This window comes from Arachis stenosperma, chromosome 5, assembly GCF_014773155.1.
Source record: "Arachis stenosperma cultivar V10309 chromosome 5, arast.V10309.gnm1.PFL2, whole genome shotgun sequence".
NCBI classification, from domain to species: Eukaryota; Viridiplantae; Streptophyta; class Magnoliopsida; order Fabales; family Fabaceae; genus Arachis; species Arachis stenosperma.
Window position 1 is genome coordinate 102,595,484 of NC_080381.1, and position 72,089 is coordinate 102,667,572.

At 39.1% G+C, this 72,089-nt stretch overlaps 1 long non-coding RNA gene and 1 other non-coding gene across 10 annotated transcripts; both read right to left on the minus strand.

Annotated features, from left to right (window-relative positions):
- Positions 1-35,523: 35,523 nt before the first annotated feature.
- On the minus strand, positions 35,524-35,631 carry LOC130984186 (small nucleolar RNA R71). The gene has a single exon (XR_009088136.1). It is a non-coding gene; the product is annotated as a small nucleolar RNA R71 (small nucleolar RNA).
- A 22,913-nt stretch (positions 35,632-58,544) lies between these two features.
- Positions 58,545-62,692, minus strand: LOC130979290 (uncharacterized). 9 transcript variants are annotated; one of them, XR_009086625.1, is made up of 9 exons: positions 62,038-62,687; positions 61,580-61,819; positions 61,440-61,495; positions 60,817-60,987; positions 60,425-60,486; positions 59,910-60,017; positions 59,601-59,662; positions 58,875-58,919; positions 58,545-58,780 (listed from the first exon to the last, which is right to left on the minus strand). It is a non-coding gene; the product is annotated as an uncharacterized LOC130979290 (long non-coding RNA). The 9 variants fall into 9 exon arrangements; XR_009086621.1 differs by having other exon boundaries at positions 60,817-61,492; positions 62,038-62,692; XR_009086620.1 differs by having other exon boundaries at positions 60,817-61,495; positions 62,038-62,692.
- Between the last annotated feature and the right edge of the window lie 9,397 nt (positions 62,693-72,089).

Below are 72,089 nucleotides of genomic sequence, written 5' to 3' on the forward strand. Positions count from 1 at the left end.
TATAAGCCCCGCTCATCTAATAAGAATATGAGCTTCATTTAAAACTCTAAAATATTATTACTTCTTAATTTCTGCTAAAGCCTATTTTATTTATCTAGTTGCTTGAGGACAAGCAACAGTTTAAGTTTGGTGTTGTGATGAGCGGATATTTTATGCGCTTTTTGGGGGTAATTTCATGTAGATTTTAGTATGTTTTAATTAGTTTTTAATAGAATTCTATTAGTTTTTAAGCAAAAATCATATTTCTGGACTTTACTATGAGTGTGTGTATTTTTCTGTAATTTCAGGTATTTTCTGGCTGAAATTGAGGGAGCTGAGCAAAAATCTGACTTAGGCTGAAAAAGGACTGCTGATGCTGTTGGATCCTGACCTCCATGCACTCGAAATGGATTTTCGAGAGCTACAGGAGTCCAATTGGCGCGCTCTCAACGGCGTTGGAAAGTAGACATCCAGGGCTTTCCAGCAATATATAATAGTCCATACTTTGCGCAAGGATAGACGACGTAACTTGGCGTTGAACACCAAGTTCATGCTGCTGTCTGGAGTTAAACGCCAGAAAAACGTCATGATCCGGAGTTGAACGCCCAAAACACGTCATAACCTGGAGTTTAACGCCAAGAAAGGCCTCTACTCGTGGATAGCTTTAATCTCAGCCCCAGCACACACCAAGTGGGCCCCAGAAGTGGATTTCTGCACCAATTATCTTAGTTTATTCATTTTCTGTAAACCTAGGTTACTAGTTTACTATTTAAACAACTTTTACAGACATTTCTTGTACCTCATGACATTTTCAGATCTGAATTACATACTTTGTGACGGCATGAGTCTCTAAACTCCATTGTTGGGGGTGAGGAGCTCTGCAGCGTCTCGATGATTTAATACAATTCCTTTGTTTTCCATTCAAACACGCTTGTTCTTATCTAAGATGTTTATTCGCGCTTAATTGTGAAGAAGGTGATGATCCGTGACACTCATCACCTTCCTCAATCCATGAACGTGTGCCTGACAACCACCTCCGTTCTACATTAGACTGAATGAATATCTCTTAGATTCCTTAATCAGAATCTTCGTGGTATAAGCTGGATTGATGGCGGCATTCATGAGAATCCGGAAAGTCTAAACCTTGTCTGTGGTATTCCGAGTAGGATTCTGGGATTGAATGACTGTGATGTGCTTCAAACTCCTGAGGGCTGGGCGTTAGTGACAGACGCAAAAGAATCAACGGATTCTATTCCAACCTAATTGAGAACCGACAGATGATTAGCCGTGCTGTGACAGAGCATAGGAACGTTTTCACTGAGAGGATGGGAAGTAGCCATTGACAACGGTGACACCCTACATAGAGCTTGCCATGGAAGGGACCTTGCGTGTGGGAAAAGGATTTCAAGGAAAAGTTGAGATTCAGAGGACAAAGCATCTCCAAAACTCCAACATACTCTCCATCAATAAAGTAACAATTCCTTATTCCAAATACTTTAACTTCTTATCATTAAAACGATTTAATCCTATTGGCATCCTGACTAAGATTAATAAAATAAACATTGATTGCTTCAAACCAATAATCTCCGTGGGATCGACCCTTACTCACGTAAGGTATTACTTGGACGACCCAGTGCACTTGCTGGTTAGTTGAACGAAGTTGATTTTGGACCTGGCTCTATTATCATATTCCATAAAGAGATACAATTTCGTCCACCAACCACTCAGTCTCAAGTTCTTCACTTGGACCTACATGCCACGAGCACATGGTTAGGGACAGCTTGATTTAGCTGCTTAGGCCTGGATTTATTTCCTTGGGCCCTCCTATCCATTGATGCTCAAAGCCTTGGATCCTTTTTACCCTTGCCTTTTAGTTTTAAGGACTATTGGCTTTTTCTGCTTGCTTTTTTTTTTCACACAGGCTTTTTCTTTTTCACTTCTTTTTCTTGCTTCAAGAATCAATTTTTTTTTTGATATTTCAGATCATCAATAACATTTCTCTTTTTCATCATTCTTTCAAGAGCCAACAATTTTAACATTCATAAACAACAAGATCAAAAATATGCACTGTTCAATCATTCATTCAGAAGACAAAAAGTATTGCCACCACATATAAATAATTTGAATTTTCCTTATTAAGAACTTGAAAAACAATATTGCCTCTTTATTCTAAAAATCTACTATTTTATTTATGTTTGATGATGATGAGAAAAATAAATTATAACTTAATTGGAATTAAAATCAAAGTAGAGATACTAATTACTACTACTAATATATAACTTCTAAGGTAAATTCCTAATAAGAACAGTTATCACAAAGTTAAGGCAAAGATTAGAACTCAACGACCTTTGTTTTGGAAAGTGGATGTTCCTCTAGTCTGTGGGGTGCTTGGTCCTTCAAGAGATAATTTCTGACGCTTTAGTTCCTTCAAGTCACATCCTTGCTCTTCCTGTTACTTTAGGTGCAATGATCTTGATGAGTTTTAGCTCAGTGATCATGGCGAATCACACTAAACTTAGAGGTTTGCTTGTCCTCAAGCAAAATAAAGGAAAGGAGAGGAATAGTAGGAGAGGCAAATTCGAAATTCAAAAGATATGATGAGTTTAAAAAGACATGAGAAGAAATTAAAAAAAAATCAAGAAATATGTTTAGGATTGGAAAAAGATTTATCTTTATAGATTAAGATACATTTAGTATTTTTGAAAAAGGGATTTTTGAAATTAGGGTTTTTAGAAATTAGGATTAAAATTTTTGGCATTGAAGGATGATATTTTGAAACATGTTTATGCAAGAAATCATGAATGGAAACATAAAAATTAGAAGATTTGTGAAGAAAAACAAATTTTACCTCCTCCCCACCATTCTGGCGTTAAACGCCCAAATGCTGCATGTTTTGGGCGTTTAACGCCCAATTGCTGCTTCTCCTGGGCGTTCAACGCCCAGCTGTTGCTTCTTTCTGGCGTTGAACGCCTGGAAGTCATTTATCACTGGGCATTTTTCTGAACGCCCAGGACGCTGTCAATCTGGCGTTAAACGCCCAGAAGGTGCTCCTTTCTAGCGTTTAACGCCCAGATGGCTACCCTTACTGGCGTTGAACGCCCAGTGGGTGCTTCTTTTGGGCGTTCAATGCCCAAAATGTTTCTTACTGGCTTTTTCACACCAGTGAGCTTCCAAATTTCCTTGTAACTTTGTGAATTCAAGCAATTTGCTATTTTACCTTGAAGATGCTTGACATATACCTGTAAAAATCAATTAATAAACAAATAAACTTTGTAAATAGCTGGGTTGCCTCCCAGCAAGCGCTTCTTTATTGTCATTAGCTAGACTATTACTGAGCTTTTAATCAAGCCTCAGTTTTGAGCATTCTTGCTCAAAATTGCCTTCAAGATAATGTTTGACTCTCTATCCATTAACAATGAACTTTTTATTAGAATCATTATCCTGAAGCTCTACGTATCCATATGGTGACACGCTTGTGATCACATATGGACCTCTCCACCAGGACTTCAATTTCCCGGGGAATAATCTGAGCCTAGAATTAAATAGCAGAACTTTCTGCCCTGGCTCAAAGACTTTGGATGATAATTTCTTATCATGCCATCTTTTTGCTTTCTCTTTGTATATTTTTGCATTCTCGAAAGCATTGAGTCTAAATTCCTCTAGCTCATTTAACTGGAGCAATCGTTTTTCTCCAGCTAACTTGGCATCAAGGTTCAGGAATCTGGTTGCCCAGTAGGCCTTATGTTCCAGTTCCACTGGCAAGTGACATGCCTTTCCATACACAAGCTGGTATGGAGAGGTCCCTATAGGGGTCTTGAATGCTGTTCTGTATGCCCACAGAGCATCATCCAAGTTTCTTGCCCAATCCCTTCTATGGTTAATTACAGTCCGTTCTAAGATTCTTTTGAGTTCTCTATTTGAGACTTCAGCTTGCCCATTTGTCTGTGGGTGATATGGAGTGGCCACCCTGTGGCTAACTCCATAATGAACCAAAGCAGAGTAGAGCTGTTTTTTGCAGAAATGAGTGCCCCCATCACTGATTAGTACTCTAGGGGTGCCAAATCTGCTGAAGATGTGTTTCTTGAGGAATTTTAACACTGTCTTAGTGTCATTAGTGGGTGTAGCAATAGCTTCCACCCATTTGGATACATAATCCACTGCCACCAGAATGTAAGTGTTTGAGTATGATGGTGGAAAAGGCCCCATGAAATCAATACCCCATACATCAAACAACTCAATCTCCAAGATCCCTTGTTAAGGCATGGCATAACTGTGAGGCAGATTGCCAGATCTTTGGCAATTGTCACAATTAAGTACAAACACTCGGGAATCCTTATAGAGAGTAGGCCAGTAGAAGCCACATTGGAGAACTCTTGTGGCTGTTCGCTCACTTCCAAAATGTCCTCCATACTGTGATCCATGGCAGTGCCAGAGGATCTTCTGTACTTCTTCTTTAGGCACACATCTACGGATTACTCCGTCTGCACATCTCTTGAAGAGATATGGTTCATCCCAAAGATAGTACTTTGCATCCGTGATCAACTTCTTTGATTGCTGCCTACTGTACTCTTTGGGTATGAATCTTACTGCCTTGTAGTTTGCAATGTCTGTAAACCACGGCACTTCCTAGATGGCAAAGAGTTGCTCATCCGGAAAGGTCTCAGAGATCTCAGTAAGAGGGAGGGACGCCCCTTCTATTGGTTCTATTCGGGACAGGTGATCTGCTACTTGGTTCTCTGTTCCTTTTCTGTCTCTTATTTCTATATCAAACTCTTGCAGAAGTAACACCCATCTGATGAGTCTGGGTTTTGAATCCTGTTTTGTGAGTAGATATTTAAGAGCAGCATGATCAGTGTACACAATCACTTTTGATCCTACTAAATAGGATCTGAACTTGTCAATGGCATAAACCACTGCAAGTAATTCTTTTTCTGTGGTTGTGTAGTTCTTCTGTGCGTCATTTAAAACACGGCTAGCATAGTAAATGACGTGCATGAGCTTGTCATGCCTCTGTCCCAATACTGCACCAATGGCATGATCATTGGCATCACACATCAATTCAAATGGTAATGTCCAATCTGGTGCAGAGATGACTGGTGCTGTGATCAGCTTAGCTTTCACGGTCTCAAATGCCTGCAGACACTCCTTATCAAAGAAAAATGGCGTGTCAGCAGCTAGCAGATTACTCAGAGGTTTGGCAATTTTTGAAAAATCTTTTATAAACCTCCTATAGAATCCTGCATGCCCCAGAAAGCTTTTGATTGCCTTAACAATGGTAGGTGGTGGTAATTTTTCAATTACCTCTACCTTAGCTTGATCCACCTCTATACCCTTGTTCAAGATTTTGTGCCCAAGTACAATTCCTTCAGTTACCATAAAGTGACATTTTCCCAGTTTAAAACCAGGTTCGTCTCTTGGCATCTCTTTAGAACAAGTGCTAGATGGTCAAGACAGGAGCTGAATGAGTCTCCGAATACTGAAAAGTCATTCATGAAGACTTCCAGAAATTTTTCCACCATATCAGAGAAAATAGAGAGCATGCACCTTTGAAAGGTTGCAGGTGCATTGCACAGACCAAATGGCATCCTTCTGTATGCAAATACTCCGGATGGACATGTGAATGCTGTTTTCTCTTGATCCTGGGGATCTACTGCAATTTGATTATAACCTGAATATCCATCCAGGAAGCAGTAGTATTCATGACCTGCCAGTCTTTCTAGCATCTGGTCTATGAATGGTAAAGGAAAATGATCTTTTCTGGTGGCTGTATTGAGCCTTCTGTAATCAATACACATACGCCACCCTGTAACTGTTCTTGTGGGAACCAGTTCATTTTTTTCATTATGGACCACTGTCATGCCACCTTTCTTAGGGACGACTTGGACAGGGCTTATCCAGGGGCTATCAGAAATAGGATAAATAATCCCAGCCTCTAGTAATTTATTGACCTCTTTCTACACCACCTCCTTCATGGCTGGATTCAGCCGCCTTTGTGGTTGAACCACTGGCTTGGCATCACCCTCTAATAGGATCTTGTGCATGCATCTGGCTGGGCTAATGCCCTTGAGATCACTGATGGACCACCCAAGAGCTATCTTGTGTGTCATTAGCACTTGAATTAGTGCTTCCTCTTCCTGTGGCTCTAAGGTAGAGCTAATGATTACAGGAAAGGTATCACTTTCTCCCAGAAATGCATATTTTAGGGATGGTGGTAATGGTTTGAGCTCGGGTTTGGGAGGTTTCTCCTCTTCCTGAGGGATTTTCAGAGGTTCTATTATTTTCTCTGGTTCCTCCAGCTCAGGCTGAACATCTTTAAAGATATCCTCTAGCTCTGATTTGAGACTCTCAGCCATATTGACTTCTTTTACCAGAGAGTCAATAATATCAACGCTCATGCAGTCATTTTGGGTGTCTGGATGCTGCATGACTTTGACAACATTCAACTTGAACTCATCCTCATTGACTCTCAGGGTTACTTCCCCTTTTTGAACATCAATAAGGGTTCGGCCAGTTGCTAGGAAAGGTCTTCCCAGAATGAGAGTTGCACTCTTGTGCTCCTCCATTTCTAGCACCACAATGTCAGTGGGAAAGGCAAATGGCCCAACCTTGACAATCATGTCTTCAATCACGCCTGATGGGTATTTAATGGAGCCATCAGCAAGTTGGAGACATATCCGGTTGGTTTAACTTCATCAGTCAAACCGAGCTTTCTTATAGTAGATGCAGGTATTAGGTTGATACTTGCCCCAAGATCACATAAAGCTTGCTTGGTACAAGTACCTTCTAATGTGCATGGTATCGTAAAGCTTCCGGGATCTTTAAGCTTCTCAGGTAAGCTTTTCAGAATGAATGCACTGCATTCTTCAGTCAGGTAAACTTTTTCAGTTTCCCTCCAATCCTTCTTATGACTTAAGATCTCTTTCATGAACTTAGCATAAGAAGGTATTTGCTCAAGTGCTTCTGCAAACGGGATCTTTATTTCAAGAGTCCTGAGATAGTCTGCAAAGCGGACAAATTGCTTATCCTGTTCCGCTTGGCGGAGTTTTTGAGGATAAGGCATTTTGGCTTTGTATTCCTCAACCTTAGTTACTGTAGGTTTATTACCTACAGATGAGGGCTGAGAAGCCTTTTTAGAGGGGTTGTTATCAGCACTTGTATGTGTCTGATCTCCCACTGGCGTTCGAATGCCAGGGGTGGAAGCTGGAGTGGCGTTAGACACCAGCTCCTTACCTGTTTCTGGTGTTTGAACGCCAGAACTATGCTTCCTTTGGGCGTTCAACGCCAATTCATTGCTTGTTTCTGGCGTTGAACGCCAGGACTGAGCATGGTCTGGGCGTTCAGCGCCAGTTTTCCCCCCATTTTCTGGCGTTTGGGTGCCAGAGTCATTCCTTTCTGGGCTCTGATTGTCCTCAGATGGATTTTGGGTGGTTTGCTCATTTCTTGGCTTCCTGCTACCTTAAAGTGAGGCATTTAATATTTTTCCACTCCTTAATTAAACTGCTTGGTATTCTTCTGTTATTTGTTTTGATAACTGCTGTTCTGTCTGCTTCAACTGTATTTCTATATTCATATTAGCCATTCTTGTTTCTAGTAGTATCTCCTTGAATTCGGCTAACTGTTTTGTTAGAAAATCTAGTTGCGGATTGAATTCAGCAGCTTGATCTGCAGGACTGAGTTTTAGCCTCTTTGTTGATGGAAGATTCCCTGCTTAGATACAGATGCTGATTTCTGACAACTGTATCAATGAGCTCTTGAGCTTCTTCTATTGTCTTCCTCATGTGTATAGATCCACCAGCTGAGTGGTCTAGAGAAATCTGAGCTCTTTCTGTAAGCCCATAGTAGAAGATGTCTAATTGCACCCACTCTGAAAACATTTCAGAGGGGAATTTTCTTAGCATCTCTCTGTATCTCTCCCAAGCATCATAAAGGGATTCATTATATCCTTGTTTGAAGCCTTGGATGTTTAGCCTTAGTTGTGTCATCCGTTTTGGAGGAAAATAGTGATTCAAGAATTTTTCTGACAACTGTTTCCATGTCTTTATGATGTCCTTAGGTTGGTTATTTAACCACCTCTTAGCTTGGTCCTTTACAGCAAATGGAAACAGTAATAATCTGTAGACATCCTGATCTACTTCCTTATCATGTACTGTGTCAGCAATTTGTAAAAATTGTGCCAGAAACTCTGTAGGTTCTTCTTGTGGAAGACTGGAATACTGGCAACTTTGCTGCACCATGATAATGAGCTGAGCATTCAACTCAAAGTTACTGACTCCGATGGAGGGTATACAGATACTACTTCCATATGAAGCAGTAGTGAGATTAGCATATGACCCCAGAGTCCTTCTGGACCGTTCCTTTCCACTTAATTCCATGATGGAACAAGGGAGATGATATGTATGTTGATATTATTTATTTTACAAAAATTTATTTTATAAAATAAAATAAAAACATAATAAATAAAAACGAAATAAATAAAAAAAAGAAATTGAAAATGTTTTGTGAAGATTTTCAAAAAATTTGAGGAAAAAGAGAAAGTGGTTAGGATTTTTTTGAAAAAGATAATAAAATATATATATATATTAAAAATATTTTTTTTTTGAAAATCTTAGGAGGATAAGATTTGAAAAATTTTAAAATTGAAATTTGAATTTTTATAAAAAAAAATTTCGAAAAAGTAGCTTAAGAATAGTTAGAAAAGATATTTATTTTTTTGAATTTTGAATTTTATGATAAAAGAGAAAAACACATAAAAGACACAAGACTTAAAATTTTTAGATCTAATGCTCCTTGTGGAGGGCAGGGCAATGTTGCCATTGGGTGAGGTCCCAAGTTCGAAACTTGCTGGATGGCTTTTGTTGCATTTCTTCCTTAGGTTTCTTGGCACCAAAGTAGCGCCTAGTTCTTTGCTTCCTCAAGGTGCTATGTTCGATCCTTGGAGGTTGAAAACAAACCAATTTTTGCTTGTTTTCCTTGTATTTGAGCGCTACTTCTTTCCTTCTTGTTCTTGGGTTCGAAACCCATGGGTCGCACTTGGAGACAATTTCCTTTGATTTCTTTTGGTGAGAGCCCGATATTGCTCTTGAGGAGGGCAGGGCAGAATTTTTCCTTCCTTTGTTCCTTGGCATAGAGTTGTGCTCCGCTCTTTTGGAGGGCAGGGCAGTGATGTTTTGGAAGCTTGTTTCATTGTTGTGCTCCCTTGTAGGGCAGTGTGCTCTTGAGGAGGGCAGTGTTGCTTCCTTCCTTCCATGCGCTACTGGTGCACGAAATTGCAATCACACTTTGCAATCCCGTACAACTAACCAGCAAATGCACTGGGTCGTCCAAGTAATACCTTACGTGAGTAAGGGTCGATCCCACGGAGATTGTCGGCTTGAAGCAAGCTATGGTTATCTTGTAACTCTTAGTTAGGATATCAAAGATTATCAGGATTGATTGTGAAAAGCAAAAGAACATGAAATAAGTACTTGTTTTGCAGTAATTGAGAATAGGTTGAGGTTTTGGAGATGCTCTGTCTTCTGAACCTCTGTTTTCCTACTGTCTTCTTCTTCAAGCACGCAAGACTCCTTCCATGGCAAGCTGTATGCAAGGGTTTCACCGTTGTCAGTGGCTACCTCCCATCCTCTCAGTGGAAATGTTCAACGCACCCTATCACGGTACGACTATCCATCTGTCGGTTCTCAATCAGGCCGGAATAGAATCCAATGATTCTTTTGCGTCTATCACTAACGCCCCGCCCTTAGGAGTTTGAAGCTCGTCACAGTCATTCAATCATTGAATCCTACTCAGAATACCACAGACAAGGTTTAGACCTTCCGGATTCTCTTGAAAGCTGCCATCAGTTCTAGCTTATACCACGAAGATTCTGATTAAGGAATCCAAGAGATATCTACTCAATCTAAAGTAGAACGGAGGTGGTTGTCAGGCACGCGTTCATAGTTGAGAATATGATGATTGTCACGGATCATCACATTCATCCGGGTTAAGAACAAGTGATATCTTAGAACGGAAGCAAGCATGATTGAATAAGAAACAGTAGTAATTGCATTAATCCATCAAGACACAGCAGAGCTCCTCACCCCCAACCATGGGGTTTAGAGACTCATGCTGTAGAAGATACAATGAGAAACGTGTAAAGTGTCATGAGGTACAGATACAATGTCAAAAGATCCTATTAATAGTGAACTAGTAACCTAGGGTTTACAGAAATGAGTAAATGACAGAAAAATCCACTTCCGGGCCCACTTGGTGTGTGCTTGGGCTGAGCATTGAAGCATTTTCCTGTAGAGGCTCTTTCTGGAGTTAAACGCCAGCTTTTATGCCAGTTTGGGCGTTTAACTCCAATTTCTATGCCAGTTCCAGCGTTAAACGCTGGGAATTCTGAAGCTGATTTGCAACGTCGGTTTGGGCCATCAAATCTCGGGCAAAGTATGGACTATTATACATTTCTGGAAAGCCCAGGATTTCTACTTTCCAACGCCGTTGAGAGCGTGCCAATTGGGCTTCTGTAGCTCCAGAAAATCCACTTCGAGTGCAGGGAGGTCAGAATCCAACAGCATCTGCAGTCCTTTTCAGCCTCTGAATCAGATTTTTGCTCAGGACCCTCAATTTCAGCCAGAAAATACCTGAAATCACAGAAAAACACACAAACTCATAGTGAAGTCCAGAAAAGTGAATTTTAACTAAAAACTAATAAAAATATACTAAAAACTAACTAAATCATACTAAAAACATACTAAAAACAATGCCAAAAAGCGTATAAATTATCCGCTCATCACAACACCAAACTTAAATTGTTGCTTGTCCCCAAGCAACTGAAAATCAAAATAGAATAAAAAGAAGAGAATATACTATAGACTCCAAAATATCAAAGAAACTTAATTCCAATTAGATGAGCGGGACTAGTAGCTTTTTGCTTCCGAACAGTTTTGGCATCTGCTTTATCCTTTGAGGTTCAGAATGATTGGCATCTATAGGAACTCAGAATTCAGATAGTGTTATTGATTCTCCTAGTTAGGTATGATGATTCTTGAACACAGCTACTTTATGAGTCTTGGCCGTGGCCCAAAGCACTCTGTCTTCCAGTATTACCACCGGATACATACATGCCACAGACACATGATTGGGTGAACCTTTTCAGATTGTGACTCAGCTTTGCTAGAGTCCCCAATTAGAGGTGTCCAGGGTTCTTAAGCACACTCTTTTGCCTTGGATCACAACTTTATTTCTACCCTTGCCTTTTGGTTTAAAGGGCTATTGGCTTTTTCTGCTTGCTTTTTCTTTTTTTCCTCTTCTATTTTTTTGTTTTTTCTTTTTTTTTTTTTTTTGAATCACTGCTTTTTCTTGCTTCAAGAATCAACTGATGATTTTTCAGATCCTCAATAACATTTCTCCTTTTCCATCATTCTTTCAAGAGCCAATAATTTTAACATTCTTAAAACAACAAATTCAAAAGACATATGCACTGTTCAAGCATTCATTCAGAAAACAAAAAGTATTGTCACCACATCAAACTAATTCAACTAGTTTCAGAGATAAATTCGAAATCCTGTACTTCTTGTTCTTTTGTAATTAAAGCATTTTTCATTTAAGAGAGGTGATGGATTCATGGGACATTCATAACTTTAAGGCATAGACACTAAGACACTAATGATCACAAGACACAAACATGGATAAACATAAGCATGAAATTCGAAAAACAAGAAAATAAAGAACAAGGAAATTAAAGAACGGGTCCACCTTAGTGATGGCGGCTTGTTCTTCCTCTTGAAGATCTTATGGAGTGCTTGAGCTCCTCAATGTCTCTTCCTTGCTTTTGTTGCTCCTCTCTCATGATTCTATGATCTTCTTTAATTTCATGGAGGAGGATGGAATGTTCTTGGTGCTCCACCCTTAGTTGTCCCATGTTGGAACTCAATTCTCCTAGGGAGGTGTTAATTTGCTCCCAATAGTTTTGTGGAGGAAAGTGCATCCCTTGAGATGAATTTCTCCATCTCCCATGGCTCGGAGGTGGAAGCTTTTGGCTTCCCTTTTCTCTTTCTAGAGGTTTCTCTGGCCTTAGGTGCCATAAATGGTTATGGAGAAATAAAAAGCAATGCTTTTACCACACCAAACTTAGAATGTTTGCTCGTCCTCGAGCAAAAGAAGAAAGAAGAGAGAGAGTGGTGGGGTAGGTGGAGATCCTGTGGGGTCCACAGATCCTGAGGTGTCAAGGATAATTCATCCCTGCACCAAGTGGCGAGCAAAAATGCTCCTACTACCAATCCTGGCGTTAAACGCCGGGCTGGTGCCCATTTCTGGCGTTTAACGCCAGCTTGGTGCCCATTCCTGGCGTTTAACGCCAGTCTGGTGCCCCTTTCTGGCGTTAAACGCCCAGAATGGTGCCAGACTGGGCGTTAAACGCCCATTTGCTGCCCTTACTGGCGTTTAAACGCCAGCAAGGTTTTCCTCCAGGGTGTGCTATTTTTCTTCCTGTTTATCATTCTGTTTCTGCTTTTTCAATTGAATTTGTGACTTCCCATGATCATCAACCTATAGAAAACATAAAATAACAAAGGAAAATAATAAATATAACATTGGGTTGCCTCCCAACAAGCGCTTCTTTAATGTCAGTAGCTTGACAGTGGGCTCTCATGGAGCCTCACAGATGTTCAGAGCAATGTTGGAACCTCCCAACACCAAACTTAGAGTTTGAATGTGGGGGTTCAACACCAAACTTAGAAGTTGGTGGTGGCCTTCCAACACCAAACTTAGAGTTTGACTGTGGGGGCTCTATTTGACTCTGTTTTGAGAGAAGCTCTTCATGCTTCCTCTCTATGGTTACAGAAGGAGAACCTTGAGTCTTATAGTTTGCACTGTCTGCAAGCCACGGAGCTTCCTGAATAGCAAACAATTGCTCATCCGGAAAGGTTTCAGAGATCTTAGTAGGAGGGAGGGATACTCCTGCTACTGGTTCTATCCGGGACAGGTGATCAGCCACTTGATTCTCTGTCCCTTTTCTGTCTCTTATTTCTATATCAAACTCTTGCAGAAGCAACACCCATCTTATGAGCCTGGGTTTTGAATCCTGCTTTGTGAGTAGATATTTAAGAGCAGCATGGTCAGTGTACACAATCACTTTTGATCCTACTAAATAAGATCTGAACTTGTCAAGGGCATAAACCACTGCAAGTAATTCCTTTTCTGTGGTTGTGTAGTTCTTCTGTGCATTATTTAGAATACGGCTGCCGTAATAAATGACGTGCAGAAGCTTACCATGCCTTTGTCCCAGTACTGTACCAATGGCATGGTCACTGGCATCACACATTAGTTCAAATGGTAATGTCCAGTCTGGTGCAGAGATGACTGGTGCTGTGACCAGCTTAGCTTTCAGAGTTTCAAACGCCTACAGACACTCATTATCAAGAATAAATGGAGTGTCAGCAGCTAGCAGATTACTCAGAGGTTTGGCAATTTTTGAAAAATCCTTTATAAACCTTCTGTAGAATCCTGCATGCCCCAGAAAGCTTCTGATTGCCTTAACATTGGTAGGTGGTGGTAATTTTTCAATTACTTCAACTTTAGCTTGATCCACCTCTATTCCTTTGTTTGAAATTTTATGCCCAAGGACAATTCCTTCAGTCACCATAAAGTGACATTTTTTCCAGTTTAAAACTAGGTTGGTCTCTTGGCATCTTTTCAGAACAAGTGCTAGATGGTTAAGACAGGAGCTGAATGAGTCTCCAAATACTGAAAAGTCATCCATGAAGACTTCCAGAAATTTCTCTACCATATCTGAAAAGATAGAGAGCATGCACCTCTGAAAGGTTGCAGGTGCATTGCACAGACCAAATGGCATCCTTCTGTATGCAAATACTCCAGAAGGACATGTAAATGCTGTTTTCTCTTGGTCCTGAGGATCTACTGCAATTTGGTTGTAACCTGAGTAGCCGTCCAAAAAGCAGTAGTATTCATGACCTGCTAGTCTCTCTAGCATCTGGTCTATGAATGGTAAAGGAAAATGATCCTTTCTGGTGACTGTATTGAGCCTTCTGTAGTCAATACACATGCGCCACCCTGTAACTGTTCTTGTAGGAACTAGTTCATTCTTTTCATTATGAACCACTATCATGCCTCCCTTCTTAGGGACAACGTGGACAGGGCTCACCCAGGGGCTATCAGAAATAGGATAAATAATCCCAGCCTCTAGTAACTTAGTGACCTCTTTCTGCACCACCTCCTTCATGGCTGGATTTAGCCGCCTTTGTGGTTGAACCACTGGCTTAGCATCATCCTCCAATAGGATCTTGTGCATGCATCTTGCTGGGCTAATGCCCTTAAGATCACTTATGGACCACCCAAGAGCTGTCTTGTGTGTCCTTAGCACTTGAATTAGTGCTTCCTCTTCCTGTGGATTTAGAGCAGAGCTTATGATCACTGGAAAAGTGTCACCTTCTCCCAGAAATGCATATTTCAGGGATGGTGGTAGTGGTTTGAGCTCTGGTTTAGGAGGCTTATCTTCTTCCAGAGGAATTTTCAGAATTTCTTTTATTTCCTTTAGTTCCTCCAGATCAGGCTGAACATCTTTAAAGATGTCATCTAGCTCTAATTCAAGACTTTCAGTCATATTGACCTCCTCCACCAAAGAGTCAATAATATCAGTGCTCATGCAGTCATTTGATGTGTCTGGATGCTGCATAGCTTTGACAACATTCAAGTTGAACTCATCCTCATTGACTCTCAGGGTTATTTCCCCTTTTTGTACATCAATGAGAGTTCGTCCAGTTGCTAGGAAAGGTCTTCCTAGAATGAGAGTTGCACTCTTGTGCTCCTCCATTTCCAGCACTACAAAGTCAGTTGGAAAGGCAAATGGCCCAACCTTGACAATCATGTCCTCAATTATGCCTGATGGATATTTAATGGAGCCATCAGCAAGTTGGAGGCATATCCTGGTTGGTTTGACTTCTTCAGTCAACCCAAGCTTTCTGATAGTGGATGCAGGTATTAGATTGATGCTTGCTCCAAGGTCACACAGGGCTATCTTGGTGCAAGCACCTTCTAATGTGCATGGTATCATAAAGCTTCCTGGATCTTGAAGCTTTTCTGGTAAACTTTTCAGAATGACTGCACTGCATTCTTCAGTGAGAAATACTTTTTCAGTTTCTCTCCAATCCTTCTTATGACTTAAGATCTCTTTCATGAACTTAGCATAAGAAGGTATTTGCTCAAGTGCCTCTGCAAACGGAATCTTGATTTCTAGAGTCCTTAGATAGTCTGCAAAGCGGGCGAATTGCTTATCCTGTTCCGCTTGGCGGAGTTTCTGAGGATAAGGCATCCTGGCTTTATATTCTTCAACCTTAGTTGCTGCAGGTTTATTCCTTACAGAGGTGGTTGGAGAAGCCTTTTTAGAGGGGTTACTATCAGCACTCTCAGGTGTCTGGTTCCCCTTTGGCGTTTGAACGCCAGGATTGGGTGGAAAATGGGCGTTTAACGCCAACTTTTCCCCCTTTTCTGGCGTTTGAACGCCAGAACTGGGCAGGGAATGGGCGTTTAACGCCAGCTTTCCCCCTTTTCTGGCGTTTGAACGCCAATAGTATTCCTCTCTGGGCTCTTACTATCCTCAGAGGGATTTTGGATAGTGGTTTGGCTATCCTCTGTCAATTGTTCCTTCATTGACTTTTTGCTACTTTGAGCAGTGTTATTCAATGTCTTCCCACTCCTCAGTTGAACTGCTTGGCATTCTTCTGTTATCTGTTTAGATAGCTGCTGTTTTGTCTGATTCAACTGTGATTCTATGTTCTTGTTAGCAATTTTAGTTTCTTGGAGCATCTCTTTAAATTCTGCTAACTGTTTTGTCATCAGGTGTAGTTGCTGATTAAGCTCAACCATCTGTTCTTTAGGATTAGGATCAGTGGCTACTGCCATAACTTCTTCTTTTGTAGAGAACTCATTGCTAGAGTACAAATGTTGATTTCTAGCAACAGTATCTATAAGCTCTTGAGCCTCCTCAATCGTCTTCCTCATATGTATAGATCCACCAGCTGAGTGGTCTAGAGACATCTGAGCTTTTTCTGTAAGCCCATAGTAGAAGATGTCTAACTGTACCCACTCTGAAAACATTTCAGAGGGGCATTTTCTTAGCATACCTCTATACCTCTCCCAGGCATTATAAAGGGATTCATTATCCTCTTGTTTAAAGCCTTGGATGTCCAGCCTTAGCTGTGTCATCCTTTTTGGAGGGTAAAAGTGATTCAGGAATTTGTCTGATAACTGTTTCCATGTCTTTATGCTTGCTGCAGGTTGGTTATTCAACCACTTCTTAGCTTGATCTTTTACAGCAAATGGAAACAGTAATAATCTGTAGACATCCTGATCCACCTCTTTATCACGTACTGTGTTAGCAATTTGTAAGAATTCTGCCATAAACTCAGTAGGTTCTTCCTGTGGAAGACCGGAATACTGGGAATTTTGCTGCACCATGATAACGAGTTGAGGGTTTAGCTCAAAGCTGCTTGCTTTTATGGGAGGTATACAGATGCTACTCCCATATGCAACTGTAATGGGGTTAGCATATGACCCCAAAGTCCTTCTGGACTGCTCAATTCCACTTAGGTCCATGATAGAGAAAGGGAAATGATATGGATTGCAAGTAGATTATTATTTTTTTTAAAAAAAAAAGATCGAAAATAATAAAATAAAACAAAAGGAAAATAGAATAAGATTTCGAAAACTAAAAGAAAAACGAAATCAAAGCAAATTGGAAACTAAATCAATCAACTAATTAAAAAGATTTTGGAATTGGCAATTAAAAAGATATGATTGAAAATTATTTTGAAAAAGATTTGATTTTTTTTTTGAAATGAGGAAAGAGAAAAACAACAAAATGACACCAAACTTAAAATTTTTAGAAAATCAAACACTAATTTTCGAAAACCTAAAGGAAAACACAAAGAAGACACCAAACTTAGAATTTTTAAAGATCAAAAAGGGACTAAGGACATGCAAATTCGAAAATTAAAAGAAAAACAAAAGCATGCAATTGACACCAAACTTAAAATATGAAACTACACTCAAATAAAAGACTCTAAACCAGCAAAAATAAAACAGTCCTAATCTAAGCAACAAGATAAACCGTTAGTTGTCCAAACTCGAACAATCCCCGACAACGGCGCCAAAAACTTGGTGCACAAAATTGCAATCACACTTTGCAATCCCGCACAACTAACCAGCAAGTACACTGGGTCGTCCAAGTAATACCTTACGTGAGTAAGGGTCGATCCCACGGAGATTGTCGGCTTGAAGCAAGCTATGGTTATCTTGTAACTCTTAGTTAGGATATCAAAGATTATCAGGATTGATTGTGAAAAGCAAAAGAACATGAAATAAGTACTTGTTTTGCAGTAATTGAGAATAGGTTGAGGTTTTGGAGATGCTCTGTCTTCTGAACCTCTGCTTTCCTACTGTCTTCTTCTTCAAGCACGCAAGACTCCTTCCACGGCAAGCTGTATGCAAGGGTTTCACCGTTGTCAGTGGCTACCTCCCATCCTCTCAGTGGAAATGTTCAACGCACCCTGTCACGGCACGGCTATCCATCTGTCGGTTCTCAATCAGGCCGGAATAGAATCCAATGATTCTTTTGCGTCTGTCACTAACGCCCCGCCATTAGGAGTTTGAAGCTCGTCACAGTCATTCAATCATTGAATCCTACTCAGAATACCACAGACAAGGTTTAGACCTTCCGGATTCTCTTGAATGCCGCTATCAGTTCTAGCTTATACCACGAAGATTCTGATTAAGGAATCCAAGAGATATCTACTCAATCTAAAGTAGAACGGAGGTGGTTGTCAGGAACGCATTCATTGTTGAGAATATGATGAGTGTCACGGATCATCACATTCATCCGGGTTAAGAACAAGTGATATCTTAGAACGGAAGCAAGCATGATTGAATAAGAAACAGTAGTAATTGCATTAATCCATCAAGACACAGCAGAGCTCCTCACCCCCAACCATGGGGTTTAGAGACTCATGCTGTAGAAGATACAATGAGAAACGTGTAAAGTGTCATGAGGTACAGATACAATGTCAAAAGATCCTATTAATAGTGAACTAGTAACCTAGAGTTTACAGAAATGAGTAAATGACAGAAAAATCCACTTCCGGGCCCACTTGGTGTGTGCTTGGGCTGAGCATTGAAGCATTTTCGTGTAGAGGCTCTTTCTGGAGTTAAACGCCAGCTTTTATGCCAGTTTGGGCGTTTAACTCCAATTTCTATGCCAGTTCAAGCGTTAAACGCTGGGAATTCTGAAGCTGATTTGCAACGTCGGTTTGGGCCATCAAATCTCGGGCAAAGTATGGACTATTATACATTGCTGGAAAGCCCAGGATGTCTACTTTCCAACGCCGTTGAGAGCGTGCCAATTGGGCTTCTGCAGCTCCAGAAAATCCACTTCGAGTGCAGGGAGGTCAGAATCCAACAGCATCTGCAGTCCTTTTCAGCCTCTGAATCAGATTTTTGCTCAGGACCCTCAATTTCAGCCAGAAAATACCTGAAATCACAGAAAAACACACAAACTCATAGTGAAGTCCAGAAAAGTGAATTTTAACTAAAAACTAATAAAAATATACTAAAAACTAACTAAATCATACTAAAAACATTCTAAAAACAATGCTAAAAAGCGTATAAATTATCCGCTCATCAGCTACACTCTTTCCTTCCTTGGGCCACGCTTTCTTAAGCCACGCTTCACTCTTTTCTTCTTTTCTTCACCTTCAAATAATCAAAACAACCAATCAAAGTATCACTAAATTCACAAGGTTTATAAATCAGTTAAAATTCAATTAAATTTAGCTTAAACCTCATGATTTAGCATCAATTAAGTGGTGGTTGATTGATTCAAATAAAACATGAAATTCCACTCTAAATTGCTTACTTATGGTGCAAGAAAGTGCATAAAAACTAATGAAACAAGTGAAATTAGCTTGAGAAATGGGTATATGATGACTTGTCATCACAACACCAAACTTAAATCTTGCTTGTCCCCAAGCAAGCATCAAAATTAAGAGGAAAATGAAATGAAAAAAGAAAAGCATACATATCCTTATTAGGCATATAGCAGAACTTGATTCATGGAGTTTTTATGCAGACAATGATAACTCAGTTATTGTTTGTTGTTACATAATATACACCTTTCCTCAAAGGCTCACTAAACTTGTTGTTATTATTCTTTGAAGGCTTGGTGTCAAATGTTGCAGTAGCCTTTGGCTTTATTTTTACTCAACATCTCTCCACCACAGACACATGGCTCACTATTTCCTCCTAGGATCATTGATGCCCAGCATCTCTTTGGATAACTAAATGTTCTGTATCTAGGTTGCTCTTTATTGTGGACTTTCAATTGGCCATCCCAAATCAGTTGATCTAAGTGGCCAGGTTTTGAAATACCCCTTTGAATTTACTTATCCAAGCATGTCCTAGTACAAGAACACCACAAGCATATGTCCTAGGGTCCAAGCTATTGGTGTCTAGCCTTTATTCTTTGTTTTTCTTGCCACATTGGCTTTTTTTTCTTCCTTTTCTTTCTGTTTTTATTTTTGTTCTCAAGGGATTTTTTTTTCTTTACTGATAGGAACCTTTATGACAGCAAGCTAGCTCACACTTCAATGAAAATGACATTATGCAGCAATTATTTCATGAGTTATGCATTTAATCAAACACATATACCACCATTAACTTCCATTCTAACTTATGCAACATTGGATATTTACTTTCTAATTTAAACATTTCTCTTTTATTCAAGCATATGGGAAACAAAACAAAATTTAAAGCTAAGTGATGAATGACAAGCTTTATGCGGATAAGCATTCTTAACTAAACAACTTCACTTGCAACTAGATGAACACTTTAGCAAGACATACAAGAATTCCTGAATTAAAACTTTTCACAACAACAAGGATCAAGTGTAAATACAACCTTTTAAGTTGCAGCTTTTCATTCTTCCTCCTGTTGCCTCCCTTTTGAGTCATAATGCAAGTTGTCTTCAAATGTTGGCTAGTTTTCTGCATAATTCTCAAAAATTGCTTGCATCTCAAGCCCTTAAGTGAATGGTTAATATGCATGAGTTAAGTATGTCTTTTGGATTTATTTTGGTGTGGGAACACCAAACTTAATTCCTTACCACTTCCTCTGATGCAACAAGTTAACCATATGTAAAACCTTGTATCCTTGCTAAAGGTTATGGAATTAAAGCTAAAAAATAGTTAAATAGTTGAATAATTTGCCTGATTGCTTAGAGCTAGCATTGTGCAGGAAGTGAGAATGTTCTTTTAAATGAGATTTTGGTGGAACACCAAACTTAGAATCCTTCATTCTCCCTTAAATTGTTTTGGTGTGCAACACCAAACTTAGCTCCTTGCAATACAGACCGATTGTTCAACCTTTTTATTGAAATAGCTATGAAAAAAAACTACATTAGGTTGGGTTGCCTCCCAACAAGCGCTCTTTTAATGTCACTAGCTTGACATTCCTTATTCTTGCTCAACTTCCAAAGTGTTTCAGGATTAAAAGGTGTGGATTCATTGCTCTTTCCTCCTGTCACAAAAGCAGAAACACAAACAGAGCCAGAAACTAAAACAGAGCATTCTGTAACTTAAGTGCAGTTAGAGTTAGTAGAGGCAAAGTCTCGAAAAGTTAGTGTGTTAGTTAAAAATAAAGAAAAAGTGCTTGATCTAGACCACCACTTCACTTAATCATTGTCAATCTATTTCAATCCCTGGCAACGGCGCCAAAAACTTGATGTGCAGAAAACGATCCGACACAAAACTCACCGGCAAGTGTACCGGGTCGCATCAAGTAATAAAACTCACGGGAGTGAGGTCGATCCCACAGGGATTGAAGGATTGAGCAATTTTAGTTTAGTGGTTGATTTAGTCAAGCGAATCAAGTATTGGTTGAGTGATTTTGTATCCGACAGTAAGTAAATAGCAGGAAATGTAAAGGGAGAGGGATGAATTGCAGAAATTAAAGAGAATTGAAATTAAAGGTGCTGAATCTTAAAGAACAAGAAATTAAATGACTGAAACTTAAAGTGCAAGAAATGTAAATTGCAGTAACTTAAAGTGCAAGAAATATAAATTGCTTGAATGGAAAAGGGATTTGAGGACTGGGAATTCAGAATTTAAGCAAGGGAAATTAAATTGCAACAATTATCAAAGCAAGAGATGATTTAAATTCAACTAGATCTCAAACAGAAAGTGAAATTCAATTGCATCAGTGGTTCAGCAGAAGAACCAAAAAGATAAAATTAGATCTCAAGACTCCAGAGACTAGATAGCAGATTCTAGATCTCAATTGCCTTACTAGATCCAAGTTCACAAAGCAATTAAAGAGAAATTAAAGATTGCAGCAGTAAAGGAAATGGAATTGAACTCAATTATGCAGTAGAAAAATCAAAGAGATCTTGAAGGGAGATTGAGACAGAAATTCCTCAATTCTTCACATTCAAGACTCAAACAAAACCCAGTAAAGAAAACCAAAAGAACAGAGGTAGAAGAAATGAATTCTCTCCTCCAATTGCAGAAAACAGAAAATGGAAAGTGAGCTCTCAAGTTGATTAAAGATGAAAATTCAAAAATGAAAGTAAGCTTTCTCTCCAAAAAGAACTCTTCATTCTAATCCTAACTAACACCTATTTATACACTTTCTATTTTGGATCTAAGAATTTTGAGTGGGCTTTTTGATTTGGTGAAGAAATGAATTAGGTTGGATTTTTGATTCAATTTTCAGCCCATGAGAAATTAGCTTCCAGGAGGCTGCCCTGCTCTTGTGGAGGGCAGAGCAGGGAAGTTGTGTGAGGAAGCATGTTGCGTGCCAGGTGTGGGAGAGGCATTCAGGATGCTGCCCTGCCCTTGTGGAGGGCAGGGCAGTGTTGCCATGGTGCGCTTTGCCTTGCTGCCCGTGCGTCCATGTGCGCGCGCCCATGCTCCTGGCCGTGCCAAAATGTTGCGCCATGCACCAAGAAATGCTGCCCTGCCCATGTGGAGGCCAGGGCAATGTTGCTATTGGGTGAGGTCCCAAGTTCGAAACTTGCTGGATGGCTTTTGTTGCATTTCTTCCTTAGGTTTCTTGGCACCAAAGTAGCGCCTAGTTCTTTGCTTCCTCAAGGTGCTATGTTCGATCCTTGGAGGTTGAAAACAAACCAATTTTTGCTTGTTTTCCTTGTATTTGAGCGCTACTTCTTTCCTTCCTGTTCTTGGGTTCGAAACCCATGGGTGGCACTTGGAGACAATTTCCTTTGATTTATTTTGGTGAGAGCCCGATATTGCTCTTGAGGAGGGCAGGGCAGAATTTTTCCTTCCTTTGTTCCTTGGCATAGAGTTGTGCTCCACTCTTATGGAGGGCAGGGCAGTGATGTTTTGGAAGCTTGTTTCATTGTTGTGCTCCTTTGGAGGGCAGTGTGCTCTTGAGGAGGGCAGTGTTGCTTCCTTCCTTCCATGCGCTACACTCTTTCCTTCCTTGGGCCACGCTTTCTTAAGCCACGCTTCACTCTTTTCTTCTTTTCTTCACCTTCAAATAATCAAAACAACCAATCAAAGTATCACTAAATTCACAAGGTATATAAAACAATTAAAATTCAATTAAATTTAGCTTAAACCTCATGATTTAGCATCAATTAAGTGGTGGTTGATTGATTCAAATAAAACATGAAATTCCACTCTAAATTGCTTACTTATGGTGCAAGAAAGTGCATAAAAACTAATGAAACAAATGAAATTAGCTTGAGAAATGGGTATATGATGACTTGTCATCAAACATCTTAGATAGGAACACACATATGTGAATGGAAAAATATAAGTAATTGCATTAATTCATCGAGACGCTGCAGAGCTCCTCACCCCCATCAATGGAGTTTAGAGACTCATGCCGTCAAAGAGTATAATTCAGATCTAAAATGTCATGAGGTATACAAAATAAGTCTCTAAAAGTTGTTTAAATAGTAAACTAGTAACCTAGGTTTACAGAAAATGAGTAAACTAAGATAATTGGTGTAGAAATCCACTTCTGGGGCCCACTTGGTGTGTGCTGGGGCTGAGACTTAAGCCTCTCACATGCTTGGGCTGTTTCTAGAGTTGAACGCCAGGTTGTAACGTGTTTTGGGCGTTGAACTCCAACTTGTAACCTGTTTCTGGCGCTGGACGCCAGATTGCAACATGGAACCGGCGTTGAACGCCAATTTACGTCATCTATCTTTGCGCAAAGTATAGACTATTATATATTTCTGGAAATCCCTGGATGTCTACTTTCCAACCCAATTGAGAGCGTGTCAATTGGACTCCTTTAGCTCCAAAAACTCCATTCCGAGTGCAGGGAGGTCAGGATCCAACAGTATCAGCAGTCCTTTTTCAGCCTCCTATCAGAGTTTTGCTCAGCTCCCTCAATTTCAGCCAGAAAATACCTGAAATCACAGAAAAACACACAAACTCATAGTAAATTCCAGAAATATGATTTTTGCCTAAAAACTAATAATATTCTACTAAAAACTAATTAAAACATACTAAAATCTACATGAAATTACCCCCAAAAAGCGTATAAAATATCTGCTCATCAAGTTTGTAAATTGGGGGTTTTAAGAATGAGGAACAATTATGATGAATGACAAGTAAAATAAATAATTGACAGTAAAATAAACTCTTAGCAAGGTATGAGAACCGGAAATCATATCCTAGTTATCCTTATCAATTGTGATGAGAATTGGATTTTTCTCCCATTTTGTTAACCTCTAACTATGAAGGTAAGTCAAGTGAATGAATTAATTCGAATCCTCAAGTCCCAGTCTTTCCTTAGGAAAAGTTAGAGTTATTGGATCTCGAATCAATTCTTGAAGAATTCCAATTTTCAGTCAACAATGAGTTTGATAACTCAAGAGTTACCAATTAATCAACCAAAGCCAAAAGGGAATAAAACCTACTTGAATGAAAATAATTTGGATGGAGCACAAGCATCAATAACATAAATTAGAGAAAACAATCATAAATCTGAAATACCTCAATTGCATTAATAAAATAAAATCAATCCAAATATGAAGAGTCATAAGCCAAATAAGCAACATCAATAATCAACAATTAAGAGGAGTCGAAATAAAAAGATATTGAACCTGATGAAGAGTTAAAATAAATCCTAATTTTAAAAATCCTAATTTCTAAATCCTAAGAGAGAGGAGAGAGCCTCTCTCTCTAAAAACCTAAATCATGGAAAGTGACTAAAAATTCGCGACCCCTCGAATGGATGCATTCCCACACTTCATAACCTCTGGTCTATGCCTTCTGGACTTGGATTTGGTCCAAAAAGGGCTTCAGAATCCGCTATGAGCGTTTTCTGCTATTTCTGGTGCGTAGCCTCTGTCACGCGTCCGCGTGGGTCACGCGGTCGCGTCAATTGGAGTTTTCCTTATCGCGCGGTCGCGTTAGTCATGCGGCCGCGTCATAGGTGTTCTTCTTTAGGTGCGCGGTCGCGTCAGTCATGCGGCCGCGTCGCTGCTTCTTTGCTTTTGGCACGCGGTCGTGTCGTCCATGCGATCGCGTGGATGCCAGTTTCTCTAAAACTCCATTTTACACTTTCCTTCCATTTTTGTGTTTCCTTTTCCATCCTTTAAGTCATTCCTGCCTTAGAAGATCTGAAACTACTCAACACACTAATCATGGCATCGAATGGAAATAAAGGTAATTAAAATAATTAACTTTAAAGCATAGGAAACATGTTTTTCACATACATCACATAATAAGGAAGGAAAAGTAAAACCATGCAATTAATATGAATAAGTGGGTGAAGGATTGAATAAATCACTCAAACTAAGCACAAAATATATCATAAAATATGGGTTTATCAAGGATGCTGTCATTGTAGAAGAAGAAGAGTTGGTTGAAGATTTAGGAGATGCTGAACCTCCTCAGGAATCCAGAGTTGTGGAGAATTCCATCGAAGACGTTACAATTAATGCTAAGGAGGATAGTGCACAAACCCCAAGGTAGGTATCTTATGAGGAATTAGACGGAATAACCCAAGACTCAAGTTTTCCTGATGATGATAGTCACAAATCAAGTTCTCTTAATAATGAACTTGCATCCGCAAGTGAATTTTCTGAGACAGAAGATTCTTCCCCAAGTGAATACGAAGATGATGCAGAGGTCGACTTTTCTCAACTTCCCAATTATGACTCAAGTGATGAGGAAGATATCGATGACTTTGATCAAGACATGGTTGAAATCGAAGAAATTTGCAAGGAAGTGGAGGAATTCACAGAAGACCACAAGGGAGTAGAGCTTGCAAAACCACTGGAAACACCTATCCCAAGGCCACTACCACCCAACACAAACCTCAAGTGGGTAAAATCCTTAGCTTTTATCTTTACTTTTCCACTTGAATATGGTTTACTTGAAACAGATGGCCAGCTTAGAGCTCTTTGCAGCTTTAAAAGCAAACGGGAAACGACTCACACTCAACGCTGGTATGCAAGACTCAATGAGGCTTCGCACTTCAATTTAAGGTGCAAGGATTGGTGTCAAGCTCAATTGAAAGGATCTCGGAAGCTGTTTGGTCACTGCAGTGAGAATTCAGACTACTCACCACCCGGCTGGAAAAATGTAGATCAAGACAAAGACGGGCGTAGAAGAAAAGTTTGGGATCCTGGAGTCTGTTTTGACATTCAACACCCCGGGAGCCTTGAAGCCTGTTTGAACTCACCTAAGGGCTTTACATGCCTCGTTTGGGACCCCGGAGGCTGTTGGAATTCCAAACATTGGTGGAGATTCCTAGATCAGTACAAGCATAAGCCACCATGACAGGAAGCTCATCAAATGTCCAACTTAAGGACTTTAAGTAAAAGTGCTAGGTGGGAGACAACCCACCATGGTATGATCGTTCCCTTTCCATTTGGCTTTGTTTTCGAATTTTGTTTGAACCTGGAATTTCTGCATAACATTCATTGCATTTTGCATTCTGCATACTACATAAAAAAAATACACACACGCGACGCGACAGCGTCGCCGATGCGTCCGCGTCATAGGTGCGTTAGGAAGAAAACAAATTGAACAGAGAGTCACGCGAAAGCGTGGCTGGAGGTGTGCCTTTGGCACAAATTGGTCCACCCGATCGCGTCGCTGATGCGTCCGCGTCATGTGGAAAAAATGCCTCCCACGCATCCGCATCACTCACGCGAACGCGTGCCTCAAAATCGACGTAAAAAGGGTGTATGGCCGAAAGTTGAGGTGGAACGTGGCTGGACTCATGCTGGAAGCACTAGCCCTACCACGCGAATGCGTGCCCCACGCGTTCGCATCTTTTTTCAAAATAGGCCATCCACGCGATCGTGTCCTCCACGCGACCGCATCACCCAGATTTTTGGCAAAATGCATTTAAACAGAGAGTTGTACAAACGCGAGGCTGCACTCACGCCACCAGCACAAATTGAGTCACGCGTCCGCGTGCCACACGCGTTCGCGTCACTTCATCAAAGCACGACCCACGCGACCGCGTGCCTTACGCACTCACATCACCTGTGCCGCACAACTTATCCAGATCAGCGCCAATTATCTTATTTTTTCTTCTCTAATCCTAATCTCTTCTATGTTTTCTTCTTTCTTCCTCCTTTTCTTACTTTCTTCTTCTTCATCTCTTTCACTTCTCATCTCTCTTCACTTCCATTCTATTTCATTCAATTTATTTGCATACTTTCATTCATTGCATTATCTTCATTGGTGTTGAAAAATTAATTAGGGTCATTATTTTGCTTGTGGATTGTTAAGAGATTGCTTGACAATTATATATTATTTTTTAGGGTGCTTGCATGTTCAATTTAATACTTTCCATACCTTATTTAATATGCATGCTTTGTATTTGTGAAAAAGCCCATATGGCATTGTGCATTCTTAATTATTCTATCCTTCTTCTCTAATGCCTGCTTTTCACAAAACCCTTTTCAATATTTTACTAATTAAATATAATTGTCAATACAAACGTTATTGTTAGTTTCTCACGACTATAATACATTAAGGCTTTTAATGCTTGATTTACGCTACTCATGCCTTTGCCAGCATGCCAATAAACATCTTGCATTTATTTGCCTCAATTTATCATGCCCTGTTTCCATTGTTGTCCTAATTTCATGGAGTCGCGACCATGTGTTAACGACATTCTTCTTTTTGGCATGATTATTACTCGTACTGCTTTCTCCCATGCTCTATACCTTTGACTTCATGTCTCTTTCTCTACTCCCTTTTCAGGATGGCCACCAGGAAGCATAAAGAGAAAGACTCTACAACGAGCACCGGCTGAGGAACCACAATCCTCGTCCACCTGCACATCTTTGCATGCACCGAGGACGGTGCAATCTTTAAGTGTCAGGAGGTCGATACCGATCTCCACGGGTTAGTTAGTCCCTTCTCAACACCAATTTTTGTTTTTCATTGTTGAATTTGCATGTTTGATTGCATGTTTGTTTGATTTTGTGCATATTTTACCACTTGGTTGAAGTAATATTTTCTTTTTCAAGAAACTTTTTATAGTATTTCACTAATTTAAATTAAAAACTTTTTGAAAAAACTTGTATGAAGAAATATTATTTTGGAACATAGTTTAGAGCTCGAACACACAAAACCAGTGAGATTTTCAGCCTATTTGATTGGTTGCATTTTATCAACCAATATATTTTATTTTTTTGTGTTATTCTCTCTAAAATTGTAATCTTTATCTTGCTTAATTCTATATTTCCATTGTTTGATGTATGCATGCACTTATATGATTGAGGCCTTGTTTCACTAAGCTTACATACCCATATGGCCTTACCCTTCCATTATCCTTTGCAAACCAATTTGAGCCTATTTTACCCATTTGTTCTTTACTTTAGCTCATTACTAACCCTAAGCGGAAAACAATAATGACCTTAGTTTGAATCCTTGATTAGCTTAGACTAGTAAACGTGCTCATGATTTAAGTGTGGGGAAGTTGGATTTGAAAATATTTGGTTTGAGTAATTGGGTGTTGTATATTTTAGTGAAAATGTGCAAAATAATAGTTGAGCACATATTATTGCATTCAATACTTTAATCATATGCATTGAGAAAAATAAAAGAAAAATAATAAAAAAAGAGAAAAATAAAAAGAAGAAAAAGTGAAAAAGAAAAGAAAAAAAAAAGTAAATAATAAAAGGGGACAAAATGCCCCAAAGTAAGTGTTGGTATCAATGCATATGTACTGAACTCAAATTTAGGATGCATGAATATGTGGAAAACACAGTTAATGGGAAGTTAGATCATGTATTATTGTATGGATTGTCTTAAGTTAGGTGGGAACAGTTTATGTTAATTAAGGATTCAGATTTTAGTCCACTTGGCCAAATACAATCCTACCTTGACCCTAACCCCATTACAACCCTGAAAAGACCTCTTGATTTGTGTATTGGTACATTAAATTTTTGTTGATTGTTAGATGAAGAGCAAGCTATAGAAAGCAAGATTAGTAGAGAATTGAGAGAATTGACCCTAGACACTTGAGAGCTAGAGTGATATACACTACCAGTAAGGGTTCAGTGCTTAATTCTATGTTACCTACTTTCATGAGCTATCTTCTTCTTGCAAGTTATTTGTATTGTATTTTGCGATTTGAATTAGTGAAATCCAGTTCATATTTGTTCTCGAAAGATTTATTTACTTTTCCACCAAGTTGGTAGAATCATCTTTGCATGTAGTTGCATTCATATAGATAGGTTGCATTTCATACATTCTATCATTCCTCTTCACTCCTTTATAGCTTCTCATGAGCTTAGCATGAGGACATGCTAATGTTTAAGTGTGGGGAGGTTGATAAACCACTATTTTATGGTTTATATTGTGCTTAATTAAGTGGATTTTATCGATCTTTCATACACTTATTCATACTAAATGCATGGGTTTACATTCTCCTTCCTAATTTTGTGCTATGATTGAAAACATGTTTCTTTAGCCTTATATTTGCTAATATTAATCCTCTCTTATTACCATTAGATGCCGTGATATGTGTGTTAAGTGATTTCAGGGATTACAGGGCATGAATGGCTCAGAGGATGGAAAGGAAGCATGCAAAAGTGGAAGGAATACAAGAAGTTGAAGGAATTGCAAAGCTGTCAGCCTGACCCTCTCGCACTAAAACGACCATAACTCGAGCTACAGAGGTCCAAATGATGCAGTTCTAGATGAGTTGGAAAGCTAACATCCGGGGCTTCACAACGATATATAATTTGCTGTAGCTGCCCCAAAGTTAGGCGACGCGGACGCGTGAATGACGCGCCCGCATCGCATCTGCGAATCTCAACCCACGCAAACACGTGGATGACGCCTCCGCGTCACTTTGCCACAATCTGTACGCACCAGATTTCGAAATTAGCAATTTTTGGGTTGTTTCTGACCCAGTTTTTGGCACAGAAAGCACAGATTAGAGGCTATAAAGTGGGGGAATGCATCCATTCATAATCATTCATTCAAAAAAGCACTTTTCATAATTTAGATGTAGTTTTTAGTGAGAGAGGTTCTCTCCTCTCTCTTAGGTATTAGGATTAGGATTTTTAGAAATTAGGAATATTTTCATCTTCTTCAATTACAGGTTCAATGTTCCTTTTATTTGTTTTCTCAATTTAGTTTATGGATTTCTATGTTTAACTCAACTTCTTTATTTGGCTATAACTGCCCATGTTACATTTGATGTCTTTATCAATTCATGATTTTGAGGTATTTCAGTTTATTATTACTCTCTTTTATTTATGTTACTGTTGCTCCCAATCCAAAGATATTTTTATTCTAGTAGATTTACTTTTCTCCTTTTGGTCTTGGTTAGGAAACCAGTAACTCAGGAGTTATTAGACTCAACGTGATTGATAATTGCTATCTTTGCTAATTAGCTTGAACTTCAATAATCCCAATCTTTTTCTAGGAATTAACTAAGATTTGAAGATCAAACTAATTAGTCACTTGACCTTCCCTTGCACTAGCAAAGGTTAACTAAGTAGAACTAAGATTCAATTTTCATCATCATTGATAAGGATAACTAGGATAGGACTTCCAATTTCTCATACCTTGCCAAAAGTTTATTTTACAGTTATTTATTTATTCTACAGTCTTTTATTTATTTTAATTGCAATTTAAATGACTTGTTCCTCATTTTTAAAACCCCGGTTTATAATCTTCATAACCAATAATAAGAACATACCTCCCTGCAATTCCTTGAGAAGACGACCTGAGGTTTAAATACTCGGTTATCAATTCATTTAAGGGTTTCTTACTTGTGACAACCAAAATGTTTGTACGAAGGGATTTTCTGTTGGTTTAGAATCTATACTCACAACGCGACTATATTTTATAAAATTCTTTACTAGCAAAAATCCTAACGTCAACCACTGTGCTCTTTCCCATGACCCATGGAACAGTAGGATCAAGAGCTATAGCCCGTTTCACTGCATCCCAGTGAAATCTCAGGAATCTCATATGCTCCTCAGCCTTTTGGTAACCGTCTGGCTGATCTGATTTAGGTGGGAGCTGGAGGATGTCTTCTATGGCTTCCTCAGTAACCAAAATTTGCTTGCACTTGAGCTGTACTGCATCCAGGGATGTTTTAAAGTAGTTACAGTAGAATTCTCTGACCCAGGATGAGTTGATCTCAGTCAAGTTTCTCTCCAAGAAGAACCAGCCTCTCTGTTTAATTTGGTCTGAAGTGTACTGCTTGAGTTCTTCTAGAATTTTGAGTGTCATTTCCAGGTATAGGTTCCTGGATGTGGCAAAAACTGGGTACTTCAGCTCACAGTATTTGTTTGCAAATTTTACCGGGTCAGCTACAGGTACCAACTGATCAGCTTTTTCCTGCAGGGTAAAGTTCTTCTCCCGCCAGGAATCATCATGTACGATGCCAAGGATGGAGATAAAGGATTCGCCTCTTTTCCTTTTGCCAGTGGTTGCTTTGCCCTTTACTTTGCTTTGAGGGTCAGACATCCTGAAAAAATAGGAATTCCAGCATATAATGGAAGAATAAAAGCAGGAAAATAGGTAGACAAATAGAATAATAGCAATATAAGCACAGAGTGGAAAAAGAGTAAGCGAAGCATGAGATGAGTTAAATATATGTGCATTGTGGATTGTATGCAAGTGGAAAAGTCTGAAAATAGAAATCACAATCCAAAATATATGATAAGTGAAAGTCACGTTAATTAGGAAAAAACAATGATCATGTCCTGGGTTAGAAAGTTAAAGTAGTCAGGTAAAAAAGAGAAGTTGGGAAGTTAAAATGGTTAGTAGGTAAAAAGGGAGTTAGAAAGTGAAAATAGAGAGTTAGTAAAAAGACAGTTAGGGTAAGTGGCATGATGATGGGTTTCCTAGTTAACAATAAATCCACAAAGTTAAAGAACAATCAACTCATATTCAAGCAAAGATATCATTTTATTGATGACAATTCAGATATGTGCAAGAGTTGCAAGATAGAAATGCAATCATCAATAATGCAATTTTAATAACCAGGGAATCAAAAGGGATGAGAATGCTAGCCCGTGCAGTCATGAATCGGCTAGGTTGAAATCAAGTAATGCAAAATATTAAGTTTCCAAACTCAATACATGAAAACAGGTTGCAAAAAATTGGGCAGCATTCTGGCTAAAATTGGATGTTCCCAGGTAATAAATAGCAAGAAAAAACAGTTCATATGAGAATAAAAGGTGCTGCAAAGAGTCACAAATACAGGAACAGTAAAGATCAGTGTAATAGCAGCATGAAGCATGAAGAACAGCATATGAACAGAATTATTATCATAGCCAGATAAAAAATTGCGAAATAGATAAAACAGATAATCAAGAACGGCGCAATTATCAGGCCTAAATCCACTAACCACATCCTAGCTACCTAACCACCTAGAATCCACTACAATCATGCATCTCTAACTATCCTAATTTGAACAGAATCTGAAAAAATGCAACTAACTACGAATGATAGAGAAATCGGTGTATAGCGAAACCTGGTGTGGGTAGGACCAGAATTTGAGACAGAGAGGGGAGTAGTGGCGCTGGTGGCTACTGATGAGCGGATAATTTATACGCTTTTTGGCATTGTTTTTATGTAGTTTTTAGTAGGATCTAGCTACTTTTAGGGATGTTTTTATTAGTTTTTATGCAAAATTCACATTTCTGGACTTTACTATGAGTTTGTGTGTTTTTCTGTGATTTCAGGTAATTTCTGACTGAAATTGAGGGATCTGAGTAAAAATCTGATAGGAGGCTGAAAAAGGACTACAGATGTTGTTGGATTCTGACCTCCCTACACTCGAAATGGATTTTCTGAAGCTACAGAACTCCAAATGGCGCGCTCTCAATTGCGTTGGAAAGTAGACATCCAGGGCATTCCAGAAATATATAATAGTTCATACTTTATTCGAGTTTAGATGATGCAAACTGGCGTTCAACGCCAGTTCCATGCTACATTCTAGAGTAAAACGCTAGAAACACGTCACAAACCAGAGTTAAATGCCAAAAACACGTTACAACTTGGCGTTTAACTCCAAAAGAAGTCTCTACACGTGAAAGCACAAGGCTCACCCCAAGCACACACCAAAGTGGGTCCCGGAAGTGGATTTCTGCACTTAAACTTATTTCTGTAAACCCTAGTAACTAGTTTAGTATAAATAGAAATTTTTAGTATTGTGTTTTGATCTTTGAATTAGTCTTTTGATTAATCTCTTGATCATGTTTGGGGGCTAGCCATTCAGCCATGCCTGGACCATTATCACTTATGTATTTTCAACGGTGGAGTTTCTACACCATAGATTAAGGTGTGGAGCTCTGCTGTACCTCGAGTATTAATGCAAAGTACTATTGTTCTTCTATTCAATTCACGCTTATTCTTATTCTATGATATCCATTTGAACCCAAGAACCTGATGAATGTGATGATTATGTGACGCTCATCACCATTCTCACTTATGAACGTGTGCCTGACAACCACTTTCGTTATACATGCAAATAAGCTTGAATGAATATCTCTTGGATTCCTAAATTAGAATCTTCGTGGTATAAGTTAGAATCCATTGGCAGCATTCTTGAGAATCCGAAAAGTCTAAACCTTGTCTGTGGTATTCTGAGTAGGATTCAGGGATTGAATGACTGTGATGAGCTTCAAACTCGCGACTGTAAGGCGTGGTGACGACGCAAAAGGATAGTAAATCCTATTCTTACATGATCGAGAACCGACAGATGATTAGCCGTGTGGTGAAAGCGCACCTGGACCATTTTCACTGAGAGGACAGACGGTAGCCATTGACAACGGTGATCCCCCAACATACAGCTTGCCATGGAAAAGGAGTAAGAATGATTGGATGAAAGCAGTAGGAAAGCAGAGATTCGGAAGGAACACAATATCTTCATGCGCTTATCTAAAATTCCCACCAATGAATTACATAAGTATCTCTATCTTTATTTTATGCTTTATTTATCTTTATATTCAAAAACCATTATAACCATTAGAATCCGCCTGACTGAGATTTACAAGATGACCGTAGCTTGCTTCAAGCCGACAATCTCCGTGGGATCGACCCTTACTCACGTAAGGTTTATTACTTGAACGACCCAATGCACTTGCTGGTTAGTTGTGCGAAGTTGTGAAAAAGAGTTGAGATTACAATTGTGCGTACCAAGTTTTTGGTGCCGCTGCGTATCACAATTTCGTGCACCAAGTTTTTGGCGCCGTTGCCGGGGATTGTTTGAGTTTGGACAACTGACGGTTCATCTTGTTGCTCAGATTAGGTAATTTTCTTTTCAAAAATTTTTCAAAAATATTTCAAAATGTTTTTATTTGTTTTTGTTTTTCCAAAAAGAAATTTTCGAAAAATCTAAAAAAAAATATTTTTGTGTTTCTTGTTTGAGTCTAGTGTCAATTTTTAAGTTTGGTGTCAATTACATGTTTTTAAAATTTATGCATTTTTTGAAAAATTCATGCATTGTATTCTTCATGATCTTCAAGTTGTTCTTGGTAAGTCTTCATGTTTGATCTTCATATTTTCTTGTTTTGTGTCTTTTGTTGTTTTTCATATGCATTTTTGAATTCATACTGTCTAAACATGAAAAATTTTTTAAGTTTGGTGTCTTGCATGTTTTTCTTTTCTTGAAAATTTTTCCAAAATAAGTTCTTGATGTTCATTATGATCTTCATAATGTTCTTGGTGTTCATCTTGACATTCATAGTGTTCTTGCATGCATCATTAGTTTTGTTCTAAAATATTCATGTTTTGGGTCATATTTGTATTTTTCTCTCTCCTCATTAAAAATTCAAAAATAAAAAAAATATCTTTCCCTTATTTAACTCATAAATTTCAAAATCTTTGGGTTGACTTACTCATAAATTTTCAAAATCTTTTTCAAAATGAAATCTTTTCTTTTTCCTTTTATTATTTTCGAAAATTTTTTAAAATTGATTTTCAAAATCTTTTTCTTATCTTTATTTCATGATTTTCAAAAACTTTACTAACAATTAATGTGATTGATTCAAAAATTTGAAGTTTGTTACTTTCTTGTTAAGAAAGGTTCAATCTTTAATTTCTAGAATCATATCTTTTACTTTCTTGTTAGTCAAGTCATCAATTTTAAAAATCAAATCTTTTTCAACCATATCTTTTCAATCATATCTTTTTAAAATCAATTTCAAAATCTTTTCTAACTTCTTATCTTTTCAAAATTGATTTTCAAATCTTTTTCAACTAACTAATTGACTTTTTGTTTGTTTTACTATTTCTTATCTTTTTCAAAACCACCTAACTACTTTCCTCTCTCTAATTTTCGAAAACTGCTCTCTCTCATCTTCTTCTATTTATTTATTTATCTACTAACACTTCTCTTCTACTCAAAATTCGAACCCTCTTCTCCCCTCTACCTGTGTTCGAATTTTCTTCTTATTTTCTTCTATTCACATAAAGGAATCTCTCTACTGTGGTAAAGAAGATCCCTATTATTATTTTTTGTTCCCTTCTTTTTCATTTGAGCAGGAGCAAGAACAAGAACATTCTTGTTGAAGCAAATCTTGAACCTGAAAGGACTCTGAAGAAGAAACTAAGAGAAGCTAAAATACAACAATCCAGAGAAAACCTTACAAAAATTTTCGAAAAAGAAGAGGAGATGGCAGCCGAAAATAATGACAACAACAATAATGCAAGGAGGATGCTTGGTGATTATACTACACCTACTTCCAATTTTTATGGAAGAAGCATCTCAATCCCTGCTATTGGAGCAAACAATTTTGAGCTGAAGCCTCAAATAGTTGCTCTAATGCAACAGAACTACAAGTTTCATAGACTTCCATCAGAAGATCCCTATCTGTTTTTAACTGAGTTCTTGTAGATCTGTGATACTATTAAGACTAATGGAGTAAATCCTGAAGTCTACAGGCTCATGCTTTTCCCTTTTGCTGTAAGAGACAGAGTTAGAACATGGTTGGACTCACAACCTAAAGATAGCATGGACTCTTGGGATAAGCTTGTCACGGCCTTCTTGGCCAAGTTCTTTCCTCCTCAAAAGCTGAGCAAGCTTAGAGTGGATGTTCAGACCTTCAGGCAAAAAGATGGTGAATCCCTCTATGAAGCTTGGGAAAGATACAAGCAGTTGAACAAAAAGTGTCCTTCTGACATGCTTTCAGAGTGGACCATTTTGGATATATTCTATGATAGTCTATCTGAGTTCTCCAAGATGTCACTGGACCATTCTGCAGGTGGATCCATTCACCTAAAGAAAATGCCTGCAAAAGTGGTGCACGAAATTGTGATCAATACATTTCACAACTCAAATAATCCCCAGTAATGAATCCAAAAACTTGGCGTTCAATACCATGGCATAAACACAACTTCGCACAACTAACCAGCAAGTGCACTGGGTCGTCCAAGTAATAAACCTTACGCGAGTAAGGGTCGATCCCACGGAGATTGTTGGTATGAAGCAAGCTATGGTCACCTTGTAAATCTTAGTCAGGCAGACTCAAATGGTTATGGATGATATATGAATAAAACATAAAGATAAAGATAGAGATACTTATGTAATTCATTGGTGAGAACTTCAGATAAGCGTATGGAGATGCTTTGTCCCTTCCGTCTCTCTGCTTTCCTACTGTCTTCATCCAATCCTTCTTACTCCTTTCCATGGCAAGCTGTATGTTGGGCATCACCGTTGTCAGTGGCTACAATCCCGTCCTCTCAGTGAAAATGTTCAACGCACCCTGTCACGGCACGGCTATTCATCTGTCGGACCTCAATCAGGTTGGAATAGAATCCATTGATTCTTTTGCGTCTGTCACTAACGCCCAGCCTTCAGGAGTTTGAAGCTCGTCACAATCATTCAATCATTGAATCCTACTCAGAATACCACAGACAAGGTTTAGACCTTCCGGATTCTCTTGACTGCCGCCATTAATTCTATCTTATACCACGAAGATTCCGATTAAAGAATCCAAGAGATAAACATTCAAGCCTTGTTTGCTTGTAGAACGGGAGTGGTTGTCAGGCACGCGTTCATACGTGAGAATGATGATGAGCGTCACATAATCATCACATTCATCAAGTTCTTGAGAGTGAATGAATATCTTGGAATAAGAACAAGCTGAATTGAATAGAAGAACAATAGTAATTGCATTAATACTCGAGGTACAGCAGAGCTCCACACCTTAATCTGTGGTGTGTAGAAACTCCACCGTTGAAAATACATAAGAACAAGGTCTAGGCATGGCCGAATGGCCAGCCTCCCAATGATCTAAGATAGCATAAAACTACTCAAAGATAGCTACCAAGATGATCTAGAGATCTAAAGTGATCAAAAGATGAAAATACAATAGCAAAAGGTCTTATTTATAAAGAACTAGTTGCCTAGGGTTTACAGAAATGAGTAAATGGCAGAAAAATCCACTTCCGGGCCCACTTGGTGTGTGCTTGGGCTGAGCATTGAAGCATTTTCGTGTACAGACTCTTCTTGGAGTTAAACGCCGGCTTTTGTGCCAGTTTGGGCGTTTAACTCCCATTCTTGTGCTAGTTCCGGCGTTTAACGCCGGTCATTCTTGAGCTGATTTGGAGCGCCGGTTTGGGCCATCAAATCTCGGGCAAAGTATGAACTATTATACATTGCTGGAAAGCCCAGGATGTCTACTTTTCAACGCCGTTGAGAGCGCGCCAATTGGGCTTCTGTAGCTCCAGAAAGTCCACTTCGAGTGCAGGGAGGTCAGAATCCAACAGCATCTGCAGTCCTTTTCAGTCTCTGAATCAGATTTTTGCTCAAGTCCCTCAATTTCAGCCAGAAAATACCTAAAATCATAGAAAAACACACAAACTCATAGTAAAGTCCAGAAAAGTGAATTTTAACTAAAAACTAACTAAAACATACTAAAACATACTAAAAACAATGCCATAAAGCGTATAAATTATCCGCTCATCAAAAAGCTCAAGAACTCATTAACATGGTTGCAAATAACCAATTCATGTACACCTCTGAGAGGAATCCTGTGAGTAATGGGACGCCTCAGAGGAAGGGAGTTCTTGAAATTGATGCTCTGAATGCCATATTGGCTCAGAACAAAATGTTGACTCAACAAGTCAACATGATTTCTCAGAGTCTGAATGGATTGTAAAATGCATCTAACAATACTAAAGAAGCATCTTCTGAAGAAGAAGCTTATGATCCTGAGAACCCTGCAACGGCAGAGGTGAATTACATAGGTGAACCCTATGGAAACACCTATAATCCCTCATGGAGAAATCATCCAAATTTCTCATGGAAGGATCAACAAAAGCCCTAACAAGGCTTTAATAATGGTGGAAGAAACAGGTTTAGCAATAGCAAGCCTTTTCCATCATCTTCTCAGCAATAGACAGAGAATTCTGAGCAGAGTCCCTCTAGCTTAGCAAACATAGTCTCTGATCCATCTAAGGCCACTCTGAGTTTCATGAATGAAACAAAGTCCTCCATTAGAAATTTGGAGGCACAAGTGGGTCAGCTGAGTAAGAAAATCACTGAAACTCCTCCTAGTACTCTCCCAAGCAATAAAGAAGAGAATCCAAAAAGAGAGTGCAAGGCCATTGATATAATCAAAATGGCCGAATCCAAAGAGGAAGGGGAGGACGTGAAGCCCAATGAGGAAGACCTCATGGGACGTCCTCTAGACAGAAAGGAGTTCCTTATTGAGGACCTAAAGGAATCTGAGGCTCATATAGAGACCATAGAGATTCCATTAAACTTCCTTTTGCCATTCATGAGCTCTAAGAACTATTCTTCCTCTGAAGAGGATAAAGATGTAACTGAATAGCAAGTTGCTCAATATCTATGAGCCATCATGAAGCTGAATGCCAAGTTTTTTGGTAATGAGACTTGGGAAGATGAACTTCCCTTGCTAATTAGTGAACTAAATACATGGGTTCAGCAAACTTTACCTCAAAAGAAACAAGATCCTGGTAAATTCTTAATACCCTGTACCATAGGCACCATGATCTTTGAGAAGGCTCTGTGTGACCTGGGGTCAGGTATAAATCTTATGCCACTCTCTGTAATGGAGAAACTGGAGATCTTTGAGGTACAAGCTGCAAGAATCTCACTAGAGATGGCAGACAAGTCAATAAAACAAGCTTATGGATTGGTAGAGGACGTGTTAGTGAAGGTTAAAGGCCTTTACATCCCTACTAATTTTATAATCCTAGACACTGGGAAGGATGAGGATGAATGCATCATCCTTGGAAGACCCTTCCTAACCACAACAGGAGCTGTGATTGATGTTGATAGAGGAGAGATAGTCCTTCAATTGAATGGGGACTACCTTGTGTTTAAAGCTCAAGGATCTTCCTCTGCAACCATGGAGAGGAAGCATGAAAAGCTTCTCTCAATACAGAGTCAAACAAAGCCCCCACAATCAAACTCTAAGTTTGGTGTTAGGAGGCTACAACCAAACTCTACGTTTGGTGTTGAACCCCCACATTCAAACTCTAAGTTTGGTGTTGGGAGGTCCCAACAATGCTCTGAACATCTGTGAAGCTCCATGAGAGCTCACTGTCAAGCTATTGACATTAAAGAAGCGCTTATTGGGAGGCAACCTAATTTTTATTTATCTATATTTCTATTGTTCTTTTATGTTTTATTAGGTTATGATCATGTGGAGTCACAAAACAATTGTAAAAATTAAAAACAGAATAAAAAATAGTAGAAGAAAAAGCACACCCTGGAGGAAGATCTATCTGGCGTTTAAATGCCAGAAACAAGCATCAGTCTGGCATTTAACGCCAGAAAAAAGCACCAAGCTGGTGTTTAACGCCAGAAACAAGCATCAGGCTGGCGTTAAACGCCAGAAACAGGCTACATTTGGGCGTTTAACGCCAAAAACAAGCTACAGCCTGGCGTTAAATGCTAGGATTGCATACAGAGGGTGTTTTACATGCCTAAAAGGTGCAGGGATGAGAAATCCTTGACACTAGGGCTGGAAGTGAGTCAAGCCAGCTCATGAGTCAGCTCGAGCTCTACTCGTTAATAGCTCGATAAGCTAAGCTTGTGATCTGGTGAGCCAAGCTTGAGCTTGGAATTGAGCTCATAAATTAAAATGAGCCGAGCTTGAGTTTGGATAAGCTCAGCTCATTAACTCGTGAGTTGGCTTGATTATATATATAAATATATATATATATATGCATCTAGTCTATACTTTTAATATTATATATATACATATAAAATAGTAATATATAATTATATATATTAATGATATTAATTATTTAAAATTTTATATTTATTTATTATATATAATTTTGATGTAGGACATAAATAAAAAATTTATATTTATTGATAGATAAATAATATATAAAATCGTTCTTTTCAAATATTTTTTAAAATATATAAGTTATAATTTATTGATATAAAATTATAGATTATGTATTTATGTTTCTATTATTTGAGCCAGCTCGTGAGCTTGAGCCAGCTCGTGAGCTTTTAGTGAGTCGAGCTTGAGCTTAAGAAATAGGCTCGATTGTTAATGAGCCGAGCGTGAGCCAAGCTCAATTTTGGTGAGTCAAGCTTGAGCTTGGTCTAGCTCGGCTCAGCTCGGCTCACTTCCAGCCCTACTTGACACCTCAGGATCTGTGGACCCCACAGGATCCCGACCTACCCCACTTCTCTCTTCATTACACAATCCAATAACACTATACCATTCAACAATCACCTCAATCTCTCTTTCCCATTACCCCTTCACCAATCACATCCATCCACTCTTCCCCATAAACCCCACCTACGTTCAAATTCAAAATCTCTTTCCCATCTAAACCTACCCTAAATGACTGAACCCAAACCCCTCTCCCTCCACTATATAAACCCCTCCATCCTTCTTCATTTTCACACAACACTACCCTCTCTTCTCCCCCTTGGCCGAAACCCTTACCTCTCTCCCTCTCCTCCATATCTTCTTCTTCTTCTTCTATTCTTTCTTCTTTTGCTTGAGGCGAGCAACATTCTAAGTTTGGTGTGGTAAAAGCATAGCTTTTTTGTTTTTCCATAACCATTGATGCCACCTAAGGCCAGAAAAATCTCAAGAAAGAAGAAAGGGAAGGCAATTTCTTTCACCTCTGAGTCATGGGAGATGGAGAGATTCATCTCAAAAGCCCATCAAGACCACTTCTATGAAGTTGTAGCTAAGAAAAAGGTGATACCTGAGGTCCCTTTTAAGCTCAAAAAGGGCGAATATCCGGAGATCCGACAAGAGATTAGAAGAAGAGGATGGGAAGTTCTCTCCAATCCCATTCAACAAGTCAGAATCTTAACGGTTCAAGAGTTCTATGCAAACGCATGGATCACTAGGAACCATGATCAAAGCATGAACCCAAACCCAAAGAATTGGTTTACAATGGTTCGGGGGAAATGCTTAGATTTCAGTCTGGAGAACGTAAGGTTGGCGTTCAACTTGCCTATGATGCAAGAAGACGTACGCCCCTACACTAGAAGGGTCAACTTTGATCAAAGGTTGGACCAACTCCTCATGGACATATGTGTGGAAAGAGCTCAATGGAAAAGAGACTCAAAAGGCAAGTCGGTTCAATTGAGAAGACTGGACCTTAAGCCTGTGGCTAGAGGATGGTTGGAGTTCATCCAACGCTCTATCATCCCCACTAGCAACCGATCCGAAGTAACTGTGGATCAGGCCATCATGATCCATAGCATCATGATTGGAGAGGAAGTAGAAGTTCATGAAGTCATCTCTCTAGAACTCTACAAAGTAGCCGAAAAATCCTCCACCTTGGCAAGGCTAGCTTTTCCTCATCTCATTTGCCATCTATGCAACTTAGCTGGAGTTGTCATAGAAGGAGACATCCTCATTAAAGAGGACAACCCCATCACTAAGAAGAGGATGGAGCAAACAAGAGAGCCCATTCATGGATCTCAAGAGATGCATGAGGAAGCTCATCATCAAGAAATTCCTGAGATGCCTCAAGGGATGCATTTTCCTCCAATCAACTATTGGGAACAACTTAACACTTCTCTAGATGGATTAAGTCATAACATGAACCAATTAAGAGTGGAACACCAAGAGCACTCCATCATTCTCAATGAAGAGACATAGAGGAGCTTGATGTATGCGGAAATTGGTGAATTAAACATTATTAAAACGGTTACGTTGTAAGTATAGTTCTTAACTCACCATAAATCTGCCTATCAATTTAAAATATGTCACAAAAATTCAGAATTTAAAATACTGGGAGTATGAATCCCAGGTCGTCTCCCAATGAGTTGCAGAAAGGTGTGCTATTTTATTAATCAGATGTTTTCAAAAAAAAGGGGTTGAGTTGAATAACAGGAATTTAAATTGATGAACTTGAATAATATAAATAAAAGCCTTGACTGGGAGTTGATTAGTTGGAATTCCTATTGTAGTTGAAATACTCTCAAGATTGATTGATAATTAAAGGTTATTTAGTTTTGTTATCCTTTACTAGGTAAAGGAAAGTCAAACAGGTTGGAATGCTACGTCTGTTCACAAATTACAATCCACTTAATTAAAAGGGATTGATGTTAGTGACTAGAGGGCAATCCGACAGTAAACCCAATTACCATCTTTCCTTCAAGTCTTCCAACTCAATTGGTTCCATTCAATCAACTCCCCATCAAGTTAGGGAACTACTCACTCATTGTGAATGCAAAAATCATAACATATGCGAAGAAATTAAAAGAAGACATTGCAGATAGAAATAAAAAATAATCCAATTAAAATAAGAATAATCCTTATATTGAGTAAATCCTAATAATATTCCAATGGAAAAATTAACAAAACAAAGGTCATGGAAGAGTAAAGCCGAGTAAAGAAAACGAACTAGAGTGACGAAGTCTTGATGAGGCAATGACTCTTCTCAATATCCCAATGCAAAAATAGTAGAAAATAAAATCCTAGAAGTATCAATTGTTTTTGAGAGAAGGAAAACCTAGAGGAGGAGTAAAACTAGATCTAAAAACTCAAAACATAGCTTATCAACGCACATAGATTTGTAATTCTTATAGCTTCACATGAGTAGGTGCCCAAATTCCCATTATATTATCATGACACATTCCCTTAATAATTTTTTGTTCCCACAAATTCCCATACTCAACTAGCATACACAATTCTATCTTAAGCTAACCAAAGATTCAATTTGGGATATACAATTGTTTTTCTGCTTAAGGCTAGTAGTGTGGTAAAATACAGAACAATTGGGATTTTTAAGGCTCAAAGTGGTTAACAAAGGTAATTAAAAAGGGTAGGCTTAATTTGGATAAGTGAGTTTAAACAAATAATGGCCTCAATCACATGCAAGCATATAAACATAATAACTATTGGACATATAGGATGAGACAAAACATAGATTACAATCATAGAGAAGTAAACACACAAGAATAAAATAATTATGGTTAAATAATGTAACCATGCATAAATGCTCAAATCTTTCACAGGTTGTGTGTTCTTTAGCTCAAACATCATGTTCCAAATACAACTCAAGCAATTTTATCATAAAAATTTTGAAAAATTAGTGAAATTTTTGTTCCAAAGATAGGGTCTTAGAAGAAACTTATTGTCTTTTCAATCAAGTAGAACATGCATGTAACTATCCTAACCAATGAAAATTATACTATTCTATAAAAGAAAGAAAATCTAACTAAAAATATCCTAATTATTGGTGCTAGGGAAGAGAATTTACCTCCGGAAGTCAGGTACTGACCGACCTCCCCACACTTAAGGCTTTGCACCGTCCTCGGTGCCATCTGTCAAGAACAATAGTGGGCTGGTGGCAGTGTCTCCACAGTTGGGGCCGTCATGGCTCCTGGTGCTGGTGAAGAATGTGGAGTCCGGGGTGTCTGAGTCTTTGCAATCTCCTCTAAGGAGCTCCCTGAGGTGTTTGAATCTTCGGTTGTTGCGGCGCTCTCTCAACTTAGCTTTGCGTTCTTGCCGATCCAACCTTTGGATTATCTGCTGGAGCAATTCATCAGTTGTAGGTGCTTGTGGGGTCGAAGAAGGATTATCTTCAACTGGAGCAGTAGGAAGACTTGTAGTGGCTGCTGGAAGTCTGAGGTATTTCCCATTAGGGACAAACTGATCATTCCGTGGAAGAATGGCCTTGGTGTCCCCAGCTCTTTAGGAGACTCCGGCTGCTGAGACAAGATCGGAGACCAAGGCGGGAAAAGGTAAATTGCCCACAATTTGTACGTGTCCCATAGCATTCCGGATATGGCGTGAGAGATTCAGAGGTTGGTCTGTAAGGATGCACCATAGTAGAACGGCCATGTTTGTAGTGAAGGAGGACTCGTGAGTGCTCGGAAAGACATAATGGGACATGATCTGTGCCTATACGCGAGCCTCCAAAGTAAGTGCTGAAGACAAGATTCCCTTAGGGCGGGTACGGTGGTATCCGTAGATCCAACGGCTGCCAGGTAATGCGATAACTCCGAGAACGGAGTCCTAGTCAAATTGGTACCTCTGGTGCTTAAGTGCGGCTTCTTGGAAGGCGTCCATTCCTTCTAGAATAGGGGGAAGACTCAGAGCTTGCTGAATAGCCTCTTCTGTAAAGGGGACTTGTTTCTGCCGGACATAAACAGATTGCAGGGTTAGCATGTAGAAGTTAGAGTAGAACTCAACCACCCAAGAAAGATTGACCTGTCTCGACTGTCTCCGTAGGAAACCCCATTGTCTTCGTTCAATTTGTGGTTCAACAAAGGTAGCAATATTGGACGGAGGGATAAGAAGGTATTCATTGTTATAGTTCCTTTCTGCCAGGATAGGGAACATCTGCTCACAGTAGCGATTGGAAAATCGCGCAGTGTCCTTTGCTGGGAAGGCTTTCTCCTTTTCATCAACCTTTATTATCCTCTTAACTCTTTTTGTTGAAGGCTTGACTGTGGTTGAAGAGGGCTCTGCCACTAATGCTCTCTTCGTTCCTTTCCTTGCTGTGGGTTTAGGAGTCGCTTTCTCCTTTCCTTTCTTGGTGGCCATCCTGAAAAAGGGAGGAGAAAGTAAATTAAGTTCAAATAGATAAATAGCAAGGGAGAAGATGGAGTGGGTAATAAACAGTGCACGGTAAAAATGAATGAACTAAATACATGGTCTAGACAACATGTGAAAAGATCAAGAAAGGAACTAGGATAGGTGCACAAAAAGGGAAGTAGATGCAAGATGATTATTGGCATGCTGGCAAGGGCATGAGTAGCATAGATCAAGCATCACTTCGTAACAAAGTAATAATTTGTATTGGCAATTAAATTCGATTAATAAAACAGTAAAGGAATGTTGTGAAAAACATTCATGGAATAGTAGAGTAGGATAATGTAGAAAAGTGCATGATGCCATACGGGCCTTTTCACAAACACATAGCATGCATGGTAAATAAGGCATAGAAAGTATTAAAGTAAACATGCAAGCAATCCTTTAGTGAGAATAAGATATAAGTGCCAAACAATATAGAATAAACCACAAGCAAATAATGAGGAACGATGACTCAAATAATATGCTAGCACCATGGAAAAAGGAAAGAAGAAGAAAGAAAATAACGATAAAGAAAAGAAAAAAAGAAAAGAAAATAACATCTAAAATAAGAAGAATGATAAAAAAAAGGAGGAAGAAAAGAAAACCTTGTTAATGGAGGTGAGAGAAAGAGAGTGTGAAGGGTGGGATAGAAGGGGGAAAGGGAGAAGGGAGAAATAAGGGGGGAAAAGAAAAATTAGGATTTGGAGGAGAGAAAGATAAGATAATTTGGCAGTTCTGGTGGGGCTGTGCGGCGCAAGCGACGCGGCCGCGTGGGACACGCGTTCGCGTGGATGCGCTTTAGGGTATGGTCACGCGATCGCATCAGGCACGCGGTCGCGTGACTCATATTATGCTTCTGGCGCGAGTACAGCCTCGCGGCCGCACAACTCTCTGTTCAAATTAATTTATTTGCCAAAATAGGGTGACGCGATCGCATGGGGCATGCGATCGCGTGAGTGGGCCTTTAGGGGAATGTGACGCGGTCGCGTGGGTCACGCGGCCGCGTGGGTAAGATTGTGCATTCAGCCCCAATCCAGCACCACTCTCGTACAACATTCGGGTGTGCACCCTTTTACGTCGAAAATTTAGGGCACGCGGCCGCGTGGGGCACGCGGTCGCGTGTGATGCCATGATTCCCATGCAATGCGAACGCGTCAGGGACGCGGTCGCGTGGGTTGATTCGTGCCAAAGGCACACCTCCAGCCACGCTCCAGCGTGACTCTCTGTTCACTTTTATTTTTCTTCGCTCTCCAGGCGACGCAAACGCGTCGCTGATGCGATCGCGTCGCGTAGCGAAATATTTTATTATTATTTTTTTTTTTGCGAATGCAAATGCATGAAGGTGCTAAGAAAGAGAAGAGTAATTGACTGGGAAAAATTAAAGACAGAAAGAAAAGAACGATCATACCATGGTGAGTTGTCTCCCACCTAGCACTTTGCTTTAACGTCCGTAAGTTGGACGCTCCAGTAACTCAATCTTCTGGCCTGTGGGGATCTTTCAAAAGGAAGATCTCAAGCTCCTTATTTTTCTGCAGCTTCTCTCCATGGTACAGCTTCAGACGTTGTCCATTAACTTTAATTAGCTCAGAGTGTGAAGGGTGGCTTAGGTGATAAACTCCGTAGGGTTCGGCCTTCTCTACTCTGTATGGACCTTCCCATCTCGACCTCAACTTGCCTGGCATGAGTCGTAGTCGGGATTTGTAAAGGAGGACTAAATCCCCATGTTGGAACTCTTTCCTCCTAATGTGCTGATCATGTACAACCTTCATCTTTTCCTTGTATATTCTTGAGTTCTCATAAGCTTCTAGGCGAAGGCTCTCCAGTTCTTGCAGTTGCAACTTCCTTTCAGCTCCAGCTTGCTTAATTCCCATGTTGCACTCCTTGACTGCCCAAAAGGCTCTATGCTCTATCTCAACTGGGAGATGACAAGCTTTTCCATAAACTAAGCGGAAAGGGCTCATTCCAATGGGTGTTTTGTATACTGTCCGGTATGCCCATAGTGCATCTTGCAGCCTGGTACTCCAGTCTTTTCTATGAGGTTTGACTATCTTCTGCAAGATACGCTTTATCTCTCTGTTTGACACCTCGGCTTGCCCATTGGTCTGAGGATGGTATGCTGTTGCAACCTTATGAATTATCCCATGCTTCTTCATCAATCCCGCTAGTTTCCTGTTACAGAAATGGGTGCCTTGATCGATCACGATTGCTCGTGGTGATCCAAAGCGGCAAATAATATGGTTTCTCACAAAGAAAACAACAGTGTTAGCATCATCAGTGTGGGTGGGAATTGCTTCCACCCACTTGGAAACATAATCCACAGCTAACAATATATAAAATTGACCATTAGAATTTGGAAACGGACCCATGAAGTCAATGCCCCAAACATCAAAAATTTCACAAAAAAGCATAAATTGTTGAGGCATCTCATCCCTTCTGGATATATTACCAAATTTTTGGCATGGAAGACAAGATTTACAAAACTCAGCAGCGTCTCTAAAAAGAGTAGGCCACCAGAATCCACAGTCTAAGATCTTTCTAGCTGTTCTTTGAGGGCCAAAATGTCCTCCACTCTCAGATGAGTGACAGGCCTCCAAAATGGACTGGAATTCTGATTAGGGTACACAACGTCTAATTACCTGATCAGCACCACATCTCCACAAATATGGGTCATCCCATATATAATATTTAGACTCGCTTTTCAGCTTGTCCCTTTGATGCTTAGAAAAATGTGGAGGAAATGTGCGGCTAACTAGATAATTAGCTACAGGTGCGTACCAAGGTGCTACCTCAGATACTGCTTGCAGGTTATCAAATGGAAAATTATCATCTATAGGAGTAGAATCATCCTTAATGTGCTCAAGGCGACTCAAGTGGTCTGCCACTAGATTCTGATTACCACTCCTATCCTTTATTTCTAAATCAAATTCTTGTAAAAGCAGTATCCAACGTATGAGCCTTGGTTTGGACTCCTTTTTAGCTAATAGATACTTCAAAGCTGCATGGTCCGAATACACTACTACTCTAGTAGCAAGTAGATAAGCTCGGAATTTATCCAGAGCAAAAACAATAGCAAGAAGCTCTTTCTCAGTAGTAGTATAATTGGACTGGGCAGCGTCTAAAGTTTTAGACGCATAAGCAATAACAAAAGGATCCTTTCCATCACGCTGAGCCAGCGCTGCTCCCACTACATGGTTGGAAGCATCGCACATGATTTCAAATGGTTGGCTCCAGTTTGGTCCTCTTACAATGGGAGCTTGAGTCAGGTTGGTCTTCAACTTATCAAATGCTTGCTTACAATTCTCATTGAACTCAAACTCGATATCTATCTGCAACAATCTGGATAAGGGAAGTGCTACCTTACTGAAGTCCTTAATAAATCTCCTGTAAAAACCTGCATGGCCAAGGAACGAACGGACTTCCCTCACAGAGGAGGGGTAAGGTAAACTGGAAATAACATCCACCTTTGCTGGGTCTACAGAAATACCAGTATTAGATACAACATGTCCTAATACAATCCCTTGTTTAACCATAAAATGACATTTCTCAAAATTTAATACAAGGTTTGTATTGACACATCTATCTAATACTCTAGATAATCCATCTAAGCAAAGGCTAAAGGAATCACCATAAACGCTAAAGTCATCCATAAAAACTTCCATACAGTCCTCAATGAGATCAGAAAAAAGACTCATCATGCACCTCTGAAAAGTAGCTGGTGCATTGCACAAGCCAAAGGGCATTCTCTTGTAAGCAAAAGTCCCAAAAGGACATGTAAAAGTAGTATTTTCCTGATCCTCAGGAGCTATATGAATCTGGAAATAACCTGTGTAACCATCTAAAAAGCAATAATGTGATTTACCCGATAGGCGATCCAGCATCTGATCAATGAATGGAAGAGGGTAGTGATCCTTGCGAGTAGCTTGGTTGAGACGCCTGTAATCAATGCAGACTCTCCAAGCATTCTGTACTCTGGTTGCTATGAGCTATCCATGCTCGTTCTTCACTGTAGTGACTCCAGATTTCTTGGGCACCACTTGTACTGGGCTAACCCATTCACTGTCTAAAATGGGATAAATGATACGGCCTTCCAATAGTCTGGTCACCTCCTTTTTGACAACTTCCAAAATAGTGGGATTCAGTCTTCTCTGGGGTTGGCGGATAGGTCTTGCTCCTTCCTCTAAAAATATTCTGTGCTCACATACTTGAGGGTTGATGCCTACGATGTCTGCCAAACTCCATCCAATTACTTTCTTGTGCTTCCTCAGCACATTAAGTAGCTGCTCTTCCTGTTCAGGAGTGAGATCCTGTGCAATAATAACTGGAAACTTCTGCCCTTCTTCAAGATAAGCGTATTTGAGATGTGGAGGGAGAGGTTTCAACTCAGTCTTCTGGTCATGGGTAGGCTCTGGATTGTCTGGAGTTTGTGAAAATCCAGAAGTGTCCTTATCGTTAGCTAATAGAGTCCCCACACTTGGACTTTGTTCTGTGTACTTCTCTTCCAGTTCTTCCTGGTGAATTTCAGCTACAGTTTCATCTATGACATCACATTGGAAGATGGAATAATCTTCTGGAGGGTTATCTGTGACTCCATTCAAATTGAAGATTGCTATTCGGCCATCTATTTCAAAGGAATATGTTCTGGAAAAGGCATCTAATCTGAATCTTGATGTCTTCAGGAATCGTCTGCCAAGTAAGATTGATGATGGCTTATCTGAGTCATTATCGGGCATCTCCAATATATAGAAATCAGTGGGAAATGTGAGCCCTTTAATGTTTACTAAAACATCTTCAGCAACTCCAGCTACTATAATAATGCTTTTATCTGCCAACACAAAACGAGCTGCCAACCTTTTCAAGGGAGGGAGCCTTAAAACATCATATACAGATAAAGGCATAATACTAACACATGCTCCCAAATCACACATGCAATCATAAATTACTACACCACCAATAGTACAACTAACTATACAAGGGCCTGGGTCACTATATTTTTCAGGTAAACGTCCCATTAAAGCAGATATGGAACTTCCTAAAGGAATAGTTTCTAATTCATTAATTTTGTCCTTATGTATACATAAATCTTTTAGAAACTTTGCATATTTAGGTACCTGTTGAATGACGTCAAAAAGGGGAACAGTTACCTCAACCTTTTTGAAGATTTCTACCATTTTGGGGTCAGGTTCCAACTGTTTCTTGGGCTTCCTTGCAAGTTGTGGAAATGAAATAGGAGTGGTGTTTTCTGCAGTGTCTGCGCCTTTCGGTGCTTTCTCCTGTGGTTGAGCTTCTTCTCTCTCAGCTATGTCCTGTATGTCCTCTTCCTCTTCAACATCTTCTAATTCCACAACCTCTTCAGCTGAGGCATGTTCTGTTGGGCGTGGCTCCTCCTGACTTCTCTCCTGCAGTGTGGTTCCAGACCTTAGGGTGACAGCATTAATACCACCCTTCGGGTTGGGGAATGGTTGAGAGGGAAATCCACCAGAGCTTGAGGACTGGTTATTGGAATTTTGCATTAATCCCATCTGTGAGACAAGAGTTTGTAAAGTAGAAGTGACAGTAGAAGTGAAAGTATTCAGGGTTGCTTTAAGATGATCCTCCATAGCCTGATGTCTCTGATCAAGGGTTTGTAGTAAGTCAGCATTAGGAGATGAAGAGATGCTGGTGGTCTGAGAGGTTTGCTGAGGGGCTTGAGGTTGTCTTAAATGAGGTGCTTTGTAAGGTTGATTCTGCTGCCTGTTGTGATTGTTGTTCCACCTCTGGTTTCCATTATTATCTCTGCCTCCTCTGTTAGAATTGTCTCTCCAGCCTTGGCTGGAATTATCCTGCCATCCTTGATTATAGTTGCCACCTTGATTGTACCCTTGATTGGGGCGGTCATAAAAATTGTGAGTGGCTGCTACAGTATTGTCTTCTTGTTGGAGCTGCGGACACTCATCGGTATAGTGACTATAATCTGCACAGACGCCGCATACTCTTTGTGGGACTAACTGTTGGCTGTGCTGTGGTGGAGAAGGCTGAACTTGCTGAGATTGTTATTGATTCAGTTGCATCTCCTTCAGCAAGTTAGTAATTTCACATAGACTCTGGGTTATAGCGGTAGTCTCTATATTAGTGGATACCTTCGCAACAGCTCTTGATCAACTTTGTCTTTGTCTATAATTCTTTGTAGAGTCAGCTAAGTCTCTGATCAATTCCCATGCTTCGTCTGTAGTCTTGTGCTTTTTCATAGAACCATTGCAAGCACCTTCCAGTGTGGTTCTATCCTGAGGTTTCAAACCCTGTGTAAAGTAACCGAGTAAGACTACCTTGTCAATCATATGATGGGGACATGCAGTTTGAAGTGTATTGAAGCGTTCTAAGTATTCATAGAGGGTCTCAGATTCATCCTGGACGATCATAGACATGTCCTTCCTTAGCTTGTCAGCAACTTCAGCTGGAAAGAATTTATCCAGAAATTCTCTCCTAAGTGTATCCCAGTTGGAAATAGTTTCTCTGGGCTGAGTGTAGTACCACTCTCTTGCCTTTCCCTCCAGAGAAAAAGGGAAGGCTTTTAATAGAATAGAGATTTCATCATCTCCATCACGCTTAACAGTAGAGCAAGCGGTGTGGAAATCCCTAAGATGCTTGATAGGCTCTTGAGCAAGTAAGCCATGAAATTTGGGCATCAAGTTGAGTAGTGAAGATTTTATTTCAAAATCTACAGCTACTGCTGGGTAGTGCCCCTGGAATGGTTGGAGCGTAAAATCAGGGGCTCCTTCCTCCTGGATGGTGACTCTTCTGGGTGCTGCCATGTCACCTGCACGTAAATGAACTGAGTCAATAGAAAGAGGGTTGTTTCTTCCTTAAATGACGGTTTCGGTTCGTCCTCAAAGAGGAGTCGCCTACGCCTAGCTCGCCTTATATGTGAAAGAGTTCTTTCAATTTCAGGGTCAAATGCTGGCAAGCTTGGATCAGGAAGCGAACGTGTCATTTAACGAAAGAAACGTGCAGTTCATAGTGATAAAACGAAAAGAAAAAAAATTGCAATAAAAATAAATACCAATCAATAAATTAACACACTATTGCAACTCCTCGGCAACGGCGCCAAAAAGTTGTTGTATGCGGAAATTGGTGAATTAAAAATTATTAAAATGGTTACGTTGTAAGTATAGTTCTTAACTCACCATAAATCTGCCTATCAATTTAAAATATGTCACAAAAATTTAAAATTTAAAATACTGGGAGTATGAATCCCATGTCGTCTCCCAACGAGTTGCAGAAAGGTGTGCTATTTTATTAATCAGATGTTTTCAAAAAAAAGGGGTTGAGTTGAATAACAGGAATTTAAATTGATGAACTTGAATAATATAAATAAAAGCCTTGACTGGGAGTTGATTAGTTGGAATTCCTATTGTAGTTGAAATACTCTCAAGATTGATTGATAATTAAAGGTTATTTAGTTTTGTTATCCTTTACTAGGTAAAGAAAAGTCAAATAGGTTGGAATGCTACGTCTGTTCACAAATTACAATCCACTTAATTAAAAGGGATTGATGTTAGTGACTAGAGGGCAATCCGACAGTAAACCCAATTACCATCTTTCCTTCAAGTCTTCCAACTCAATTGGTTCCCTTCAATCAACTCCCCATCAAGTTAGGGAACTACTCACTCATTGTGAATGCAAAAATCATAACATATGCGAAGAAATTAAAAGAAGACATTGCAGATAGAAATAAAAAATAATCCAATTAAAATAAGAATAATCCTTATATTGAGTAAATCCTAATAATATTCCAATGGCAAAATTAACAAAACAAAGGTCATGGAAGAGTAAAGCCGAGTAAAGAAAATGAACTAGAGTGACGAAGTCTTGATGAGGCAATGACTCTTCTCAATATCCCAATGCAAAAATAGTAGAAAATAAAATCCTAGAAGTATTAATTGTTTTTGAGAGAAGGAAAACCTAGAGGAGGAGTAAAACTAGATCTAAAAACTCAAAACTGTGTAGAATGAATGTTGTCCTTTGTTTCTGCATGTTCCTTGGCTCTAGTCTGCTGTTCTGGGCCGAGAACTGGGTTAAAACCGGGCCCAAAATTGCCCCCAGCAAATTCTGCAGATTGTGCAGATCGCGCATGTCACGCGATCGCGTCGTCCACGCGGACGCGTCATTCGCGTTCTTTTCGTGCCACGCGTTCGCGTCGTCCACGCCTCCGCGTCATTTATGTTGTTCCTTTCCACGCGGTCGCGTGAGCCATGCGGCTGCGTCGTCGCGATTTCTCCTCTACCACGCGAACGCGTGATCCATGCGGCCGCGTCACTTCTCGCTGGTTGTCTCCTCAATTTCTCATGTTCCTTCCATTTTTGCTAGCTTCCCTTCCAATCTCCAACTCATCCATGCCCTATAAAGCCTGAAACACTTAACACACAGATCACGGCATCGAATGGGACAAGGGAGAACTAAAATGCATAATAAAGAGTCTCTAGGGAGCAGTTTTCAACCATGTAATAATTCCAGGAAGGAAATATAAATGCATGCTAAATTAATGAATAAGTGGGTAAAGATCATGATAAAACCACACAATTAAACACAATATAAACCATAAAATAGTGGTTTATCAGAGCTCAAGAACACTATTGGTCCTTCAAGAAGAAGGCGCCACGCTCACTAAGGTGGACTCATTCCTTAACTTCCCTGTTCTTATCTCTCTGTTTTTCAGTTTTATGCTATATGTTTGTCTATGTTTTGAGTCTTTACTACATGATCATTAGTATTTAGTAACTATGTCTTAAGGCTATGAATAATTCCATGAATCCTTCACCTTTCTTAAATGAAAAATGTTTTTCCCAAAAAAATAAGAAGTACATGAGTTTCGAATTCATCCTTGGAATTGGTTTAATTATATTGATGTGGTAACAATACTTTTTGTTTTCTGAATGAATGCTTGTACAGTGCATATTTTTTATCTTGTTATTTATGAATGTTAAAATTGTTGACTCTTGAAAGAATGATGAAAAAGAGAAATGTTATTGATGATCTGAAAAATCATAAAATTGACTCCTGAAGTAAGAAAAAGCAGTGAAGAACAAAGCTTGCGAAAAAAAAAGAGATGTGGCAAAAAAAAAATTTAAAGAAAGAAAAAGAAAAAGCAAGCAGAAAAAGACAATAGCCCTTAAAACTAAAAGGCAAGGGTAAAAAGGATCGAAGGCTTTGAGCATCAATGGATAGGAAGGCCCAAGGAAATAAAATCCAGGCCTAAGCGGCTAAATCAAGTTGTCCCTAACCATGTGCTTGTGTCATGAAGGTCCAAGTGAAAAGCTTGAGACTGAGTAGTTAAAGTCGTGATCCAAAGCAAAAAGAGTGTGCTTAAGAGCTCTGGACACCTCTAACTGGGGACTTTAGCAAAGCAGTCACAATCTGAAAAGGTTCACCGAGTCATGTGTCTGTGGCATTTATGTATCCGGTGGTAATACTGGAAAACAAAGTGCTTAGGGCCACGGCCAAGACTCATAAAAGTAGCTGTGTTCAAAAATCAACATACTTAACAAGGAGAATCAATAACACTATCTGAACTCTGAGTTCCTATGGATGCCAATCATTCTAAACTTCTAAGGATAAAGTGATATGCCAAAACTATTCAGAAGCAAAAAGCTACAAGTCCCGCTCATCTAATTAGAACTAATATTCATTGATATTTTGGGATTTATAGTATATTCTCTTCTTTTTATCCTATTTGATTTTCAGTTACCTGGGGACAAGCAACAATTTAAGTTTGGTATTGTGATGAGCGGATAATTTATACACTTTTTGGCATTGTTTTTAGGTAATTTTTAGTAGGATCTATCTACTTTTAAGGATGTTTTTATTAGTTTTTATGCAAAATTCACATTTCTGGACTTTACTATGAGTTTGTGTGTTTTTCTATGATTTCAGGTAATTTCTGGTTGAAATTGAGGGACCTGAGCAAAAATCTGATAGGAGGCTGAAAAAGGAATACAAATGCTGTTCGATTCTGACCTCCCTGCACTTGAAATAGATTTTCTAGAGCTACAGAACTCCAAATGGCATGCTCTCAATTGCGTTCGAAATTAGACATCCAGGGCTTTCTAGCAATATATAATAGTCCATACTTTATTCGAGTTTAGACGACGCAAACTGGCGTTCAACGCCAGTTCTATGCTGCATTCTGGAGTAAAACGCCAGAAACACGTCACAAACTAGAGTTAAACGCCAAAAACACGTTACAACTTGGTGTTTAACTCCAAAAGAAGTCTTTACACGTGAAAGCTCAAGGCTCACCCCAAGCACACACCAAAGTGGGCCCTGGAAGTGGATTTCTTCACTTAAACTTATTTTTGTAAACCCTAGTAACTAGTTTAGTATAAATAGAACTTTTTAGTATTGTGTTTTCATCTTTGAATTAGTCTTTTGATAATCTCTTTATCACGTTTGGGGCCTGGCCATTCGGCCATGCCTGGACCATTATCACTTATGTATTTTCAACGGTGGAGTTTCTACACACCATAGATTAAGGTGTGGAGCTCTGCTGTACCTCGAGTATTAATGCAAAGTACTATTGTTCTTCTATTCAAATCATGCTTATTCTTATTCTAAGATATCCATTTGCACCCAAGAACCTGATGAATGTGATGATTATGTGACGCTCATCACCATTCTCACTTATGAACGTGTGCCTGACAACCACTTTCGTTCTACATGCAAATAAGCTTGAATAAATATCTCTTGGATTCCTTAATCAGAATCTTCATGGTATAAGCTAGAATCCATTGGCAGCATTCTTGAGAATCCGGAAAGTCTAAACCTTGTATGTGGTATTCCGAGTAGGATTTAGGGATTGAATGACTGTGACGAGCTTCAAACTCGCGACTGTAAGGCGTGGTGACGACGCAAAAGGATAGTAAATCTTATTCTTATATGATCGAGAACCAACAGATGATTAGCCATGCGGTGACAGCGCACCTGGACCATTTTCACTGAGAGGAGGGACGGTAGCCATTGACAACGGTGATCCCCCAATATACAGCTTGCCATGGAAAGGAGTAAGAATGATTGGATGAAAGCAGTTGGAAAGCAGAGATTCGGAAGGAACACAGTATCTTCATGCGCTTATCTGAAATTTCCACCAATGAATTACATAAGTATCTCTATCTTTATTTTATGCTTTATTTATCTTTATATTCGAAAACCATTATAACCATTAGAATCTGCCTGATTGAGATTTATAAGATGACCATAGCTTGCTTCAAGCCGACAATCTCCGTGGGATCGACCCTTACTCACGTAAGGTTTATTACTTGGACGACCCAGTGCACTTGCTGGTTAGTTGTGCGAAGTTGTGAAAAAGAGTTCAGATTACAATTGTGCGTACCAAGTTTTTGGCACCGTTGCGTATCACAATTTCGTGCACCAGCTGCACGGCGATGGCACGGTGGTGGCACGACGGTGGTCCGGATGGGGGCAGAGGCTTATGGTTGTGTGGTGGTGTTAGGTTAGGTTAAGGGGGGTTAGGGAAGGAAGAAGGGGGCGAAGGTTGTGGGGATGTGGTTGTCGGCGGTAATGGGAAGCGGCGCGGTGGTGGTTGTTCGGGTAGGGGCAGTGGTGGAGGGTAGTGGAGGAGAAGGAAGAAGGGAAATGGGGGCGCGACGGGTTAAGGTTCGCGTGATTTGGGTTTAGTGGATTCAAATCCACGCGAACGTGTGAAGTACGCGATCGCGTGATTAGGGTAAAAAGGGTATGACGCGGTCGCGTGATTAACGCGATCGCGTAATTCGGGTAAAAGATGAGTGACGCGGACGCGTGTAGCATGCGAACGCATCGCTGTGAATTGTGCTAGACGCACAGTTCCAGTATTGTTTTGGCGCAACTCTCTATTTCTATTTAGGGGGCCATAAAATCCACGCAACGCGGAGGCGTCGCTCACGCTTTCGCGTGGGATGAGTGTTGTGCAAGTGACGCGTTCGCGTCACGGACGCGAACGCGTGGGCCATTTTGTGCTAAACGCACACGATCCGCACGACTCCAGCCCAACTTTCTGGGCATTGGATCTTTATGCCGATTTCCATTCGACGCCCATGCGTGGCCTGCGCGCTCGCGTAGAGTGACATTTTTTTTAAATGCAGTATGCAGAATGCAGAATGCAATGAATGTTAAGCACAATTTCAGGTTCAATCAAAATTCAAAAACAAACTAAAATGGAAGAAGAATGATCATACCATGGTGGGTTGTCTCCCACCTAGCACTTTTAGTTAAAGTCCTTAAGTTGGACATTTGATGAGCTTCCTGCTATGGTGGCTTGTGCTTGAATTCATCCAGGAATCTCCACCAATGTTTAGAATGCCAGCATCCTCCGGGGTCCCAAACAAGGCACGTAAAGCCTTTGAGCAAGTTCAGACAGGTTTCTAGGCTCCCGGGGTGTTAATGTCAGAACAGATTCCAGGATCCTAAACTTTACTTTTACACCCGTTTTTGTCTTGATCTACATTTTTCCAGCCGGGTGGTGAGCAATCTGAACTCTCACTGCAGCGACCAAACAGCTTCCGAGACCATACAATTGAGCTTGACACCAATCTTTGCACCTCAAATTGAAGTGTGAAACCTCATTGAATCTCGCATACCAGCTCTGAGTGCGAGTCATTTCCCTTTTATACTTAAAGCCGTAAAGAGCTCTAAGCTGGCCATCTGTTTCAAGTAAACCATATTCAAGTGGAAAAGTAAAGATAAAAGCTAGGGATTTTACCTACTTGAAGTTTGTATTGGGCGGTAATGGCCTTAGGATAGGTGTTTCCAGTGGTTTTGCAAGCTCTACTCCCTTGTGTTCTTCTGTGAATTCCTCCACTTCTTTGCAAACTTCTTCAATGTCGACCATGTCTTGATCAAAGTCCTCGATATCTTCCTCATCATCACTCAAGTCATAAGTTGGAGGTTGAGAAAAATCTACCTTAGCATCATCTTCGTATTCACTCGGGAAAGATTCTTCTGTCTCAAAGAATTCACTTGCCACTACAAGAAAATAAGCTTTCTGCCACGCTTTTAAAGCGTGCCGAAAAGTGCTAAAAAGGGTGCCGACAGCTTTTCGCGTACGCTGGTTCAAATCCAGCTCGGCCCAATAATTTGCCGATCCACCATAAAAAGATATAACCATTTGTTGTTCTCCGGAAATGGCCGATATGCTCAGATATGGGAGAAAATAAAATGTGATAAATCTTTAGGGATCTTTTTTTACGGACCATATATACATATAAAATTCAAATCTTGTTAATGATCTAGATCCTTATTAGGATCTCTAAGTATAATATAAAAAACGATTAAATAAAAAAAAGATAAAAAAAAAGACTCTTTCTTTATTTAATTTCTTTTGTATTGATGGATTCATTTTTCAATTGATTTGGCAATAATGAATGAAGGGATTACAAGTAATCCATGTCGATCTCTAAAGTGCGTATTGATATATCAATTCAATAAATATATCTATTTATATAATTGAATAATAAAAATAATGGATATATGATACGTCTATGTCAGTTAATTAAAGCAAACGATTCTATAATCTAAAATAATAAAAACAAAAGGTTTGAATGAAAGCATAAGAATTTCTATGCTGTACGCCCCTTTCCTGGGATTGTAGTTCAATTGGTCAGAGCTCCGCCCCGCTTTGAGCTATCGGCACGTTTTTGAAAGGGTCACATCTGCGAGCGTGCCGGTTGCTCTATCGCCACGCTTTTGTGGATCTATCGGCACGCTTTTCTTTTTGCCACGCTTTTAACTCTTGCCACGCTTGGCGATATGTATTAACCTATCGACACGCTTTAAAAGCGTGCCAAAAGATGAATATACAGCCACGCTTTTAAAGCATGCCGAAAGATGTGTATACATCCACACTTTTAAAGTGTGCCGAAAGATGGGTATACAGCCACACTTTTAAAGCGTGCCAAAGATTAAAAACATGTTACACTTTAAAAGCGTGGCCTAATCCTTTTTTCAGATAAAAAAAGAAAAAATAAGAAAAATAGAAATACTATAAGTTAATCTTTCAAATAAAATAAAATACTAAAAAACTAATCTTCCATTGATTTATATGAACTATGTACATGATAAAACATGAATAAAACATTTAAGAAAAAATAAATTCAACTTCCAAAATACACATTTAAAAAAATTACAAATCTAAATTAGAAAAAATCCAATCTAATTCCTAAACAACATCCGGACTAATTTGTAGAACACGAATGGTTGCACACAACTCTTGTATAGCTGTTGGAGGTGGAGAAGCTGTTGGGCAACAGTAACCTGTATACATGAGAACTATACAAATTGCAAAATCAGTACTAATTCCAACCATGTCAAATTTGTCACTTAGTAATAAAAACTAGTAGCCCCTTTTTATAATAATACATACCTGCAACAAGATCTGAGCCATTTGCTCCTTTTCCTCACCTAACCACTGAAGTTTTTACCCATTCAGTTTTTAGTTTTTACACTTTCTTTTTGAGATTTATATTACAACGTAACAAGTAAGTTAAAGCAATGATTACATTACATTCACTCTAATGCCAAATCAACCGTGCTTAAAAAGAACAAATTAGATCAAATGAAATAAATGATTAGACAAACTCTAATGCCAATCAACGTCCTGTGTCATAAACAAGATAAAGTGACCTAACCACAATCAATATGTACTAGCTAGTAGTATCACCTAACCTAACTTAAATAAGATCTTAATTCAAAAAATCAAATAAACACAACAACTTAAGAGAGAAAGAACACGGGAAGGAGGGGGGATCAAAATTTAGTGATGATATGCATCTATGCATTACATCACCCTACCTAAGTTCAAGGGGAATTTACAAAGTTGACTAAGATCTTAGCTAAGAAAAATAATACCACCAAAAAGGAAAACGAGATAAAACAAAAATAAAATCAATCAACACTAAGAGATCTTAGTTTCTAAATAGCCCATTCAACTCAAAACAAAGTACAGTTAAGTCTAAAACACTTCATATAATTGAATCAGATTAGTTGAACTAAAGTTGATTCCAAACACTAACGATCAACACAGACAGACATATAAAAAAATCAAATTTTGAGCTGAACGCAAGTCAAAGTCTAAAAATCAAAGACATACCCAAAAGAGAAGAGGATCCATCTGGCGCAAATCCTTGTAACCCACATGAGCCTGCACCTCCACTTAGAAAGAGCAAATAAAATATAATAACCAAGTTATAAATTAGAAATTGCACAATGAAATAACAAAAACCAAAAAGAAGGGCAACAAAAGTAACTGTCATGAATCATATGGCACATCCAAAATTAAAAAGGAGGCAAATTGAAAATTACATGGAACTTTTATTTAATTAAAAAAAAGTCTCCAATTCAATCCAATTTCATGTTATGAGAATCACAATCACTTGAGCCAGTATAGTTGTTTCATTACCAATTATAACATGGCAGGTACATTTTCAGCAGTCAGCATTCAGTAGTCACCAAACCTTCCTGGAAGCAAGGTAATCTAGGCAAACACCTCATCCATGTCGAGCTCCACCTGAAACATACATAACATCACATTCCTCATAAGCTTACAACACCAGAGGGGATTGCTTAGTTCAGAAAGCACATGAATTATTTATTTATTTATTTATTTATTTTTCTTTCCAAGGACCAAAAAATTAGCATAGCATAACATGGATCAAGGAATACATAGTTTTCTTACTTAAATCATTACTGGGCCTTATAATATAATCTTATTAGGTAAAAATTCAATTATCAATTATATATAATAAATAAGTAAATAAATATGGCAGAGCTATCACCAATTCACCAGCTAATTTTGGGTATTATATGAATTTAAAAATAAATATTTCCACTCTCATTTTCTTCTAGCTATTTTTGCTAATATAAAGATGATGAACCAAAAGAAAAGGAAGGGAGCAAGAAATACTGAAATAGTACCTCATAAGCGTTGGATTTGGTACCAAGCTAGATCAGAACACCAACACTCTTTACCTGAAAACCTAGAAGAAAATGTTAAACATGATTAACTAAAAGCCCTCTGAATTTGAAATCCCACAATATCCTTAAAAGTTTGCCTCTTATAAACACATGAAGCTAAATCACCACATTACCACCCATTTCCCTTCCCAAAAAAGTTTTAAACACAGATTTGAGAAGCTGAAAACTCATGAGTTTTTCTTAGCATAATGAACACGAATCCATATAATGGGGCAAAGAAAAAAGTCCAGTTTTGAAGTGAACCCGATGACAAAAAAAGAAAAGAGAAGTTGAAAACAATGGATTTGAGAAAGAGAGGAATGTACCCAGATTGAAATAGGAGAGATCCATACCTGAAGCATTAGCAGGGACAGTCTTCAGATATGAAATCTATGAGAAAAGTGACATTTTTTTTATGAATCTATGAGAAAATTGAAAAAATAAGACATGAGTAAAATCAAATGGAACACACCCAGACATCCTTGTTGATAGGAAAAAAGAGCAATCTTTTACAGCCATGCACTCTACAGAGATAAAGTCAACCAATAAACACTTCACTCTCAAAATAATCTAATGTGAAATGTCTAGAATTAACACCTAATATTTCTCCAACAACCAAATTAATCCATAGTAATCAATCAGATAAGAATTACTAAGATTAAATTTAATCACAAAACAGTAGTGTGAGTCACATATTGAGACAATTACAATTTGGTATTAATAGTCTCTAATGAACAATTCAATTACTACGCATGAATCAAGAACAAACAGAGAAAGACACACCAAAAAAAAGAGAAAAAATGAGTTCCAATCAATAGAAAGAAAAAGCCACCGACAAAAAGAACACAGACACAGACACAGCCTCATAAAACAGAAACTATGCAATCATGTAGGCACATTATAAAGCTTCCATAGCGTAAAAAAAAATCACATTTTGAACAAGGCACATGAATGAAAGCTGAGTTTGTTCACTCACCCAGGTACAAGAGACACCTAATTCCATAGTGGAACCTTTAATTAATTTGGACCCTGCTGTGTGCACATATGCTTCCACTATCACGCATATTTCTATATATACTAACAAATATTACACCAAACTAAATATATAAAATCTACCTGCAAGACATCTTGTTGTGGAGAAGACAACACAATAGAAAGAAGCTCAATGCTGTTTCTAGCAACATCAAAAGCTTCCTTAGTTTGTTCAGGAGTAAAACTCTGCACAGGAATATCATCATGCTGAGTCTAGCGTGGAAGATCAAGTTCAACCTCAGACACCGAACGCGGAGGAGTGAAAATAGGCGCCAAGCTCTCGTTGTGACGGCCAGGGAACCGAATACCCCTTGATTTCAGACTCTGAACAACAAAATGGAAATAAGCAATCAACAATAACACTAACAATAACCCACACTAGCAAATTCAACAGCTAGAGCTAGTAACTAACCCAATCAATTTAGCCTAGGATTTTGAGTTTCTAGTTTCTAGGCATGATATGATTATCAGAAATTGTCCCTTGGCTTCAACTTAACAATGAAGCAGATATGCATGAAATAGGAAAAAGAAGGTAGTAGTACCTTGTAAGTTTCTTCATAAACAGGGAGATAGTGAAGCTCGATGGTGGATTCGCCTCAAGCCTCAATCATGATTAACGCCTTGTTGCGGTTATTAAAACGGTTTGAGGATCGTCAATTAACCTAACCATATCATCAAGAACCCTCTCAGCAACGACTTCAGAGAAATCCTTCTCGCAATCCTTCACGATGGTTTCAAGCAAGACGAAGGGCAAGGAATCGAACCTTTCAAGCAGCGACTTCAGAGAAACCCTAAACCATGAATCGAATCTTTACCGCTGATGCCAACGATGCATCCGATGCCAAGCTCGACGGAGACGCCATCGATCGTTTCCTATAAATACCAGAGACGTTGGCACTAGCAGAATGACGGTTGGCGCTGACGGGTTGCCCCTGACGAGTGGTGCTGACGAGTTGCGCTGATGGTTGGCGCCACTCGTGAGAGAGGGAGATGGCAGCGTGGGGCATGAGCGACGAGGGAGGGATGGATGTAGATGCTGCGGCGGGTTGGAGGGAGGGGTTGTGACGGGTTGAGAGAGGGAGACAGCGGCATTGTTGGGAGAGGGAGTTAGGGTTGCAGAGATGAGAAGGGTGAGTGACGGCCAGATAGGGTTAGAAGTGATTTTCGAAACCACCACTTCTAATCTAGGGTTAAAACATAAAACTTAGAAAAAAAAGTGAAGTGCGAAAAAAATGGGTGGAAAACTAAATTTTGGAAGGAGAGAATTCTATCGGTATGTTTTTCTAAGGTGCCCAAATAAACATAAGATATGGGCACGTTTTAAAAAGATGACCATTGAAAAACTAATTAGTCACGCTTTTTAAGCGTATCGATTTCTTTCTATGGACACGCTTTTTAAGCGTGACAAAAAAACGTGTGGCCAAATCACAAATTAGTAGCCACCCTCATAAAAGCGTGCCAATTTTTCTCTATGGCCACGTTTTTCAAACGTGACAAAAAAAGCCTGGCTAAATCCTAAATCAGTGGCCACCCTCGCAAAAGTGTGCCCATAGACCACTTTTGGGCACGCTTTAAAAGCGTGGCAAGAAAAAAGGGTGCCGACAGACCTTTTTTCTTGTAGTGTGCGGATGCAAGTTCATTACTAGGGGAACCTGACTTGTGATTATCATCATCAAGGAAACATGCGTCTTGGGTTATTCTGTCCAGTTCTTTATAAGATACCTGCTTTGAGGGTTGTGCACTATCCTCCTTAGCATCAATTGTAACGTCCTTGACGGAATTCTCCACAACTATGGATTCCCATGGAGGTTCAGCGTCTCCTAAGTCTTCAATCAACTCTTCTTCTTCTATAATGACAGCTTCCTCTACTTGTTCCAGTACAAAGTCATGCTCCTTACTGTTCACTGGAGTTTCTAGTGTTTCCTTTATACTACGTTCTTCATTAGATTCTCCACATGAAGCCATGGGAATTCCTTGAGTGTCCAAACGTCTGGAAGATAATTGATTCATTGCTTCCTCCAGTTGATGAAGGGTTGCATGAAATTGATCTACCGATTCTTCGAAGTGAGCCTGTGATTCTTGAGGTGATGGATATGGACATGGTACATAGGGAAGTGGTGCTTCTTGGGAGTAATTGGATTGAAATTGGGGCGGATAAGGATCATACGGTGGTGAATGGTGAAAAGGAGCCTGTGAGTGTGGTGGTTCGAAGCTATGTTGAGAGGATGGTCTATGAGCACAGAGTGGGGCTTGTTAGTAAATACAAGGGGGTCAACCATATCTATCAGCTTGGTATGCATTGTAGAATGGTCTTTGTCATGATATCTTGGAAGGTGTTGTTGCCTAAAGGGTTGATTATATCCTCTTGGCTCCATCCATCTTTGATTGCTTAGACCTTAATACATATTCTTGTTATAGCTTTCATTCCTTTCAACACAATTGGAACCAAACTCAAAGCGAGAGGGGTAAGAACTCATAGTAGTTGTTAGAATTAAGAAGGGAAAACAAAAACAAATAAACAAGTAAAAAAAATATTTAAAATAACCAATAATAAGGCACACGTTTGCAATTCCCCAACAACGGCGCCAGTTTGACGATCGGATTTCCTATCGATAAAGAATTTCACAAATATAATCGCGTTGTAAGTATAGCTTCTAAACCAACAGAAAATCCTTTCGTACAAACGTTTGGTTGTCACAAGTAACAATCCCAATAAAATTTATAAACCGAAGTATTCAAACCTCGGATCGTCTTCTCAAGGAATTACAGGGAAGTATGTTTAATTATTGGTTATGGAAAACAGTATTTTTGGGTTTTGAAAAGGTTTTGAGCAAGAGAAATAAATTGTAGGAATTAATAAATTAATAACTAATAAAACTCTTGGCAAGATATGAAAACTGGAAGTCCTATCCTAGTTATCCTTATCGATGGTGATGAGAATAATATTTTTGCTCCCACTCAGTTAACCTCTAACTATGAAGGTAAGTCAAGTGGACAAATCAATTTAACACCTAAAGTCCCAGTCAACTCCTGAGGAAAGGCTAGAGTTATAGGAATCTAAATCAATCAGCAAAGATAACAATTATCAATCACGATGAGTTTCATAACTCAAGAGTCACCAATTAATCAACTAGAACCAAGAATATAAGAAACTAAATAAAAATCATATGTCTGAAATACCTCAATGATTAATAAAAGAAATCACATCCAACATGGGAAGAGTTCATAAGTTAAATTGAGAAAATAAATAAAAGAAACATTGAACCTGTGATGAAGAAATAATCCCAAGATAAATCCCAATCCTAATCCTAAGAGAGAGGAGAGAACCTCTCTCTCTAAAAACTACATCTAGATCCTAAAACTATGTATGTTTGTATGTTGTATCATCTCCCTTGATGAATGGATGGATTCCTCAATTTATAGTCTTTAATCTGTGTTCTCTAGGCTTGGATCTGGACCAAAAAAGGTCGAGCAGTTGCTGGACCGACTTCTGCAATTTCTACAGATCGCGCACATCACGCGTCTACGTGGGTCACGCGGTCGCGTCATCTGGAGTGTTGCTCTTCCACGCGGTCGCGTCAGTCATGTATCCGCGTCCTCTGTGTTTCGCATGAGCCACGCGTTCGCGCCATGCATGCGTTCGCGCAGATGCCACTTTTTGCAAAGCACGCGTTCGCGTCGTCCACTCGGACGCGTCACTGCCAGTTTCTTCAATAACTCTATTTTATGATTCCCTTCCATTTTTGTATGTTTCCTTTCCATCCTTTAGGTCATTTCTGCCCTATGAAACCTGAAAGTACTCAACACACAAATCACGGCATCGAATGGTAATAAAGGATAATTAAATTTAAATTTTTAAAGCATAGGAAACATGTTTTCTCATATGTCATATCATAAGGAAGGAATTGTAAAACCATGCAAATTCATATGAATAAGTGGGTGAAGAGTTGATAAAAATACTCAATTTAAGCACAAGATGAATCATAAAATAGGGGTTTATCATCTACTCCATTGAAATGAATACAACGTTCACAGGCATATGAAGGCAATAAAAAGAAGAGATGATAAGCTAAATAAAATTATAATTGAAAATTAATTAAAGGTAAAAATAGTACTTTGCATTAATAAATCCCAAAATCATAAACATACGTATCTGAACAGGGTTAATGGGCAATAAAAGAGTAGGGAATAAGGAAACAAACTAGAATAATGGAAACTTCAATGGAGGTAGTAACTCTTCTCAATATCCAAATCAAAAGCACAGAACTCTAAAACTATGAATGCGAAGAACCCTAGAGGAAATCGTAGAATTCTCTCTAACATTCCAAACTAAAACTAAAATGATGTGTATAAGAGAATGTGTGTTGAGTCTCTGCTTGTCCCCTGGCTCTAGTCTGTGTTTTTGGGCCAAAAATTGGGTCCAAACTCGGCCCAAAATTGGCCCCAGCATTTTCTGTGATATCTGCAGGTAGCGTACATCACGCGTACGCGTTATTCGCACGTACTCATCGCTGGTCATCCTTGCGTGTCATGCGTACGCGTCAGGCACGCGCACACGTCACCGTGCGAACTCCAATTCACGCGCACGTGTCAGGTACGCGCACGCATCGCTTCTCGCTGGCTATCTCCTTTAATTCTTGTGCTCCTTCCATTTATGCAAGTTTCCTCTCCATCCTATAAGCCATTTCTGCCCTATAAGCCTGAAAATACTTAATGCACAGATCACGGCATCAAATGGTATAAAGAGGAATTAAAACACACAATTTAAGGGCTTAGGAAGCAAGTTTTCAATTGTAGAACAAAACTAGGAAGGAATTGTAAAACTATGCAAATTGTATAAATAAGCGTGCAGAGACTTAATAAAAACCACTCAATTGAGTACAAGATAAACCATAAAATAGTGGTTTATCATTACCTAATTAGTATTGTTATTATTGTGTAATTTATAACATTTTTCACTACAAAAAATATTGAGTATCGTCGGATTTACCGTCGTAGAGCAACAGCGGATTTACCAGCGGTAAAACCATCAAATTCGTCAAGTTAAATTATTACAGGCGGATTTAGGTTTCTGACCGTAAATTTTCCAGTAACAATTGGAGGGAAAAAAATAAATAGGTGCGTAATGTAGAATCAAATTTACCGTTGAAAAAATCCGCCGGTAAGTCCATTTAGTGAAATGCTGTGTTTTGGTGACCGCAATGGTTTACCGTAAGATAAATCCAATGGTAATTTCGCCCTAAATTCAAAGCACAAACACTCTCCCTCTTTATTTCGAATTGAATATGTCTCTCTCCCTCTCTCTACCCTTTTTTCTCTCACTTTCTCTTTAACCCTCTCCCTCCTTCGCTCCATCAGCCTCGCCGTCTAGCCACTGTCAGCCTTGCTGCAATAACACCCTAACTATTAAAGCTCACGCTTCTGGCTGTGCGACTTTGATAGCTCGGACTTTACAACGACTCTCATACTATTTAATACTAAAATATGAGCCTGTTTAAAACTTTAAACCACAATACCGCTCCAAAAAACTTTTGTTATGTAACATACATCCATACATACAATACAACTTACAAAAACTCACAAAGAGTGCATATGTGCATATATATATATATATATATATATATATATATATATATATATATATATATATATTAGTTTTACAAGCATTAACCACTACAATTTCCTATCCCTCTTATAGAATATATAAAGATAAAGGCGAGGGAACAATAAGCAATAACTAACACAATACAAAACGTTACGATAACAACTAGATAAACTCTTCGTCACTTCTATGTCCATATACTGAAAAGGAAAATTTGTAAGGGGGTGAGAACATCATCCTCGAAAGGGTTCTCATTAGAGGATTTTTGAGAATTACTATAATAGGATATGCGAGATAAAATCATTTCAGTGATTAATAACCACCTTATGCATCTTTTCAAAAGCAATGGTTTACTATCAAGAAAAATCTGAAATCTTTTCTGAAAGAGAAAACTGTTCATGAAAAAAAATAAAATTCAAAAGCCTTTTAAAAGGTTTATCTATGCTAAACCAAAATAACCTTTCATACTCTTCCAAACCATAAATATCAACCTGACATGGCCTTCGGCCCACCTCATGATCAACCACAGCTCTAGGCCTAAACAACCCAAACAATAACCAATCACCACAGTCCAACAGAGTCTCAGTCGCAAACACAAATAGGAAATTTCAAGCACAAACAAATAGTTACTGCAAGTAAAATAATTAGCAGTTAATCACAGGTAATCACAACGGCAAACCAAGTAAAATATGCACACCCAAACAATGTCAAATAGATGCATATGATGCATGCCTGTCCTAGTGGCTGATGATATTATCTGTCGGTTATAAAGCCAACCCAACAAGTCCTGGTAACTAACCATTGGACTGTCCCTCTGTCGTGCATCCCCAACTCGAGTTATTCACAAGAGATAATCATAATTCACATCCAACACCCTCACTGGTGTATATTCACGGGGGCGCGCTCATCCAGAACTTTCACAGTGTCCGACCACACTTACGACATAGGGTCAGCAGAGTATCAAATCTCAACCTGGAGCACATGGTGGCTAGCCACTGCTTCTACCTAGGAAAACTCGTATCTCAGATAGTTGGAAGTGCAAAATCACAATATCAATAACTCAGCATATATGCATTTATTCTCATCCATAAATCAACATTCATTTCAACCATCTGGCTTAAATTCATGACTCATTGTCAGCTATCCGGCTCATAACATATTTCGCAATCAGCCATAATTCATTATCATACACAGCCATTCTAGCTCATAACAAAATAGCACTTCCACCATCCAACATCATCAAATTCATAAAATCATTATTCAAAACCATAAATCACTTTTTCCCAATTCACTTCACTTTGAAATCAAATTTTAACTCTTTTCAGCCTTGGCTTTAAAGTTTCCATTCCTCAAATCATCTCAGGCTCATAAGCCACTCTTACTCAAAGTAATTTCCCTTTTTAAAACAAAGCCACACTTGGCATCCTCTTTCTAAAACTTCCAAAATCATGGCAATTTAAAAGATTTATTATGAAATATTCAAAATCATCCATCCAACAACGGAATTTTATAACAAAAGTCCCTAGGCAGAGTCTTAAGTCTTTAGAGAAGGACAAACTATCTCAATTCCTTAAAAACTCATTGAAACTCTTAAAATCATAGATTCTTGGTTCAAGTAAATAAAAACTGAATTTATTATGAAACCGAGTTATACAAAATCACAAGTTCCAACCCAATCCAAAAATCAATTCACTTGAAACGGAACCAGTCCATTTAAATCAAACCACTTTCAGAATTTTTCTTGAAACCAATTCCCTAACCTCTTCCAAAATGTCTCAAACATAATTATTCAATCAAAAGTCCAATTTTCTTTAAAATCAGTAAAAGCTCCTCTGAATGAAATCTTTAAGTCCATCCAAGAGCAAAAGTCCTTTTTATATTAAAATTAATATTAGAATATAATTCTTTCCTTCAATGGTTCAAATGGTAAAATAATTCATTTCTAAATAAGTGGAACTCAAGACACATAGTTTTCTTAAATAAATTATGCTCGAAAACATAAAGATTTTCTTAATAAATCAAATAATACATTTTCTCAAATCCAAACTTTCTAAATAACCTTTCAAACAAAGTCTAGGATTTTTATAGAAATTTCGGCTGCACCTCCCCTAAAACTTGGACTTAGCCACCCGGTTCGGGTCCCAACTAAACCGTTCCACAATCCTTTTCAACGATCCAAATCCAAAATCTGTTCAAGAGCAAGCTAAATCCAATAGTCACCTCATTTTCATATCTCAAGGAAACCATTTCAAAATGGAATCATTATCAACCAATTAAACTCATTTCCAAAACTTTAAGAAACAGCTTAGCAACAATTCATTTATCAAAATCAAATCAATTAAAGCAAACCAGGCTGAATCCAAAAGTGTACTCTATTTTTTCACATTATCAAGAAAATCAACTCAACTCAAATCAATTCCTAACGAATTAAACTCGATCTCAAATCTTTAAAAAAATCAACTTCAAAAACATTCTGTTTCATAAAGCCGCACAACAATCTAGTTAAACAAACATTCATAATCATTCAAGATAACGAAACAATACATAAGACTGATACAATCACCAATTATACATTGTCTCACATCAATATCCATATGTAATAATTCCAATATATAAAACATAGTTTTTGGAAAAAGCCCCTACCCAAATACGCAAAACCATAGCCCAAACGCGTCACAGGAACCTTCTCTCTCAACCCGAAATCACTGACAACAGTAACCTCTGCTCTAAGCCACTTTCCCAGCATTAACAACGACTCTAATCGCAACATATAATAACTGAGACTCAATCTTATAGCAATTAACGTCGTAAAACCTTAGCATAAGATAATAGAACAGTAACTAAAGGGCTTTCGAAACGAAAATGCTTACCGAAATTAAGAAAGAACGGCTGAATCAAGCAGCGGTAGCCCCGACGGTAGTTCTGGCAACAACCACGCTACACCTGATGACCAGAACGGCAGCAATTAGAACTTGAACCTATGTTATCAAACCTCAGAGTCTTTAACCAAGCATAACAGAATACTGACTAAGAGGGCTTTCTGAAATAAACATGCTTACCGCAACAAGGGAAGAACAACTACACCAAGTAGCGGCAACTCTGATGGTGGTTCCACCAACACCCACGCCACACCCAGTGAGTAAAACGGTGGAAGCAGCGATGTAGGCTCCCCGAATTGAAAGCAACGGCGACGGACAACACCAGCGGTGGTGAACGGCAGTAACTCCAGTGTGGTTCCGACGGCGGCAATTCGCGATAACTCCTAGCACAAACAACCTCAGTAGAACTCTCATGGTAGAGGTGAACTTTAACGGATAAAGAAGCTGAAGACGGTTTAGCACTTACCAAATCACACCGGATTCAGCGGCGGTTTCTGGCGGCCGCAGCAGCGGCGGAGAGCTCCAATGGCAGAGGCTCGGCCATAAGCTTAGGCAGCGGCGAATCTGGTGGCGACGGCTCCTCAACAGCGATGCACCCCACGGTAGAAGCTTCCTCGCGGCGCGTCTCTCTCCCTCTCACGAACGGCGACGGCGTCTGGCAGCGAGGAGGATGAACGACAACGGCGACCTCTCCTCGTCGCACAACTCTCTCTCCATTTTTGATCTTCCTCGCGACGGTGACGGGTCAGGACGGACGGTTCGGCAGCGACGGGTCAGGACAGACGGTTCGGCGCTTCCTCTTTTCGCGGCTGAGCTCTTTCACGCTCGTTCTTCCTCTCTCTTCTTCAGCCTAGTTCGGCGGCTTCATGGTGGCAGGGATGGCAAGACGCGACGGTGGCATTGGCACCAGGCCGACGATGCCCTTCCTCCCTTCCGTCAGTGCTGGCTCTGCCTCAGATCTCTCTAATTTTCCCATCTCTGAAGCTTTATGTTGAAGGGAATGAAGGGGTAGGGTGCGGCTGAGCTGTTGTGAGGAGCTAGGGTGTGGGTGAAAGGGAACCGGGTAGTGTAACAGGTCACTGGGTTAGGGTTTCAGGGTTAGGGTTTAGGTAAAAATTGGGTTTAAGGGTAGTTTTGTAATTTCAAATAAAAATAGGAATAATATAGAAATTAGAAATAAATTTTAATCCAACAATAATAATGTATAAAAATACTATTTGTTCAACAATTTCACAATTATTTTCAATAAAATGTTCAAATCCAATAATTAGAAATAATATAATTAAATCCTTTATCTTCCCAAAATAGCAGTATTAATATTTTAAAATATTAATTATTTAGTCCAAATCATATAAAATCCTTATTATTTCACAACTACCAACTTTATAATTTAAATATAGAAAATAATTCAATAATTGTAAAATTGGTTAATAATCTTAATTTATTTCAAATTCAATTAATTGAAAATTGCTTTAATTTTCTTAAATAAAGAAATTTCTGAAATTAAAGCTAAAAAATACTGAATTTGAAATTAGCTCATGATAGCCTTTTCTCAAAAGTTCTGGGTCTTACAGCTGCCACCTCCTCAATCTGTTTCTCTCTCCCCTTTCTCCTTCCACACTCTCTCTAACCCTATCCTTCCCGCTGCTCCGTTAGCCCCGCTGCACGTCAACCTTGCCGCCACATCCTCTCCAGCAGCCTCTCTCCCTCTCATTGCCATCCACTTCTGCCAGCCACCACCAACAGCGCCGATCACCAGCAACATTCTCCTGTCCACTTCTATGTCTGCATTCTCAGATAAATAAATTCCTTTTTTTTCTTTAGATTTAGGATTAATTTAGGTTTTAGTTGTTAATTCGTATTATAATTTAGATAGAAATAATGTTTTTTATTTAGTGAATTTATGTGGTTAAGATAAGATTAGATTAGGTTATTAGACTTATGTGAGTTATAATGTTGTAATAATGTGATATTGTTGTTGCTGCACTATTGGTTTTGAATTGGAATTGAATTTGGTAAATTGGTGTTGCTCAAGTTTGATTGCATATATTTCACATAGTTCAAGTTATTCTATTTAAATAGGCATATTGCTAAATATTTGTGAAGTTAGAAT